The sequence below is a fragment of the Gossypium arboreum genome, chromosome 6 (genome assembly GCF_025698485.1).
Source record: "Gossypium arboreum isolate Shixiya-1 chromosome 6, ASM2569848v2, whole genome shotgun sequence".
NCBI lineage: Eukaryota > Viridiplantae > Streptophyta > Magnoliopsida > Malvales > Malvaceae > Gossypium > Gossypium arboreum.
Window position 1 is genome coordinate 123072910 of NC_069075.1, and position 72089 is coordinate 123144998.

Consider the following 72089-nt stretch of genomic DNA (forward strand, 5'->3'; position numbering starts at 1 on the left):
GAATATGCACGTCTCATCATATGTAATAGGCAGATAAATTCTCACTTGACGGTGACCTCTTATGATCATAGGTACATTACCTATTTTTACCTGACTTTCCACATTGACCAAATGCACAATAATCATAGAACAACCTTATTGCTTTACTCACATGTGCATCACATGACGACCTTGTGATTTTGTCTAAGTCAAACTTAAATATAATCTCAAATACATACCTGACCAACTTAACACATTGAACGTATTTATTACTAATTGTCCTTTGTGAAGTCGCATAATCTTACGCTTTACTTGAATCTTCAGCAAAACCTTTAGTTCGGGGCATACCCGGACAAAATCTCCACACGTAGTCATCGGGTCATTAGAGCTCGGATGTAGTACGAGCACGAAGCCTACGGTCATTAATCAGTGATAATATTCTCGCATAAAGCCTGCGGGGTTTTAACCCGGATATAGTACTGACACAAATGCCCTTCGGGACTTATCACATTTATACACTTCCACATCCATCACTTTGGCCACTCGGCCCTATCACATATATATACACCTTCTCATTCATCACATCGGCCATTAGGCCTTATCACATATATATACACTTTCACATTTATCACATCGGCCATTAGGCCTTATCACATATATACACACTTTCACATTCATCACGTCGGCCATTAGGCCTTATCACATATATACACACTTTCACATTCATCACATCGGCCATTAGGCCTTATCACATATATACACACTTTCACATTCATCACATCGGCCATTAGGCCTTATCACATATATATATCTCATACATATTTCATATTTTTCTGGTACATCAATTTCAGCAATAGCTTATAAGCAACTCAAATAGTTTCATCAAAGTTTACAACAGAATCACATATTCCCTACAAGCAGTTTTCCTGAGCAATAGTCACTAAATTGTTTATAACTGGAGCTACAAAACTCAAAATCAATTGCCGTTAATTTTCCCCGAATGTAGACTCATGTATCTTTCATCCATAAAATTTTCGGAATTTTAGGTGTTGCCAATCAATACCAGATTTTTCTTAAAGTTTCCCCTGTTTCACTGTTTGACTAACCTGACCAGTCTTCACTACGAATCAAAATTCTCATTGTACAAAATTCAAAGTATGTTCTACTTGATTTCATTTGAAACTAGACTCATTAAGGAGTCTAAGCATATAAATCTTATCTCATAACCATTTTTGTACAAATTATAATGATTTTCTAAAAACAAAACAGGGGATTTCGGAGTCATTCCGACACTGTCCCTCACAACTTTAAATATCTATTTATAGGAAATTTCTTTGCTTCCACGGTCTCTTTTATAAGAAACTAGACCAACTAAGCTTTGATTACATATTTTATTCAGCCTATAATTCCACACCAACAATTTATAGTGATTTTCTAAAATCACATTACTGCTGCTGTCCAAGCAATTTATTACAATTTGCTCTTAAATTTCCAAGTCCAAACACTTATGAACTTACCATTTGGATTTAAGACATATCATGGCCACATCATATCTTATCAAATCAACTCATTATGTCCTATTATGATTGAATTTACTCAATGATTAATCGCTTAAAACTTACCTCGGATATTTTGAATAGTTGCGGATAGGCTACTCAATTGCTTTTTTTTTCTTTTCCTTTATCTGATTTTGACCCTCTTAGCTCTTGAGCTTGATTCAAACAAATAGATCTTATTAAATAACTTATCAAATTAGCTATTCGATTAAATACATGTATATTATACAATTAAGTGCGAATGATTTTATTAACTAGTTATTCAAGCATTATACATATGCTCTACTCATGCCCCATCGAACATAATACTAGCTTAATACCTTGCATATTAGGATTTCATAAACATCATTTAGTTTCACATAGTACACATATTGTCCCAAATCGACACAAGAGTCAAACGCATCACTCAAAATGCCGAAATCCAATTAAGTCTACCATTATAGCATTATCATATTTATGGTCAAACATAGCAAGAAGACTAAATAGGCTTTACTAGCCACACGTAGTTCAATTATAACATAACTTCACTTACTTATATGTACATTCGGTAGCTTGATAATTAAGTTAATATCATGGTATCATAACTCATCATTTATCAATATGTCATTAATAAAATATGTTCATGTCAAATTTACTCCCAATCACATCTCAAAATTCAACAAGCTTAGAACTCATTTAATAATTAAATTCCATTTCAAAGTATCAAAACATTATCAAATGTATACTCATCCTAATGACCGAATGCACATTATCTAAGCACTTAACAATTTTTCTTTAGCCATTAAACTCATTCGGCAATGATAAGTGCAATTTAACAAACCTTAAATTTAACTTGGTCCAAAATCGAATGCTATTTGAGCATTAAGCTCATGTTCGTTTCATTATTGAGCAAGTATTATAACTCAACTAACTCCATTAGCCGACTACTCAAGCTCATTTGAGCCACACATAGTAATTTAGTTTATTTATACTCAATTAGAAACATTTCTCCTTACAAATTATCAAAACATACACAATGTAACCCATTGAGCTCATACCGAATGCTTCATGCATCACAAACACAAAATCATATCTGAGGGGTCATTTTAGGAGCTTCAAAACCAATTTAAATTTCTCAAAATCCAAAGAAAAACATATGAAATCATACCTAAATTTCCAGCACAAGATGGCGAATGCCTTAGGTGTTCTTCCTTCCATTTTCCTTTCTTTTCCTTATGGTTTGACAAGTGAAAAAGGATGATGGAGCTTTGTTTTTATCACCATTTACTAATATAAATTTATTATTTCAATATATAAAAATCATTTTATAATACAATGTTTATTTATATCCTTATTATACATAATCCCCACCAATTGAAAATGGAGACAAGAGAACACATTATCACATGCATGTGTTGGCCGGCCATTTACATTCAAAGTTGGTCAAATTGACATGCAAGTCCACATTTTTGAATGCATGCTCTATTAGATCACTTCATATATTTACCTAACCTATTTTACCAATGTTTCACAAAAGTCCCGTTTCAAGATTTCACATACAAATGGCAAAATTAATGCTTGAAATTTTCACACATGCATTTACTCACATCATGAACATAGAATATAACTTTCAATTATTTATAAAACTTGGTTTCGTGGTCCCGAAACCACTTTTCGACTAGGGTCAGATTAGGGGTGTCACAACTACTATCGATAATTTCAGATAGAGACCCGAGATTCACTTCGAGATTCTAAAAAAAAAGTTACAAGAAACTTTGGATACAAAACTGAATTTTAGTACAGGTTTTCACCCACAGACTGATGGTCAGTCTGAGCGGATGATACAAGTCCTTGAGGATATGTTGCAATGTTGCATCCTCAAATTTCAAGGTAGCTGGGAAAAGTACTTGCCATTGGTAGAGTTTGCCTATAATAATAGCTTTCAAATGAGTTTGAAGATGGCACCTATGAAGCCTTGTATGGCAGGAAGTGCCGAACTCCATTGTATTGGACTGAACTCAAAGAGAGTCAGATTCATAGAATTGACCTGATCAAGGAAACTGAAGAAAAGGTTAAAGTGATTCGTGACTATTTAAAAGCGGCATCACATAGGCAAGAGTCATATGTTGATTTAAAAAGAAAAGAAATTGAATTTCAAGTTGGAGATAAAGTATTCTTGAAAGTATCCCCATGGAAAAAGGTATTGAGATTTGGCCGGAAAGGCAAGCTGAGTCCGCGGCTTATTGGACCATACGAGATCATTGAAAGAGTTGGACCATTAGCTTATCGATTGGCATTGCCACCTGACTGGAAAAGATTCAAGACGTGTTTCACGTATCCATGTTAAGGTGATATCGATCAGACCCCTCTCATGTAATTTCACTGACTGAGATTGAAATTAGACGAACATGACTTATGGTGAGGAATCGGTCAAGATTTTGGCTCGTGATGTTAAACGGCTGAGAAATAAAGACGTGGCTTTAGTAAAAGTCTTATGGCATCGACATGGTATGGAAGAGGCTACATGGGAGCTAGAAGAAACCATGAGAAGCCAATATCTGAATTTGTTTACTGGTAAGACTTTCGAGGATGAAAGTCCCTAAGGGGGAGAAATGTAACATCCCGAAATAGGGCCTAGTCGGAACAGTGGTTTCTGGACCACAAATCTGACATCAAAATATTTATTTTATGATTATTATAAGGTCTAAAATGTGAGTATAGGTATGTGTTAAAGTTTCATGAAGAAGTTTTATGAATAAGTGCCCAATTGGAAATTTGGGACTAAATTGAATAAATTGTAAAACTTAGATTCTAGAAGCAATTTGTATGAAATTGCTTTAGATTATAAATTAGAATGTCTTGAGGAGCAATTTTCCCAATTTCTAAGTTTTTGGACAAAAATGGGTTTGTATGGATGAAATTTTAAAGAAAGGGCTTAAGGGTATTTTGGTCATTTGACATTTTAATGAAATAAAATGGGAAAAAGAAAGCAAAAATCAGCCATTTTCTTCTCCATACCTACAGAAAATTGAAGGGACACCATAGCTAGGGTTTTCAATATTTTCAAGCCCAATAGTAAGTGCTCCCAAGCTTCGTTTTTAATGTTCTTCGTATTTTTGAAATCTCAGTAGCTTATTCTCTCTATTTTTACCCATATTTCATGCTAGGATTCATGTTTAAAAATTTACCCATGCATGATTTACTTGTATTTTGATGGTTTGTAGAGGAATATGAAAGTTGAGTGAGTGTTAAACATCTTTTTCTAGGTGGTTTTCATGAAAAACCCCTAAAAGGACCTTTTTGCAAAAGGTGTAAAATATGTCGTAGAAATGAGAAATAATGGAAAATGTGGGCTTCCATAAGAGGGAAAAACATTCGGGTAGGCTTGGATAAGGTAGATATTACATGTATTTCATTATACGAGCCTAGGGACTAAATCGTAACAATGTTAAATACTAGAGGCAAAATGGTCATTTGGACCGGGGGTGAAATTTAGACTTGAAAAGTATAATGTGAGGTGTTAATGATCTATTTTTATTGTTATTGACCCCGAGGAACAAATTTTGGAGGTCGATCGAGGAAAACGAAAGGTTTCGGAATAATCAGAACACGATACAGAATGAGTACCAGGTAAGTTCGAATAACTAAAAGTAAACTCAAAATATACTTAATTGTATAATTTACGAATGTATCAATATTATATTTGATGGAGGAATGAAAAACCTATGAAATGTATTTTTGGTAATGACATGTGACAAATGTCCCGGTTGAGGTTGAAAAGGAAGTTCGATGGATGAACCATGTTTCATGTGATTTTGAGATCCTGCATGTGTTGCAGAAAGGATTTAGCCCGGACGGGTAATCCGTTGATCTTAATGATAGAAAGGATATTTCCCGGACGGGTGTTCCTTGAGTGATCGAGCCTCCCGAGGAATAAATGTGTATAAAGGATTTAGCCCGGACGGGTAATCCGATTAGGGTCTGAATTTAGCCTGGACTGGTAATTCAGATCCGAGCTCATTAAGGATGTTTGTCACTATAAGGGATTTAGCCTGGACGGGTAATCTCGCCGTAGAATGTATGGTTCACGGGAGTGCATGTCTGAAACGATCATTCCTAAGAATTGACGGAAAAAGGATAGTCCATCAAGATTTCCTAGAAACTCAACGGGATTAATATGGAATATAAAGATGAAACTGTGAATGATGAGCTCATCTAATGATAAATTACATGATGTATTATGATTGTGACTAACTTGTGGATTGAATGCAAGTGCTAAGGAAACCATTTCATTCTAGTCAATTTTATTGCTTATTATGGTTGTATGTTAATTATCGGTAAGTTTACTTTCTAGTTATCCGAGCTTACTAAGCATGAAAATGCTTACCCCTCACTTTTTCCTGTCTTTCAGAGCTCGAGGACTCGTAAAGGTTAGAAGACGGTTGGAGAGTCAACACACTATCAACTAGTACAGCTTTGGTACATAGATACTTTAGTTTGTTTAATGGCATGTATAGGTATTTTTGGGTCATTTTGTCATATGTGTCATTTGGCTAGCAATGTAAAGGTTTGAATGTTATGTCTATTCATTTTGTGTATGGCCTTGATATATGGTCTGTATTGGTGTAGATTGCTATCTTACTAATCATGCAATTTTTACTTGTTGAAATGATTACATGGTGTATTATGAATGGATACGATAAATGTGACCAATTCATTTGAAATTGGGAGGATCAAAGTTGGAAATAGTTAAAAGACGAGCCAAATTCGATATTGTGATTAATGAGACTATAATCCTTAATACAAAAAGGGTAACCTAGCATGTGCAAAACCAATTATATGAGGTTTACATGCAATTGAAAATTATGATAGAACTTGAGTGCGATTAGGACATGTTAGATATCAGTAGAAGCTATAGATGAGAGTGGGCAATTGAGGGTGACCAAAGGCTTGAAAAGTAGCCTAATAAGGTCCACACGGGTAGACACACGGGCATGTGTCCCAATGCACACGGGCGTGTCTATGATCTCAACACGGGCGTGCGAGGTATTAACCTATAAGTTTTCCTCAGATCTTTAGTTTGGTCCTGAACCTTTCTCAATGTTTGTTTAAGGCCTCGTAGGCCCAAAATTGGGACACTACAATGTTAGTGGGTTTGTTTTAAGTTGAAACGAAATTTTATAACTCGTATTTTCCGTTTATGCTCGTATATATGTCCAGTAACACCTCGTACTTGTCCCGGTCTCGGGTACGGGTAAGGGGTGTTACATGGTTAAATTGTTCTTGAGTCCCTAGTATAAATACCACTTGAAGACTTGTTAAATTCTTGATCAAATTCTTCCATTTTGATTCCTCCACGAGTTAGCCCCTGTAATACAAATATAACTTATCTAATTTAATCAATTAACAAGTTGACCTTATGCTTTATATACGACACATGAACTTCTTAAATAAAATTCTCGAGTTAACTTAACTTAGAAAATTCGATTTTGACATTGATTTTTTCAACATCAATGAAAATTCGATTGTTACATTCTCCCCAATACATATGCTTGGTGTCCCCTCTAGTCCAACATCATTTGATCAAGTGCCAAGTTGTGATCACATAACATATAGTGGTTCACCATATTTGGATATGTTCGACGCACCATCCACTACAACGGTGCTGGGGGAGAAGAAGGTCACAATTAAAGATTGTGTTCCTCCTAATAGGCATGCATATCACGATCAATCGCAAAGACTGCCCAACGGTACATAACTCAAATAACTCCATCAAACCATATATTTTTATTTTTAAAAATTGATTTTTAAACTATAACAATTTTTTTATTTAGTTGTTTAATTTTTTTTGTCAAAAGTATTACTTAAACGATTACAAAATTTGTCTTGAACTATACTCTCATTTTTTAAATTCTCTTAACCCAATATGCTATGGCAGGTGGCATTTTAATTAAAAAATTTACATTTAATATTAAATTAAATTAAATTAAATTAAAGAAAAAGTAATTTTTTTTACGTTCTTTCTTTCATCTTCATCTCCTCTTTCACTTAAACAAAAACCATAAATTGTAATGCCAACCAAGAAGGCACAACATATATTACTAAGGCTAAAAATAAACAGGGTGGTTAAAGATAAAGAATCTAGAAAAATCTTAGAGATGAATATAAATTTAGGGAGGGGATCTTTGGATTTTTGCCACGTGTACTGAAACCCAGCATCTCAGCATATTGTGGTAGCCGCACATTGAGAAACTCAGCTCCCAGATTTGATCTTTGATGGAATCATAGGTAAAACTGCAAAGCAAATAGCTTTTGAAGGAATTGCAATTATCCAAGGGAGAAACGAGGAATACGCTATCTCAAGTGCAGCTCACACCTTTGTTGTTGTATAAAGCATGGCGAATGCAATGAACACTGGCAGGAAAAAGAGAGTCACAACTAGGATTTGGAATATGAAAGAAAACCCATTGACGGCAGAGGAAATTCAGAAGATTGAAGAAATGGTTGTTGAAGCCCTGAAACTACAAGCATAAATGGCAAGAGAAGAACCGCCTTTTGATGTTTCAACTCTCAATGGAAAGGCTATAACATAATTTACCTTTATTCACTTTTATAATCTGTAAGGTCTACGAGAATGGGTGTATAAACGAAAATAATTTTGAAATTTTGTATTCACTGAATGTATAAATTTGTATTTAGCTTTTAGAAGAAAACCTGCTTTTTGTTTTTTGTTTTTTTTTTTTTCATTTTAATTATTCTAATAGGCTTATTGGGTCCTTAAGGTTATGGTACTCAATTTCAATTCTTTGTGTAGATGATGATAAAGGCAAATTATTGTTTTTGCATAATCTGATGTTAGGTTTCCTTAACAATATCATCAAAATTCATAACATTAAGATGAACTTTATGAGATTAGACATTTTAAATATATTTAATGTAGATATGATGAATATAAAAATTCTTGAAAATATATCACTTTATAGAAAATTGAAATATATAAACTTTGATATATAAACAACAATATATGTCATCTATGAGAAATCAAAATTCTTACCTTGATATGATGAAAAGAAACTTGCATGATTTCACTACATCATTACAGTCTTATCATGTCGATGTAAATAAAAGAAAAACAATAGAGAAAGATTAAAACAAAAATGCTCTTAGTGATTCTAGCTTTTTCAAAAACTATTATTATTATTATTCGTCATAAATACATAAAAGTTGGTACATTTTAGAATTTTACATACCAAAACATTTACATGAATTACGTAAATACGGAGAGATAAGAGTAAATTTAGAAATTTTTCAAAAGAGGGTTAAGATTAAGTTATATATTTTATAAGAGTTAAAGATACAATTTTATTATGGTATTGACTTATATATATATAAGATTTTTAAAAGAACTAAATCAAAATTCTAACAATTTTTTAAAGGTAAAACTGGATTAAAATAATAATTTTTCAGCCCAAGGTAATAGTTTGCCCCCTCCCCCTAGGAGAGGATTCATTTCCTAATACCATATACCATTTGAGTACATGTATCTCACAAACCATACTAATAGTCCTTTTTATGTATTTAGTTATATTTTTTTTAAAAAATAAAGATTTGGATTCTATGCTAACCGAATGCTTCGGAGCTGGATCTCAAAACAACCTCAAATAAGATTGGGAATTTTTGGGAAAAAGAATTAGGCCCAAATCAGGGAACAAGATAGAGTCCACCTCAATAGGTCTTTGTAGGCATTTAGTCCAAAAAAGTTAATGCGGGCTGAGTTCGGCTCCTGATCTGTTGTGTTGGGTCAACTGTTAAGTTTAACATATCCCCTTCTCTTAAAAAAGCAAAGAGCTGTTTCAGTGAGGGAGATATGACAAAGCAGTTGTATCAAAGAAGAAGGATGAAACACATTCTTTCATTGATATTGGTTTTCCATTTTTACCATCACCCAAATACACATTTTATGCTCTTTATCCTCCAAACACTTTCGATTTTAAAGAAACCAGTAATATAAAATCCCACCATCATATTTCTAAGCTACTATGAAGCTGAAAAAAAAAAACTTAGCAACAGGTGACAGTAGGCAGAAACACCTGCTTGGATCTCTGCAAAAGGGATTCTACAAGTATGGCAGAAGAAATGAGAAAAAAATACACACCCCCCACGATTTAGAAAAGTGCCAGCAAGCCGCTAGCCTCCTTTTTTTGCTGGATTACAGGTATTGTTCATGTATCCTGGCTCGGTTTTCTTCCCACCACAGTCTAGCATGCATCTCACCAAATCTTTCTCGGCTGCATGATATAAGGCATAATGTGAGTAATCCAGTCAATGTTTAAGATCAAGTGATGGGAAATTGAAAGACAATGACATTTCTTCAGTAAAACTTCATGTCGGTTTTGCCTCGGCATGGGAGTAAAACTAGTTGGTGAAAGCAGAATAAGTGAATCAGTAATGATGCTGTCAAAAATATATATATATATTTACAGCTAATAATTCGGTTTTTGATGGTTGGTAATTCAAATCATGATTGTTTCTAAGATGGACCTCAATTACAGCATCGACTTGTGTTGGACCCATCAACCTAATGATGAAATCAAATCCACGGAAAAAATGGCTTTTTGGAGCATTTTCAATGAGTCTTCAATGCTTAAATGTTTAACTTTTAGCCAATTGCCTTTTCTTTGGGGATAAAAAAGAGAAAATATAATGCAGCTCGTGCCTGGATCATATTTAATCGAACAAAAGGACTTCGACAATGATGACAGTAAACGAAATAGATGCTAGAATTGGCGTCAATTGATGGCTGATTTACTGCTAGATTATTTTATATAAATATATAACAATCTCAAAGCAGGGTAAATGAATTTAGAAAGTATATTCTAGCCACTGAAAAGGGAAGTGCAAGTTATATCACATTCTAACTTATTATAGTCTGTAACATGTTAGAAAAGGTCATCAAATAAAACGTAATCGCATGTCAACTAGCAATGGAAGTAGTGCAATTGCTATTAGACTCACAGATTTTTAAGGAAAGCAAAGATTAGCCACATGAACTAAGCTAAAATCAGTTTAGATGGTTGTAGCTTTGGATTAAAGTACAGCCTACTATATTTACCACTTTGAGATGTTGAAAGTTTATAAAATGTTAAGTGCCACGGCCAAGAATAGCTTAATATGTAGGGCTGATCAATTCATACATGTTCATTCTCTCTCAGTTATGATGGTCCTGTTCAATTTTAGTTTGTTTCTATTAAAACTAACTATAGCTCAAGTTAAAGAATATTATAGAACCATACCTGAATCTTACTCGCCTAAGTTCCCTTTTGCCCCCTGGCAAGGCTCTGATAGTAATGTAAACCCCCGGTTCATCTTGTTCAACCCACTCAGTCTCAAGATCACTGGCATTGCTGATGGATAGCTCTCCAGAGCGATCAGCCTCTCTTGATGAGCTACTCCTCATAGAGGCATCCATGGATGATATCTCTGTCTTGGCACCACTAATACTGGAAAGTTTTGGGGTTGAGATAAGACCAGAGTCACAATAATGGCGAGCCTGCATTGCATGCTGATCAAATGAATCTGACGACGAGTAGCCGATGCCCATCCCAGTTGGACGATGAAAATTACGAGGTAAGCGTTCTTTAGTCAATGGTGGTGTTACAGGACTTTCTTCTGCTGATTCCATTTTAAAGCTCTGTAAGACACCAAAAGAATGATGTTATTAACATTCATGCAATAATCCAAGTTCAGTTCAACACAGCGATAGTGCAGGGCATTGCATGGGAGCAGTCCATTCACACTATGTTAAGCAGGCAACAGCCTAATAACTTGCCTCATCTTCAGATCTAGGGGGTGTTGGTAGTGGGAATGCCTGGCGGTTAAACCTCTGGACATTGTAAAGTTCCATGACCCTATCATAATTCTCTGCCCACCATCTTTGAGCTTGCCATTTGTTAAACATTTCCCGACTAGTCAAAGAAAATAAACTATGGTTCAGAACTCCTAATGTTCATGAGATTAGCATACCAGAAATCAGAAATTAGAGAGGTCCATGATATGCATGTGCTTTAATGGAGCAACTAAAAAACATTAAATGACTGGTTTAGGAAACATAGTAACATACACCAGGGAAATCCAGCACAAATTTTGGTTAAAATAAGGAAATAAAAGAAAAACACATAGATAACACTATACCATGTCATTACCCTTATTCACAAGTCAATAACTTGAAACCAACCATGACCATTATAGTTGCACCTACACTCTTTAATGTGAATGGGAAATTTTAATTATATATTGGGCCACTATGTTGGTTTATAAACATCTTTTGACTATTAGTTTATATATATATATATAAAAGAAGCTTTCAACCACCCTTAGGTAAGTACAATATTAAATATTCCGAAGTGGCATCCGTGTGTTTGACGTAGTGGGATGCGTAATATTTCCAAAAAGAAAAAAAGGCGTAGGGAGTCAAAAACCAAGGAGGGAACTTTATCAAAGCATTAAATCAGATACAATGACATGAAAATGAAAGTGGTGATGGAAAAAACAGTCAATTAAGAGACCAATTGAAATAAAATATCTAGAAAGGGAAAAAGGAACACAAGTCAAACGAGGCCAAGGTCATAAATGAGAGGCAACAGCAATGTTCCCTTGGTAAAACGACTAATCCCTCCTGTCACCATCCATTGAAAACATGGAAAGGTGAAGGTTGAAGTCGGATCTCTGTTTTGTAGGCAAAAAACGTAAGCTCAAAAAAGGGGTCCAAAATTTTTGTCTTGCACGTAGTTTTGTAGTGGCAAATGATGTGGGCAATCAATCCCCCTTAGTTTAATTGCAGACAAAATGACAAGAAATGGGTCATTAGAAGAAGAAGAGTAGAAGACAATGGGACGGAGAATATGGCGTGAACTGGAATTTTTTTTTTGGGGTGGGGGCTTTGAAGAGGCTTGTTCGACAAGACGACAAGGGTGAGTGAAAAAGCTTGCCAACACAATCAATCGTGTCCCACCCACCATTGATGAGGCACAATGAGTTCTCCTTTTGGACTTTTATGGGATTGCTTTTCATTAGGCGTGAAGCCTACTGTTTCACCGTAGGTCCCTCACCTAAATATCCTTGCTTTTCCTGCCGAGGTTGCTAAGGCAGTGTTTGGATGCAGCCATGACAAATCCATCACCATTTATAAGTACAAATTTTACAATTTTAATACTTATCTGTGTTTGAAACGTAAAATAATTATAAGAAAATGAGATTATACTTATTTTTTTTTAAATCAAGAAATTTAATTACATAGGAAATAAAAAATATAAAAAAATTTGAAAGTTTTAATAACTTAGCTAGTACACTCAATTCAGCAACACATAAATTGACAATCCAAACACAGCTTTAAAAAAAAAAAAAGAATGCATGTTAAAGAGTTTAACTAAATATGACAGAGCAAGTCCCAACCCAACAACAAATATTATTGTCTAAAATAATAGATAGGAATTTAAACCAAAACCATTATAACTTTGTATTATTTAACATTTTGTTCGTTTATTGATGTTAACAATAAACTAGGCAGGCATTGGAGCAGTGACGTGACTAGTCCATTTCCCAGCGAATTTCGAAAGTGGAATAAAAATTTCTTAATATGATGGAAAGCGAAAATCCAGAAAAAATAAGTGCGCGGCGCACCTGAATCGTATCCTCTTGAGATCGTTGCCGCCGCGAGGAAGTGAAACAAAGGTAATAAGCACGCCAGGCTCCACCTGAGCCACCCACTCTTTAGGCTCACTTTCTTCGACGAACACGACCGTGTCCACTCGGCGTCCGCTCAACGATTTCGGCGTCCCTTCTCCGCTCGAACTCGACATCCCTTTCAACCTTGCTTCCATCTCCTTCCCCCACGTCCTCGGCGTCGCTGAGCTCGAACTCCCCGTCCGACGATAAGGCCATCTGAACCTGTCCGAGTCCGCGTCAGACTCGCCCATGTTCCTCAACCGACTCTGCGCCGTGCAGGGGTTACAGTGCCTGTACGCCCCCGACGCCTTTAGCGCCATGTCCTTCAACTAAACCACACAGTCATTAAAGCCAAACAAAGAACGAAGAACCGGAAAACCTTGACGTCGTAAATTTGAAAGCTAATTACCTGCGAAGTGAGGGATTTGATGGCTTGGTTGTGCTTAGTGTTAGGAGTAGTGGAAGAGTCCATTTCCTCTTGTTGACTCACCGAGTCATCACCAGGTTGCTTGGAACGAGCTATGCACGTCAGCATTGTTGTTTCGAAATTCTCTGAAAGCTGAGAAATCTTCTGTTTAAATAAAAAGAAATACATTGAAAACTACATTTATGATTTGTCAGAATTTGAGAACTAGATTATACAATAAACAAGTTTTCGAGTTTACCGTACAGAGAAGCAAAATTTAATGCAAACCCAGAAATCTGAGGATCAGTGGATGGGTAAGAGAGAACTAAGGGTTTTTTTTCTTTCTTTTTTCCTCTGAAGTTTCAGGGAGCTGGAGCCCGATATTCGAGACTCAGGTAGCTCTTTAATGATGCCACGTTTAATTAAAAAGGATCAAAGATTCTCTGCGCCAACCCAAAATAAAAACAAAATTAAACAACAAAAAGGGTTTTAATAAAAGAAAAGAAAAGAGATGGAAGAGATAAAACCAAATTATAATCTCCTCAATCTCATCGAAGGAGCTATGGGTATAATGGGATAAATGCACTCATTGCACTGCAGTTGTTGCTGTATATTGGTAGTAGAAGAGTGTGGTTGGTGTAGGCCGTTGCTGGGCTCAGATGATGTTTCCTTTCCCTTTTTAATACACTGTGTGATCCGATGATGAAATGATTGGTGCGTGATGCTGATTGCTGAGCTTCTGCTTTTGTTTTTTTCTCAGTTTTCAAAAAGCCCACTGGAGAGACTCGATGGGCTTAGTCTCATCATTGGAAGGCCGAAGAACTCGTTTAACTTGGGCTATGTTATCAACTCGTGAGTGCCATTAATAATGATAGTGAGAGATTTGGCATTTGTGCATGTTGATCATTTACCATCTACCTGAAGTGGTGTGGTGTATCAGATCTTCCAACCCATTTCCAAAACAAATTTCCTTTTATTACTAATATTGAAGTAAAACTTTTGACAGAGGGTTGTCTGTTTTAGAACTAGTTTAATCATTCTCAACAACCTAGTGTTGCGGGTTTGTGTTTTTAGGGCAATTGGTCAATATAAATTGAGGCAAATTGCAGCTGAAAAATCATTGATTTAATTGCAGGAACGTGTACATCGTTGAGCGATTCGGGTCTATCTACACATATCCGCTCCCACTCACGTGGCTTCCATTCCCAAGCGTATTTGTCAGAAAGCATCTTTAGTTTTTGGCACATAACAAACATTATTAATTACTCCGAAATATTAGACTCAAAACACCTCTCCAACCTCCAATCACCGTTGAAATCCACCCATTTCTAATTTCCATCACCACCGCCGTCTGATGCTTTGACCACCGTAGTTTCTATCGTCAATCCGGCGGCTCCCAACAGATTATACCGCAGGCTCAGGCTTTAAAAAAAGTCCAAAAAGGAGACGCTAGCCTCCTTAGCCATCCCCGACCCACAGTTGGACCCTCGCCAGAGGAATCTGGAATATCAAAATAAATGAGTCTGTTTGAAGCTTAAATAAGACCCAATCTCATACTTCCACCTCTAACTCCGGTGGTGGCTGTCATTATCTTTTATTGTCACCGGCTCAAGTGAGAAGAAAAAAGCCCCCCGCCCCTTTTTTTCTTTCACAATTAATGAGAGTCTTAGTATCAGATTCTCATTAGTCTCCGTTAATGAAACAAACCTGTATTATATTTTGGCATTAAATAACGATGTCGTTTTCGCGGCGGAGGAAGGGGACGGATTCCTCGAAGTCCCAGAACTTACGGTGCAACATCGTAAAGGAAGATGAGAAGAATAACCTATACGAGAGCCCCAGGAAAGAAAGCTATAATTCCAAGAAATGGTCATGTTGGGACAGTTGTTGTTGGTTCATTGGTTTTGTATGTTCGGTGTGGTGGTTCTTGTTATTACTTTACAATACAATGCCTGCTTCGATTCCGCAATATGTAACGGAGGCGATAACAGGGCCGTTGACGGACCCACCCGGGGTCAAGTTGCGGAAAGAGGGCTTGACGGTGAATCACCCAGTTGTGTTCGTCCCTGGGATCGTCACCGGTGGGCTCGAGCTTTGGGAAGGCCACCAGTGTGCTGAAGGGTTGTTTAGGAAACGCCTTTGGGGTGGCTCCTTTGGGGAACTGTATAAAAGGTATTAGCTTTTGCCTTTTACTTTTTCCCCCTTTTTTGGGACTTTTGAGGTTTAGCTATTTAGTGTACGTTTTTCCATTCTGGGTTTTACATTTTTGAGGAATTTTGGCATGTTTGCAAGGTTGTTTTGTTTAAAAGAAAAAAAAAATCAAACACCTTTTGTGAATGTTAAAGTTCTTCTCTGATGTTTGCTTAGGTTGGAAGTTATTAGAGAAGCTTCCATAAAGCTTACTGATTTCTACATGAAATTGATGTTTGGCTTTGCTTTGCTAAAACTAAAACCTTTTCATTGTTGCAAATGTTTTCTTCTTCTGTTTTAGATTTGATTATGGGACATTAGAAATGCAGCTCTTGTTTTGTGGATTAGAATTTGTAGTGGTGCTCGGATGGGATCATATGTTGTACATTTATCTACTAATTGAGCTTTGGAAAAGAAGTGAGAACATGGATTTAGGTTGTTGCAAGAGTGCGAGTTTCAATATTTTTTTATTTTTCTAGAACCCCAAAAGCTAGGATTTAGGTTGTTTAGTGGAAACTGACATATTTTGGCCTCAATTGCTAAAACTGTTATCTCTCTGCATTCACTTTTCCTATTTTTTCCTTTTCTTTCTTTGTCAATCTTAGTTGTTGTTGGTCACATGGACTGATGTAGAGTAGACTGAAGTTAAAACTATCTGCTAAAAAGAATCTTTGAATTTGATGTGTGTTCATGCTATAGTATCTCGATGAATAACTACTCGATGAATAACTATCATACAACATATTTGTTGCTATGAAGAATCTTAAACTCTTGCCAAGTAAAATACACTACTAAAACACTCAATGGGTCCTTTATGCTCTGCCAACTAAGAGGTTTCCTTGTTTTTCAATGTCATTACACTTTATAATAGTTGGGTTACTTCAAGACTTGAAGACCAACCTGTCTTTCCAACACAATGTGTATACGCAATTTGATGCTTGAAGTAATACTGCCTTCTCTTTACAGGCAAGAAAGATTATAGGTTTTGCTTCTTGAAGTTTTCTAATCATTTCTTAATCCGTTGAATAGGGTTGCTATGCAGACTTTTAACCTTTAGATTGTTTTTTTGTTATAATGAAAATGTCATTAGAAGATACGAAATTCTCTAACTTAGACCTGCTATTTCTTTCTGCCCTAATCTTTTAACTATTTGCCGAAGTTATTTTGGCCATGGAGTTTACTAAAGTTTATTCCCCTGCTGTTCTCCCAATTGCATTGCAGACCACTATGTTGGGCTCAGCACATGTCACTCGATAATGAAACTGGACTAGACCCTCCAGGTATAAGGGTCAGGCCTGTATCTGGACTTGTGGCAGCTGATTATTTTGCAGCAGGATATTTTGTTTGGGCTGTATTGATAGCTAATTTGGCTCAAATTGGGTATGAGGAAAAAACAATGTATATGGCTGCTTATGATTGGAGGTTATCTTTCCAAAATACTGAGGTATGCACTTGCTTTAAACTGTCATATTCTTTTCAAAGTTATTCTGCCAAATAGTTTTTCTGTAATATGTGTGTATATAGTTAAGATGTTTATCTTTTAATATTTCTTTTGTGTTTATGATTTGAAATTAGCATTATGTTATAGCTCCCTGAAATTATCTTATCACTTCAAGCCTATTTGAATAAATCAGGTCAGGGACCAAACTTTGAGCAGAATAAAAAGTAACATAGAACTCATGGTAGCAACAAATGGTGGAAAAAAGGTAGTAGTCATCCCACATTCAATGGGAGTCCTGTACTTTCTGCACTTCATGAAATGGGTTGAAGCACCACCTCCCATGGGTGGTGGGGGTGGATCAGAATGGTGCGCTAAGCACATAAAGGCAGTGATGAATATTGGTGGACCCTTTTTAGGTGTTCCAAAATCAGTCTCAGGACTATTTTCTGTTGAAGCCAGGGATATAGCCATTGCCAGGTACTTCCTTGAATTAAAATTTCATGAACAAAGGCTTGTTTCTTGTCTTGGTTTGCTTTGAATTGTCATAGTTCGACATTTCAAGCCAATAAATTGGCCTAAATTTATGATGCTATTGATGATACAATTGTTTCCCGGAATTTCCCGTTAAGTTTTTAGTTTCGCATGTCACCCCAGATCATGTGCATGCAAAATTGTTCCTGATAGAGAGCTACCTTTTCTAATGCTTTGCTTTTATGGTGTGAGATTTACTGAGATAATGGTGTTTCAGTTCTTAAATCAGGAATGAATCTGGCTTTTCTAATGGCTTCTATTCTGATAGTATTGATGTTATTATTTCTTGAGCTAACAAAGTAAAAGGTTAGATGAATCTTTAGGAATCACTAAAATATGCATCATTATTCATTTTGCTTCTACACCTGAAATCGTTGTGGCCTCCTATTGTCATATTCTGAAGAACAGTCATTTCATGCTAGCTTTTACTGTAGTCAGTTTTGATTCTATATCCTGTAATCCTTGGAATTAGTTTCTTCTCAAAGCTAAGGTAGTTTTTCAAATATGATGAATGCGCATGTTTACTTTGTTTTGGGAGCTTGATGGAATGCAAATTGTTAAACAGGACTTTCGCCCCAGGTTTTCTGGACAAAGATGTATTTGGCCTGCAAACTTTTCAGCATTTAATGCGGATGACCCGGACATGGGATTCCACCATGTCAATGATACCAAAAGGTGGGGAAACCATCTGGGGTGGGCTTGATTGGTCACCTGAAGGATCAAGCTTTAACTGTGGTGCAAAAACGTTGAGAAACAACAGCATCAATAACACGGACCAAATTCCAAACATCAATTTGGCTAACATGAAAAATGTTAACTATGGGAGAATTATTTCATTTGGGAAAGATGTGGCTGAGGCACATTCCTCCAAGATTAAAAGGGTGGATTTGCTGGTACTGTCCAAGCTATCATTAAGTTAGTTTGCATAAGTATATGGATCATCTCTCTCTAACGATGATCATTTTCACCACTTGACACTAATCCAGGACTTCAAAATCATTTGACTAAAATTTGTGGAATGTTTGTAACCAGACGGAAATTTTTCTGTTGAACTTTCTAGTTCAACACCCTCTTTCTATGTCAAATGCAAGCATGCCCAACTGGAAGATCTTTTTCATTAAAATGCAATTACGAGAGGATGACTATTATACATTGCGCTTTCTGGTTTTGCATGCTAGTTGGTTTGCTAGTTTTTAGCATGGGGTTTATATATTATTGTTGATCAGCAGGATTCTATGAAGGCCGATATGCTAGCCAACTTAACCAACTGTGATATATGGATCGAGTATCATGACATAGGTGATCATCGTATTAAAGCAGTTGCTGATTACAAGGTTTACACAGCTGGATCAATTTTGGACCTGCTTCATTTTGTTTCCCCCAAGTTGATGGCACGAGGAGGCGCTCATTTTTCATATGGGATAGCTGATAATTTGGATGACCCGAAATATCAACACTACAAATATTGGTCAAATCCTCTAGAAACGAAGTGAGGCTTTTCTTCGTTTCTCAGTTCTAATTTGTTTTGATTTGTGAGGTGTCTTCGTTAGTGAAGTGTCCATTCTTGATCCAGATTGTTATCCTTTCAAGTTTTCTCATTAAAAACTGTTGAAACTTTAAACAGTGCTAGGCACCCCTACTATGGCCCCTCTCTTTCTGTATGTTTTCTTGACAAGTGCCATATGATCTTTTCAGGTTACCAGATGCTCCAGACATGGAGATATACTCAATGTACGGAGTTGGAATCCCCACTGAAAGAGCTTATGTTTACAAAGTAACTACTGCCACTGATTGCTCTATTCCGTTTCAGATAGACACCTCGGTTGAGGGTGGTAGTGAAGATTCATGTCTAAAAGGTGGTGTTTTCTCTGCTGATGGAGATGAAACAGTTCCTGTTTTAAGCGCTGGTCTTATGGCTGCAAAGGGTTGGAGGGGTAAAACCCGATTCAATCCTTCAGGCATTCCTACTTACATAAGGGAGTACAGTCATGCCCCTCCAGCTAATCTTCTTGAAGGTCGAGGCACCCAAAGTGGGGCTCATGTTGATATAATGGGGAATTTTGCATTGATTGAGGATATTATACGAGTAGCAGCAGGGGCTACCGGCAAAGAACTGGGTGGAGATCATGTATATTCCGATATCTTTAAATGGGCTGAAAGGATCAACTTACAGCTCTAGATTCAACCAGCACTCAGGAAGGTGAGTACCTGAAGGTCAAAACTAAATGCATAGGCAGGTCGAAATATCATATCTAACTCGAAATTTAGAGACTACGCTTCACAATCAAGCTTGGGTTAATAGGTGAAGTGAATTAAGACGATGAAAAATAGAACCTGAGAAGACTTGATATGGCCATTGACATGAATTTTGTTTCTTTGCTTGAATATCTGTGTTAGTATCCTGTTAGCTTTCTCTTAAAAGTTGTTTCAATCATTCTTATAGTGACAATAGAGACGGTGCTCCCCCGAGGGGATACCCACTGTTGGCAGCAGCAAGCCCCAGCCGGTCATCTTGCTTTCACATTGTTCTGTTTTTACTTGAAACGAAGTCTTCATTTGCTTATGCAAAGCACCAAATTGTGTAGTGTATGATTATAGCATTGGCATTATGACAGGCTTGGAGCAGTTGCAAAGTAGTTAGCTGCATTAAATCTTCAGATATGTTCCATTAATCTGTTTGTTATATACTTCATGATTTATTGTATGCTTTACCCCTTTTGTAAATCTCTCTCACTATGCCTAATCAACCCTTTGTTTGTATTACTTTTTTGTAATCTTTAATAGATTAAATAATCCTTTGAATCTAATCTTGTACAACTGGACAATACAGGGAAAAGGACAACTCGACCTTTATATTAGGAAAAAGTGGTTGGCTGGCTTCATGTGTGAACTAACCATTTTCAGTTTATCAATTTTGTTCTAAGTAGCTTTATTAATATTTTAATGATTCAACCGTTAAATTTATCGATATAATTATATTTTCATGTTTATAAATTTTCAAACCGAATTTCTATCATATTGATTTAAAATATTATATATATTATTTTTATTGAACAGTTGAAGTTTACATCAAATTTAATATACATGATTTATTTGAATAAAATATGAATATAACGGTTTGATAGTTAAAATACTAATTATATAATAATATATAAAAATGTAAAATTATTTTAATTTTATTTAGATATAATAAGATCTTTCTGATTTTTATAAAAAGAATAATTTATTTTGAATATAATTTTTTTAATAAAACTAATTTAACTTGATGTTTTTAACATTTAAGTTATTTAAGTCCATTTATATATTTTATTCTACTTTTTATGAAAATTTTATATTAAATTAAGGGATACTCTTGAAGATGATCGTAATGGAACACCATTTTAGTGAGTTGTTTATGTTTATGTAGTGGATGTTGATTTCCTTCTCATTCGGGAAAAAGAAAAAGTAAAAGTCTTCATTTAAAATGAAAATTTCTGTAATTTATTAAACACATCATAAACTTATCAAATATTATGAAGTGAAGATTAAAATAAAAATAAAAAAAAAAGGAACCCCTAATTTTGCTTTAGTCCTTATCAAGAAACAAGTGGGTTTAAATGTGAGATTAAATACTAAACATTATCACTAAACCCAACTTGCGCACTAAGCTAATTAAAGTGTCATCTTCGTTGACTATTTAAATATGGGTTTAAAAGTGCTTATAGGTGGAGTTAGATTCGGGTTCTGACCATGTAAGATATTTAAATTAATTTTTTAAGTTTAAGCTTGGTCCTATGTGAAACTAAGTTTGTTTTTTTTAAGCTCGATCCAATTTAAGAAAACTGAACTCGGACCCGATTTGGCCCACTCATATTTAATTTTTATATTACTTTTATTTAAAAATATAGTACACAAAATGCACTAAAAATACTAAAATAAAATATATATTAAAAACACTATCATAAATATAATAAATATTTTATTTATTAAATATAATTTTAAAATTTTATAGTTTGGGTTAGGTTATTTAATTGGGTAAAAATTTAGCTTTTAGATAATGAGTGTAATTGTTATTGGGTTAGTGATTTAATATAAATATAAATATATATAAATATTATTTTAATATGTATAATTAATATAATATTTTTATAACATAATATATTCGAATCGGGCTAGACTCAAGGTCAAAAATCTTGTCCAATGCTCAATCCATATAGAAAATGGGTCTTAAATTTTACCCAAATCTATTTTTAAGCCTCGTGTTTTATCCAACCTCTCTCATTTTTAAGAGGGCCTTGGATCTAAATAAGTAGCCTGCCCACGAGGAGGTCTAACACCACACAACAACTTACTAAAAGCGAGATGTTGATCGTCACTACTTAAATAATTTGCTTTTATGTGCAAATTATATTAAATTATTATATGGTTGTTTTTGTTTCAAAAGTTTATATATAATTAATACAAGGCTAAAATATATCATAGGTCTCTAAATTATTCACAAATTTAAAAGTTAGTTTCTATATTTTTATTTTAGGAATTTAATTTCTTTACTTTTCATATTTCAAAATTCCAATTTAATTGTTAATATTTTTTTTGTTAAATGCGTTAGTGTGACATTTTGAAATTAAAAAAATTCAGTTGATAGCGATAAAACTAAAAAAATAGCATTAAAATGAACTTAAATTTAATCAAATAATTTTAATAGTTGGATATGGGTTTTAAATATGAAAAGTAGAGCGATTAAATTTCTAAAATAAAAGTATATAGACTAAATTTCAAATTTATGAAGAGTACAAAACTTATGACATATTTTAACCTTAATACAATGATATTTTAATGTAAACTTTATTTGTTTTCTATTTTACAATTATAAAATTTATTATAAAATAGGATTTTATTACCCATAAAATTTGACAAAACTTTTAAATAAATTTATATAGAAATAATTAAATTAAATTTAAAATATGTTGTTAGGCCTTGTATTTATGTAAAATTTAAAATTTAGCCTTTATACTTAAAAAGTTAAAATTAAATTCTCTTATTTTCTAATTTAAAATTTTCAATTCAATCATTAACATTATTAGTATTTTTCATCAAAATTTACCAACTTGGCATGTTAATTGGACTACCATCTTATGATGCCACATATGATTGACAAAAATAAACATGCTAAGTTGAAAATTTTTTATGGAAATTACAAACATCAATAGCAATTGGGCTAGAACTTTTAAATTGAAAAAGTAGGAAGATTGAATTTTTAAATTTTAAATTACATGAACTAATCTCAAATTTTATATAAATACAATGACTAATAACATATTTTAACCTTAATTTATTTAACGAGTTAACTTTTTTCAATTCAATCTGAAATGTTAAATGTTTGACATGAATCTCTTTTAATCAAACTTAACTGAAGTTCCTAATAATATTTGGTGGTTTGATTTCGAGGTTATTACTCATAAATCCAACATGGTGCAGGGATTCCTTTCGTTCCAAACTACAAATCCAACTAAAGATCTCCCATATATGGGGGACCGTATGAAGGCTCCGATTAAAGGTATAAGGACTTATAGTTTGGTCTTGGATATTGGTTTTCACTTAGATCTATTCAAACAATCTTATATCTATATTAAAATTTGATTTTTTTGGGTTTAATGTTAAGTTTAGACATTGTTGTTTTAATTTATTTAAGAATAATATTGTTTTAGGTTCAGGAAACCTTATTAATGGTTTATATAAATTGAAATTTGATAATGTTTTCGTAAAATCCTTACTTTTTGATTATATCAATGTTGGAATTAAGCATAGTATGCAAAATGAAAATTTTGCTTACTTGTGGCATAAACGTTTGGGTCATGTATCCAAAGAAAGGTTAGAAAGATTAGAAAAGAATGAGATTCTACCAAATCTAGATTTTACTAATCTTGGTGTATGTATGGATTATGTTAAGGGAAAACAAACCAAATATACTAAGAAAGGTGCAACAAAAGCACCCAACTTCTTGAGATAATAGACATTGATATATGTAGACCTTTTAATGTTCCATATTTTAATAGAGAAAAGTATTTTATCACATTTATTGATTATTTTTTACGGTGTTGTTATATATACATTTGCTTGATAAAAATATCAATCAGTAAATGCCCTTGAGATATACATTAATGAGGTTGAAAAATAATTAGATAGAAAAGTAGAAATAATAAGATCTAATAGAGGTGGTGAATTTATGGAAAATTTACTGAATTAGGACAATGTCCAAATTCATTTGCAAAATTCCTTGAAAGTTGTGGCATATGTGCACAGTATATTATGTTAGACACACCTCAACAAAATGCTGTAATCAGACCTTATTGGATATTGTTAGGAGTACGATAAGTAACTCCTCATTTTCTATATCATTATGGATGCATGCACTCGAAATCAATGTATACTTATTAAATAGGGTTCCTAGTAAGGTAGCTTCAAAAACTTCTTTCGAGTAGTGGACTGGAAGGAAACTTAGCCCAAAGCACCTATATGTTTAGGGTTAGCAAGCAAAAGCAAGAATATATAATCCACATGAAAGAAACTTAGATTCTCGTATGATAAGCGGATACTTTATTGGTTATCTAGAAAATCTAAAAGATATAGGTTTTACGTACCAAATCATAGTTCGAGAATTATAAAAACTAGTAACACTGGATTCCTTGAGAATGGTGAAGTTTTCAAAACAAGTCGTGGATATAAAAGAAATTAGAGTAGAATTTTTTGTACCTATAAATGTTTATTTATCCACAACTACCACAAATGTTGTTCTAGAAATTAATGAATGCCCTAATAATGTTGAACAATATTTAAATGATAAAACACCCATAAAAGAAACTAACTCACAAATGTTTGATGAAATTAACCACAAATAAATAATGATATTAAAAAGATCTCAAAGAGAGAGAAAATTGATTGTTCCTAATGATTATGTGGTTTATTTGCAAGAGTTTGATTTTGATTTTGAAATCAATAAAAATCCAATTTCGTTTTCACAAGCCATAAATAGTTACGAGTCTGTAAATAGCTTAGTATCATGAAAGACGAGATGAAATCTATAGAACAAAACAAAGTAAAAGACATTTTCGAATTGCTAAGAGGTTCAAAATGAGTTGGATGTAAATGAGTTTTTAAACCAAAATTGTAACAGCCCGCTTGTGAAGCCTTTATATATGGTTACTGTTTGGTGTGTTATTAGTTAAATAATAGCTAAAATATGTTTTAAGTTTAATTTGATATTAAGTAGTGACACATCATACTCGGATCCTATTATAAGGTCAGGTTTGGCATGTTACACGTTTGATATCAAAGCCAAGGTTGAGTTGATTCTTGGAAAATCAAAGATTATGTCACGTCCTATCATGCATGATATGCCTCTAGCTTAGTCTTTATTATTTGAACTAATTTGAATTTTCATGTAGTGATATAAAAATATGTCAAATGGATCAAGGAAAGCCAATGGAGAGGAAATAGAAAGTTATATGCCTTGATAATACTCTAGAACGACATATTTTATGTGCTAATTGCATGATTATTTTGAGTATGATCCTATTAATTTGGATTATTTTGTGGTCTTTTATCTTTTAGGGACTAAATTGGAGGCAAGAGGAAATTTAAAGGAAAAATGTGCAAATTTGAAGATATAATGGGCCAACACGCAAAGAAAGAGAAAAGTGGTGCCAAAAATGTAAACATGGAAGACCCAAGGACTAAAATGCAAATGAAGAGATTTTATAGCACAAGACTCTATTTTAATTTCAATTATATTAGGATAATTATTAATGATTTTTATTTAGATTTAATTTTAGGATTTAATTTCATTTATCTTTATTTATCTTTAATTATCTTCATTTATTTATTATTTATCTTTTAGAATTTTATTAGGAATAGACTAGGTTTTCTAGTACTATAAATAGGGGATGGAGTGGTACATATTTGACATTTTTTTTCCTGTAAACACTCCTTCTCCCAAAAATTCTGTCTTTTATTCTCTCTATATTTTCTACAATAAAAATCTCATTCCTATTATATTTATTTCTTTCCCAAAAATCACGAGCCACTAAACCAATTTAGCCGAAGGTTGTCAAAAATTCCCCAAAAAGGTTCATGAGGTTTAGAACTTGTGCTTAGCCTTCTCCACAGAGTATTTATCGCTTCCCCGCATTACGGGATTGACGCTTCCATCCATGTCCCTTAATAGGTGATCTTTTCAACTTGTGCAAGGAACGGTCGCTTTGTACGTTTTGGGAAGGTTGCACAGTCAGTTCGTTGGCTTTCTGCGTCAGAGGTTGGTGAATCCAAGAGACAAAACGGCGTGGTATTCGTCGTTGGGAAGTAGTGATCTAGCAGAAGATAGTTCCACAAAAGCGATTATTGGCTAGAGTCAGGCTCCGCCAATTCTTAAGTCTTAATCCTTAGAGCTGGTGGTCGTAGACATCCTCTTCTACTATAACTGGTTTATCCTGCTCGAGAAGGGTTACTTAAAGCTAAGGATTGAACCCAAGGCGGATCGAGACAACCGGAGGCTGGAATCTTGCCACATAAGAAACTTTCTTTTTTCCCAAACTTTGTTTATTTTTATATTCTTCATTTCAATTTTCGCTATTTATTTAATTTCACAATTTCAATTTACTTTAAATTCGATTTTTATTTTTCCAAACCGAAATTCTTAATTCTGTTTTTTATTTTTATTTTCAGGAACACAAGTTTTATTGGCCAAGAAATTGTCCAGGATTTCAAGAAACGAGCATTCGTACAATTCGGTCACTGAGGATTTGACCCTGCTTCCCCTTTACTATTATTTTTATTATTTTACAGGGAATAGGATATATTTAGTGCTCTCAACGACGCATCATGCCTCTTGCTGCTCAAGAGTAAACTCCTGCAAATAGTATGGGCGTTGTTGGAAATGCTTTCAGAAATGTTTTCTTCACAATTATGGTATAGATGTTTGGTCAATTTATAGGGAATACTCAAACGCCCCAGCCACAACTGCCACAACAACAATAGCCTGAAGTGGTTAGCCCAGCACAACCTGCGCGACTCCATCTAGAGTTGATACTGTGAAAGAAATTCATAAAAGAAGTGCTAAAGAGTTTCTTAGGATAAAAATGATGATCCCACTGTAGCTGAGAAATGGTTGTCTCGTGTATGCAGCGTGATAAAAGAATTGAAGTGTACACTAGAAGACAATCTCTTATGTACTATATCTTTGTTAGAAGGAGAAGCTTACTAGTGGTGGGAAACATTGATTAGTGTGACTCCTAAATAGATAATTGATTGAGACTTCTTTTTAGAAAATTTCAAAGAAAGGTACATAAACTAGATGTATATTGAGCAAATGAAGAAAGAATTTCTATATCTGAGATAATGAAAATGTCCGTAATGGAATATGAGCAAGAATTTTTCAGACTTAGTCGTTATGCTAAAAACATATTCCAAACAGAAAAAAAAATGTATGATAAGTTTGAACGGGGGTTAAGAGATTAAATTCGTGTGCTAGTAGCAGCCATGACAGCCAAGGCTCATAAGATAGAAACTATTATTAGAGATAGAAACAAAACTTTTAAAAAATAAAAGATGAAGAGAGGAATGACTAATTCTCCACCTCCAACAAGTTTTAAGAAGCACATATATCAAACCTTTTCAACTTCAAAAAGAGATTCATAGCCTACAAGTTTCAAGCGTGAAGGATTTAATAGACTAGTAGTATCAATGGCAAGTTTTAGTGGGCCTAGAGTGATAAGAAATGTTAAATATGAACATTGTGCAGAAACCATGGTGGAGAATGCTTGAGACTTTTAGGGGCATATTTTGGATCTGGATCCAGGAATCATATGGTCAAAGATTGTCCCTCCAAGATAGAAGCAAGTACAGAGCAGTTTATCCAAAGACCTTAGAAGTTTCAGCAATAAACCAAATCTGGAATGACAACAAAGTCTAGTTCAATACAAGGAGCACCAAGGGAAAATTTTAGTAAACCAAGTTTTAGAGTGTTAGCCTGAGCATATGCAATGAAAGTAAATGAGGATGCTGATCCACCAAAAGTTATAACAGGTAAATTTTCTTTTCTTGGAAACAATATTTATACTTTGATAGATTTAGGATCCACTAATTCATATATCTGTACTAAGGTTGTAGAAGTTCTAAGTCTTGATGTGAAACAAATGTGTTAGTAACTAATCCACTAGGTTAAAGTACTGTAGTGAATAAGATAATAAAGAATTGCCCGTTGGTGTTTGAAGGGCACACGTTTTTGGCAAACTTGTTGTTACTAAGTTTTCATGAATTTGATGTTATTTTGGGATTGGACTGGCTAACTAAACATAATGCTATGGTAGATTGTTGTGCCAGATGTGTACGTCTAATAATTGTTGAAAGTAAAGAAGTATTAATGTCTGGCATATAGACCGGTTTGGCGAATAGGATAATTTTTGTTGTATTTACTAGAAAGTTGATTATTAAGGGCGCAAACACTTATTTAACATATATAGTGGATTCATCTTAATCAAAGAATGAAGTTAGTTAAGTTACAGTAGTAAGGGAATTTCCAGATGTGTTTTTTGGAAAACTTCCAAGGATGCCACCTAAAAGAGATGTAAAGTTTTCAATTGAGTTGGAACTTAGTACAGCACCTATCTCCTATACTCCTTACATAATGACACAATTAGGACTAAAAGAGTAGAAAGCACAGTTACAAGATATGTTAGATAAGGGTTTCATAAGACCAAATGTGTTACCATGAGGTGCACCAATTTTGTTTGTGAAGAAGAAAGATCAAACAATGCACCTATGTATATACTACAATCAGTTGAACAATGTATCAATAAAGAATAAGTATCATTTACCTAGAATTGAAGATTTGTTTGATCAATTATGTGGGGCTACAGTTTTCTTTAAAATTGATCTAAGGTCTGGATATTACCAAGTGAAGATTAAAGGTGATGATGTGTTTAAGACTGCTTTTCGATCAAGGTATGGTCACTATGAATTTTTAGTGATGTCCTTTGGTTTAACTAATGCGCCTGTAGTATTTATAGACTTGATGAACAGAGTATTTCAGCCATATTTCGATCAGTTTGTAGTAGTTTTTATTGATGATATTCTGGTTTACTCTAAAAATGAAGTTGATTATGAAAAACATTTGAGAATTGTGTTGAGAACATTGCGTAACAATTAGTTATATACTAAGTTCAATAAATGTGAATTTTGGCTGAGAGAAGTACATTATCTGGGTCATGTGATATTTGTTGAAGGTATTAAAGTATCCTAATAAGATAAAAGCAGTACTTGAGTGGAATCCGCCCAAAAATGCATCTAAAGCATGTAACTTTTTGGGGCTAGCAGGCTATTACTGAAGATCTGTGAAAGGTTTTTCAATGATAACAACACCTCTTACTCGACTGTTAAAAAAAAAGTTCGAGTGGATTGTTGAGTGCCAACAAAGTTTTGAGAAGTTAAAAGCAATTTTGACTGAAGCTCTAGTTTTGGCATAGCTAAAGTCTAGCATAGAGTATACAGTTATACTGATGCATATTTGAATAGGATTAGATGTCTGTTTATGTAGAAGGGTAAGATTATAGCTTATTCATCACACTAGCTTAAATTTCATGAGAAGAACTATCCAACTCATGATTTAGAATTGGCAGTTGTGGTATTAGTATTGAAGATATGGAGAAATTATTTGTATGGAAAAATGTCTTATATGTTCTCTAATCATAAGCGCTAAAAATATTTGATGAAATAGAAAGATTTGAATCTACATCAAAGACGTTGGATGAAATTGTTGAAAGACTATAAGTCGGCCATTGAGTATCATCTTGGTAAAGCAAATGTTGTCATTAATGCTTTGAGTAGAAAAACAGTGGCAGCATTAACATCACTGCGAGCAAGAGTGAGTATGGTTAATGATGGATCACTGTTAGCAGAATTAACTGTTAAGTTAACTTTTCTTTCTCAAATTCTGGATGAGCAGATAAAATATTCACAATGTGATTTGTATAAACAATGAATGATGTTTGAAAAAGCAACAAATTTTAGTCTGGGTAAAAATGGTGAAATGAAATTCATAGAAAAAATGTTTGTACTAGCTAGGAATAGTTTAAGGAAATAACTGTTAAGAGAAGCTCATCAGGGACCCTTTTTACTCTATCCAGGGGTATCAAGATGTATAGAGATCTGAAAAGCTTAAATTGGTGGCTTGGGATGAAAAGAGAAATCACAGAGTATGTTTCAACTTGTTTAACCTATCAAAGAGTTAAAGTAGAGCATCAAGTTCCCTCAGGTAAGTTATATCATTTGGAGAAACCAGAATGGAAGTAAGATAGAATCACAATGGATTTAGTGTCAAGCTACCCTTTAGTCCTTTAAAGAAAAATTCAATTTGGGTGATAGTAGATCGGCTTACTAAGTTAGCTCTTTTTTTACTAGTGAACATTAATTATTCTCTAGAGAAGTTAGCTGAGCTTTATATATTTGAGATTTTATGTCTGCATGGAATCTTATCTTCCGTAGTTTCAAATAGAGATCCAAGGTTTACTTTAAGATTCTAGAAGCAATTACAGGGATCATTAGGAACTAAGTTGCAATTCAGTACTGCATTTCATTCTTAAACAAATTGTCAGTCTAAAAGAGTTATTCAAGTTTTAAAGGATATTTTAAGAAGCTGTGTAATTGATTTTGGGCTGAACTATGAAAGGTATATTCCTTTGGTTGAATTTGCGTATAACAACGGCTATCATGCTAGTTTGAAAATATTTCCATTTGAAGATCTATATGGTAGAAGTGCAGAACAACCACATGTTAGATGAAGCTTAGTGAAAGAAAATTAATAGGTCCTGAGTTAGTGGGTGAAATAAAAGAGAAAGTCTCTGTTATTTGTAGTAATTTGAAAGTTGCATAGGATCGTCAAAAAGCCTATGCTGATCTGAAGAGGAAAGAGATTTCTTTTGAAGTTAGTGGTAAAATATTCTTAAAGGTCTTTCCTTGGAAGAAGATAATCGGGTTTGGTCATAAAGGAAAATTGAATCCATGATTTGTAGGGTCATATGAAGTCTTAGAGCAAGTTGGATTAGTGGCTTATAGATTGGCTTTGCCTCCAACTTTATCAAATATTCACAATGTATTTCATGTGTCTATGTTGAGAAGATATAGATCCAATTGAGACCATATTGTACAGATTGAAGAATTTGAGGTGGAACTAAATCTATTTTATGAAAAAAAGCCTATTCTTATTTTGGTAAGAGAGGTAAAAGAGCTAAGGAATAAGAGGATCCCATTAGTGAAAGTATTATGGAAAAATCATAATACAGAAGTAGCTACTTGGGAAAAAGAAAGTGTAATGAAAGATAAGTATCCACAATTATTCACAGGTATGAATTTCGGGGATGGAATTTTCTAATTAAGGGAGAATTGTAATAACTCGCCCGGCGAAGTCTTTGTATCTGGTTACTGTTTAGTGTATTATTAGTAAAATAATAGCTAAAATATGATTTATAACTCTGTAAGATTTATTCAAAGTTTCTGCTAAAATGTTTTAAGGTTAGTTTGATATTAACACCATACTCAGATCTTATTACAGGGTCAGGTTTGGCGTGCTACAAGTTTAAACTAGAATCAGGAAGTTTTCTTCCTCACACATTATTCTGACACTTATGCATGAAAAATGAAGAACATGTAAATGACTTAAAGAATAACCTAAGGTTCATCAGTAATTACCAGTAAGTTGGTACTAACGTATGAGTTAGCTGAACACTGCAAACCTTACTTCAAAGAGGTTTTCGGAACTTAAGTTTTCAAAGAGTTTTTAGAGAAAATATAGAACGAAGAAGAAATCGTAAAGGTGTTCAGAAAGACCATCGCTAACCTTATATAATTAAGCTCGGAGACAAGGGTTAGTGGAAAAATTCATATAATTCCATTAATTTTATTGATTATCGTGATTAAGTGCTCTTAACTTAATTTAACTCATATTATCTACAATAATTTGGTTTCGTTCTAACTAAGTCTCAACTTAACTAACCAAATTACCATACTTAAATAATAAAAAATCTAAACAACTGCGAATTTATTGAGTTTGCCCAAAACATCTGAGTTGGGCAGATACTTACAGAAGAGCCCACCAAACCACAGAACACGCCAAAACAAAGAGTTCGTCAAATGGCTCATCACACAGAATCCTATACTTAGTTAAGACAAACACTTTACTTACTCATATCTATCCTTATTTTACCAATAACACACCAAACAGTAACCAAATGCAGAGACTTCTTCGAGGGGGCTATTACAAAAAGTGACTCAAATAGCAATATCGAACAATATAAAGTTAGACCTGTTGCCAAAGGATACACTTAGAAAGATGGTATTGATTATAAAGTGATTCTTAAGAAAGACTCCTTAAGAATTATTATGGCATTGGTGGCTCATTATGATTTAGAGTTGCACCAAATAAATATGAAAACAACCTTTTTAAATGGAGATATTAAGGAAGAAGTTTATATGGACAAACCTAAAGGTTTTACAATTGAAGGAAAATGGTTTTACAATTAAATGAAAATGTCATATGGTGTGTAAACTTAAGAAGTCAATATTTGGACTTAAACAAGCTTCACGATAATGGTACATCACGTTTAATGATACCAAAAGATTAGTGAGAGTAAGTTTATTTTCTTAATTCTACATGTTGACAATATTTTACTTGTTACAAATGATTTTGGTATATTACATGTGACAAAATTTTTTTTTCTCGAATAACTTTGAAATGAAGGATATGAGAGAGGCATCCTATGTAAATTGAAATGTTCGGTGATAGATTACAAAGATTGTTTTTTTGACAAGATTACAAAGATTGTTAGGATTGTCTTAGAAAAACTATATTGAAAACGTTCTAAAGAGATTTAATATACATAATTATTTAGCGAAAATTGGTCCTAAATAAAATTTAGTCTCATACAATGTCTAAAGAATGATGTGGAATGAAAATGAATGAAATCAATTATTTACGCTTTAATTGTGGGTAGTTTGATGTATATCCAAACCTGCATAAGACCTAACATTAGTTTTGCAGTTGGGATGCTTTGTAGATATCAAAGTAATCCTATAATTTATCATTGGAGGTTGCAAAGAAAGTTTTATGTACCTATAAGGAGCAAAAAACTACATGTTCACGTATAGAAGATATGATCAGTTGGAAGTGATTGGATATTCGGATTCAAATTTTGCTAGATATCTTGACAATAAGTCCACTTTTGGTTGCATATCATATACATAGAATGGGTCTTAGATGTATTGATGAATAGAATTTTATAATATTCTGACACTCTTAGCTTAATTATTATGTTTCTGAAATAAAATGGGCATATGTCTTGTTTATTATGATTGTGCACACATAAATTTTAAAATTATTTAAAACAAGTTAATCTTTATAGTAACTTAAAGATCTATTATATTGAGCTGTAATTTTGTAGCATATAGAAGGATGTATGTGACTTAAGTTATATACAACCGCATAACTTATATTTGCAATTCACTATAATATGATAGTAATGATAAGTGCTACTTTTTTGTGCACTCAACATTTTTTTCTATTAAAGTTTATATTTTATGTCATTGAGCCAAGTGGGAGAATGTAAGAATTTTTCCCAATTATTGTGGACCCAATTAAGTTTAAAATCATTTGGCCCAATTTAAAGGGAATAAAAGTTTTTCTTTTAATAGAAGTTAAATCTCATCCATTCATTTAGTTACTTGATAGACGTACCAGATTAAAAGTTGACTATTATAAATTGATCCTCCCTCTATTTATTAGGGTTACATACACAAAAACACATTAAAATTTATAGCCTCCATTGCTTAGGGATGTGTGATTAAAGGGAAAAAGATCAAGAATGAGAAATCAATTTAATGAGAATTCTTCGTCAAGTCTAATGGCCAACTCAAATTCCACATCAGGTATTTCTTAAACTTGTGAAAATCATATTATTCTAACGATTCTAAAATTATTGTATCTGCAATAATAGGGGCTTGATTTGTATAATATTTAGATTTAATAGATTTTACATCCAAATCTAGAGTGATAAGCTCTTCCTTAAGATCAATGGTCCATTTATTGTACAAACTACTATTAATGTCGTTATCCAAAGTTATAACTTATAAGGAAGAAGATAAAGAGGTGCGAAGAATAAAGAAGACTTGAGAATGGATAATGAAAACAAAAGAAACTTTAAAAAAGCTTAACAAAAGAAAACACATATGAAACGATGATATCTTGAGAAATAAATAACTGATGAGATAAATAAATAAACATAAATACAACTTAGAGGAAATAATTGACTTAGTTTTAAGGATAAATGTATTTTAAAATTTAGAATTTTAAACTTTAAAAGTGCAAAGGAGTCTTTCTAAGAGAGGGGGAAAATTCCTTTTATTGGATTTTATTATTGAGGCATTAGTATTTTGAGATATTTATATTACAATATAGGTAGCGAGGTTAGGTTAAATATATTGAGTTTTGTAGTTGGAAAGGTGCGAAAATATATGAAAATTTTAGTTAGACTAACCTTGTCATTCATGAATGGCGAGGCCAATTATGTTAATCATGGATTTATAGGATTTAACCTAGTCATGCACGAATGAGATCATTTAATATTAAAATATATATTTTTAAAATTAAATGTGTTAATGGATTGGACAACTCATTTAGCCTGCTTTGGGCACGATTAGGTTTAATTCTTTTAACTTATGCTTAACTTAACTAAACTCTTTTATTGTTTAAAATAAAAAGTACAAAAATAATTTTATATTAATATTTACATATTTTTATAATTCAATTTAAATAATACATTTTATTTTTAAACAATAAAACAAGTCATTTGGGCGAACTAAATTGAGCCCAAGTTTGATTTTATTTTTAAAATAACGCCTCAATTATATTAAGTGGATAACTATTTTATCAATAAAATATACTGTCTATTTAAATTTCAATACAAAACCTATAATATTAATATACTTCAAATATATTTTTGGATTGACCAATTAAAAAAACATAACAAACATTATATTTAATATATTATTAGGATTTTATGTTTGCTAAAAAGACAAATTGATTGGGGGCAATTGGGCAAAAACAATCCATAAAATTCCAGTAATGTCTTCAACTTTCACGTGGAAACAGGGGGTGTAAAATACACGAACGAATTAGAAACAAGACCTCAGCATATGGACAGTGAAGGGCGGCTGGCCGTAATAAGAGAAAGCCACAAAAGGAAGCAAGAGGAGTTTGGTTTGGTCCCCACAAAACCAAACAAATAAATAAAAAAAAAAAAATCCAAATATATAACCGATGGCTGTGAAGGAAAGGCGTTGGTCAAAGGTCGATGATATTAATGGCGGTAGTGGATGCAAATGCAATAATACTACATTTTTTAACCCAAAAAACAATAATTATTATTTTTGGGTTCAATAGAAAATCCTTAAAAAGAAAAAAGGGGATTGGATAAATATGAAGAGATAGAGAGAGGACAGTAGTTGGAGAGTTTCAAGCGAGGGGACATGCCTAAGTTGTTCCCAACACAAACATTACCATGCTGTTTCTTCATATTCAAGCCTCACAAGATCCTATAGGTCTTTCTGTTTTCTCTTTTCTTTCTTTCAACTATCTTTTCTTTATTTGATTCAAGCTTATCTTATCTTAACCCTGTACTACTATTACTACTTGTGTGTTTTTTTTTTAAATAAACTCTTTTGATACTTTGTTGTTTGCCTTATGAGTGGGGTTCTTGTTTTATCTTCTGTTTTCCTTTTGTCCCCCTTCAAATGCATGTTTGCGATGATGATGAAGTTGTTGTTCTTGTAGAAGTGGGGGAAAGTTGTTGTTTTTCTCGGTAAAGTAGTTGCTACTGTTGTTTATGCTCTTGTCCCATTTGATTTGTTTTCCTGTTTTGGGTTTGGGTGCTTTTTTTTTTTTTTTTGCTTTATGCATTAGTTTTTAGTTGTTGTAGGAGTGGTTCATAATGATGACCTTTAAGCATTTTCCTTCTCCGTACAGAATAGATATTATAACCTGGCCATTTTCTCTCTTGTTCTTAGAATTGGATAATTCTTGGTCGGCTCTTTTCTTTTTCTTCTTCTAAGGCTGCTTAATCAACACAACTGAAGGTCCTGGATGAACTTGGATTTTTTCTTCAGCTAAGATTTGCTAGTTCTTAAATTGTAGGGATCTTTTTCATGGTTCTAAAGTGTTACTGATATGAAAAACTATTCTTTTTTTGGTTTCTGATCTAAGTTTACTCTTTATGTTGTTGATTGTTATTTTCCCCTCACATGTTGTATTAATTTCTGCTGCATGTTACTAAGAAGTCCCTTAGTTATACTCCATGAAATGCAGCTTTACTTTCTTTGAAACATGTTTTTTAGCTAGGGTTTTGTTTTTAACTCGTTGGAATTTGTAAATGACTTTTGCTTTTTTTATATAAAGTCTGGTTCTTTGCTGAATTTGCAGTCTAGGTTATAGTTGTGATCTGTCAATCTTTTTAGGCGCAGTGATCAAACTGTTTTGCATATTATCTGGTATTCCAGATCTTTTCTAGTTGCATGCAGAGAGAAAATGCTATTGATTTTACTGGGTTGACTTTTCTGAGCATGCCTGTTAACTTGACAAACTGGTTCATTTGCTTGTCGGGAAAATTGACATTTAATGGTGGTGATGTCTAGATCTAGAACAAGTTTCTGGATCTGGGTTTTGAATGTCATTCTTCATGGGATTTGTGTAAGGAGCTGTTTTTGCAGCTGCTGTTCAGAAAGTGCTTTTGAAAAGCCTTTTTTATTCCTCTTTTGTGTTTCTTTCTACTTTTGGACAATATGTTCATCTTCTGTTCTGTTTGTTTTCCTTGTCTACCATTTAAGATTTTGCTAATACATGCTTTTCTTTGTTTTGAATGGTACTCTTGGTCACATTCATTAAATGCATTTCTCTTGAATCCCTTCTGAACTTTATGCATCCAAGGTTTGATGATAATGAGTTCTTGATAATTGAAATATGCATCTAAACTATTGTTCTAGTTCTTCACTATTTTGCTCGTTACCATTATATATGTGTTATATTTTTGCATCAAAATTTTGATGGTTTTGGAAAATATGACTGCATCAAAGGATCACCGCATTATCCCTCTTTTGCATGGTTGTGGTTTCAGTTCATGTGCTAAGCTTGTGTTTCTAGTGTTCCATCTACTTTATTTCTTCCGCAATGGCTTGTTTGGTTTTATTATTTCGCATTTTGTTGCTTACATTCATATTTTGAGTATATTTTAGACATCCACAGCTCATTATATATACTTTGACCTTTTTTAGTAGTTGATATCGGAGTATGACAAAGAGTGTCTATTTGTTGATAAGGATCTTCTTGGTTTTGCATCAAAATTCAAGACAATTGATGAGTTATATGGCTGTTCGGATTCAAAGCTTGTCAAAGAAAAACTTTGATGAAAGGTTTTCCATTTTTTCGCTACCCCATATATCTGTTGGTTTCCAACCATGGTGGAACTCAAATGAACAGAAAATTGCACATTCTTTACCCCAAAATATAAGCTTGAAAGTGGAAACTCCCTCCAAACTCCATCATAATGCAAAGCATTTAGATCATCAACTACCAGACCTGGAATCGACCTCAGCTCAAGCGATTGGTCAATCACGTCTTGAAATGGGTGTCACAAGAGGGTCTAATCCTTCATTCTATTCATCTGATTTTGGTATTTGATGCTTCTGAAATGTTGTTTATTAAGAATTTTCTGTTCTCTATTATTTTCCTTCTCTCAGTTCACCACCGTTCTAGTTAGGTCGCCGCGGCCAATGAACCATGAACCATTGTAATAAAGTTATTTGAGTACTCTGTGGACTGTGAACCATTCTAATGTACGATAAATATATCTATTTGCTTCAGCTTTGACTCTTTGATTGAACTGCTAGGTAGTAGCTTATGAAGATGTGAACTTCTGGTAGCAATTGTTTATCTATTAGCGATGTCCTAGTTCTTATAGTTGGTTCTTGCGAGTTTAGGGAGCAGGAATCTTGTTGTTGGTGCTTAACATTATTTCATCTATCGTTGTTGATGCATTAATGTGTGTTGCGTTAGATTTTGAATGGAGCTTAAAAGGGTCCTCTCAACAGTTTACGGAAGAGGGAAGCTTGTTGTGGAGTTTAACAGGTTTGATGGCATTTGTCTTATATAATGGTTGCTTTCTCATGCATCAGGTGAGGATGAAAGTTGTGGGAAGGACATTGAAGGTCAAATGAAGCCGATTAACAATCCCAACACTGTGTTCAGCCCTTCCAATCCAAACTATAACCTTTCAATGGTACCATAGACATGTTTAGCGGTCATTATTCATTTTGTTGGCTTTGCATTAATTTAATAATCCACATCCTATTTCAGGCTTCTGCTCAATATCCTTATGCGGACATATGCATTGGTGGCCTATTTACTCCATATGGGCAACCAGCTATTGTAAGATCTCTTAGAGTTATTGTGCCTTGCTATTGATCTGCATTAGTTGTTAGTGTGATTATTGTCTTGTCTACGAAACATTGGCATCTTAATTGCTTTATAGGATGTTTCTGCGGTATGCTGTTTAACAACCAAATATTTCTGATCTCTTGGTCGGATAGCTTAAATAAACTCAAATTCTTTCCTTCTACCACCATCCCTGCTCCTCTAGTAGTGGTCTAAGGTTTATTTACCATAGAATCTTGTGTGTTGCCATTTCTCTTATTTAATGCATCTCTGATTTGAACTTGACTAGATTCAGGCCCAGATGGCAAGAGGAAGTGCACCAGCACGACTTCCATTACCACTTGATCTTGCAGAAGATGGCCCTGTTTATGTCAATGCAAAACAATATCATGGGATTCTTAGGAGAAGGCGTTATCGTGCAAAGCTTGAAGCACAAAACAAACTTGTCAAATCTCGAAAGGTATATACTTAGAGTTCATTTTGGAATTTGTTTGAACTTATAACAATCTCTAGTCGCATGGAGTATATAATTTCTAAACCAAGAACCAAAGGATGTCAGTGCGCCACTGACTAATTTTGTCATGTATGAATTTGTTTAGTAATTGGCCATACCAACTCAGTATTTATTTGATATCCAACTCCACTGGCAACTATGTCCGGGCCCAGTAACTGCATGAGCAACGCTAACAGCCTAAATCCACTGATCTGCTTTGGTTTGGAATTAAATGCAGCCCTACCTTCATGAATCTCGACATCTTCATGCACTGAATAGAGTTAGGGGATCTGGTGGACGTTTTCTTAGCAAAAAGAAGCTCCAACAGCCTCATCATCCAACTTCTAACCCGAGTTCCCGTTCCATCTCTGATGCCAGCTGCTTAGACCGAAAGAATAGTGGATCAGAACTCGGGAGCCATTTGCATGTGGGAGGCTGCAGCAGTTCAAGTACAAGCTGCTCGGACATCTCAAGTGCGTCCAACAACAATGGCAGTTTCCAGCTACGGAAACAAGGATTCATTGACATCTCTCCTGGTGTGAGGAGCATGTGCAATGGAATACAAAACTGTGCTTCAGTTGGCCTGTAAGAAGGCGGGGCAACGAAGTCGGCAACTCATCCTTGGCTTTTTGCATGTTCTAAAAACATTCTCTTCTTAACAAGGTTCTGCCTTATGTTGGAAAGTGTTTGGCTTGGCTTGGATTTTTATATTTCGATTGATCCTTGACTGGCTTCTTATTTGTTCTGAGTGTTGTTTATGTCAACTATGTAATGGAGATGATGTTGAAGCAAATAAGTGAATTCCATCCTTTTTCGTTTTTTTAACACATGTGATTCTAAGCGTTTAATTATTAATTAATTTTTAAATATTGTATTGTTAATTAATGCAAAATATACTTTTATTCAAATTGTTAAATATGAGAAAAGAATATTAACTTGTTTAAAATCTAAATATAATAATAAATTTAGAATAATAATTAAAGCAACATACAATTTAATTTTACATTATTCAAAATAATATATATATTAATTATGTCATGTACTAAGTATTTAACTTTTATATGTAATTCAACACTATCAGGAACAATGCTTATGATAAAATATATAATAGCTCTCACAACGGACCATCTAATAATTGGGTTTTCATCAAAATCATTTTCAGCCATATCTCCACTATATTAATGGCATATTTTAAAATATATAATTAATATTATAAAAATTAAAAGTAAAAATAAAAAAAAGTTAGAAAATGGTATAAAATTAAAATTGAAATATCTAAAATGTATAAAGTAAAAATATTAATTACCTATCATTTAACAATGATAATTTCTCTTTTATCCATCTGTCTTTTTAGATGCAATTTGATTCAACATATTCCTCTTGCCCTCGCATCTTAGCAGGGTATCTTATCCGCAGCTTGCCAGCACTTCCATATGCGCCATAACCGTTATGACACACTTTTTGTCATAAGAGCCATATAGTGGTTTCCACAAATATATGCCCTGATGGGCTTCCCTGTGCATTGTCTTGACGAACTTCATTCGCTATAAGGGCGAACTTGTCCTCCACTGGATCATGCCATGGGTAGTCATGAACTTTCGACTTCGATGAGTCAACAGACCATTTTTCATGGTGTTGCTCCGTAGAGCCAATAGATCATTTCCATGATGTCGCTTCATTGAGTCAGCAAACCATTTATCCAACCAAACCTTTTCAAATTCTCTTGTTAATTCGAACACCTACTTGTTCACTCGCAAGGCCGAACCATTATCATATTTCAGTGACTCAAATTCTCAATCAATCCACCCATTCCTCCATTACGTCAATTTTCTTATCTTCAACTAACTCGTCAAATACTTCCTCTGTACCCCAAGTTTTATAATCATGCATATAACGCACATCATTATAACCAACACTATTTATTCATACTATATCATAGAGTACTCCACATACTAATTCATTGATACACAACCCTATCATGAAATCAAAGAACATACTTACAAACATTCATGCAATTGCACAAATTTATGCATGCATAAGTTTCCCAGTCAACCACAATCATATACAACCATAGATTCAAACCAAACTCAATATAGAGCATGCAACCAAGCTTTTATTTAATCAAATTCAATATAAATTATTATCTTTTAACAAAGCCCAAATATCTAAAAATCGTTGAACTGAACCGCAAATATCAATTCCAATTATTTCGGTGTTTATTTAATATGATTTTAGTTTTAAAAGTTAAAAATCGAATGGAGCGATTCAATTTAATTTTTGTCCAAAAAAAAATTGAACCAAATACACCTTTAATAATGACCACTAAAAATAATCATCCATTGCCAATAAATGTTGAGTATAATAGTTAGCCACATTATATTCCTAAAAAGAGAACTCACATTTGAACTTTGAAGCCAATATTGTTGAGAGGTACATCCTTGACTATTGAAAAGATTAGTTTTTATGGACGGTAAAAAATGGCCATCCACTTAAAAGAATACTTTTTTTTTTATTTTTATTTTAAATATAATGGGCTAAAGTGCAAATTTGCCATCATATTATAGGTAAATATTGTAATTTGTCACTATACTACTTTGTTTTAATTGATATTTTTCATTATATTTTAAAAATAAGAGTAAATTTGCCATTCGACTTTTATGTAATTTAATTTTACAATTAGACTTCAAATTTTATTAAAAATTCAATCAAATTTGATCTTTTAATTAAAATTTACCACTCAATATTAATTTTGATGATATGAAACATAATTTACTAAGAAAAATTCTTTTATATTATTTTAATAGTTAATAATAATTTAACTTATAAATATTAAGATTAATAAATTAAATTAGAATTTATATTTAATGAAATAAAATTGAAAAAAGTTTATTTTTTTATAAAATAACCATTTTATCTAATTTTAATATAATATTAATTAACTTATTAATTTTAAATATTAAATTTCAATGTAAAATTTTTTTATTAAAATTTATCTTCAAATTATTTTAAGTTAAAATTGAATAGCAAAATTCAATTCAAAATTTAAATTTAGTGGCAAAATGCAATCAAATAAAAGTAAAGCAACAAAATTCAAAATAGAGCTAAAATATAGTGGTAAATTTATTTCTAGAGCGTAAAGGACAATGGAAAATATTAAATAAAGTGATGTATAGTGACAAATTTCAATTTTCACATAAACTATAGTGGCAAATTTGCATATTAACCCAAATATAGTTATTTGAGTTAATTGCACTATATATCTCCAAGTTATGAACCTCATTCTAAATTAGTCCCCAAACTTCAAAACATTTTAATTATATCCCCCAAACTATCGAGGTTGTATCAATTAGGTCTTTTTGTTACTAAATCCATTATTTTTTTGATACAATGCTTAGAACTACACATAATACCATCTTAACTCCTAAATAGGAGGATAAACATGCTTAAGCACACTCAAATCCATGTCTTCTTGCATTGGCAACAATTTTGATGCCACTAAAGCTAAAACTCAATTGGCTCCTAAAATAGTTAATTTAATAGTTAAATAACATATAATATCTCATGCAACATGATTTAAATTAAATTTTTAAACAAAATGAATGTTGTAAAAATATTAGGTTCAAGGTTCTTTTACAAAAGTTTTATCGTTCAATTTCTTATTCTTTCTTTTTAGTTTTAGTTATTACTTTTAAAATTTATGTGACAACATTTTACTCTTTTTAGTTTTTTTTCATTTTAAATGATATCACATAAAATTTTATGTGTCATTTAACAATTAATTTAATGACTTTAATAACATAAATGCTTTATTGATATAATCTCAATAGTTTAAAGATGTAATTAAAATATTTTTAAAGTTTGAAACCAATTTAGAGGAAGGTTACAGTTTGGAGATGTAATGTACAATTAATTCTAATTGTTTATAACAGATTTATTATTTTAAAATAAATTAATATACTATATGGTACTTGAATTTGATTTTAATATTTACTTTTGTATATGAATTTTTCAATTTAATACTTAAGGTTTTTTTTGGCTCAATTTAGTACTTGGGTTTTCATGTTCAATTTGATATTTAAAATTTTTTTATCTTAATTAAGTATTTATATATTTTTTGATAAATAAAATAGAAGATTACATGAGTTATTCATAAATGAGAAATCAGGAGTATTTTCTTTTTTCAAGATCTCTTTAATCTCTAACGGGGGTTCCTCAAACATGAGCAATAATTCATCATTTGAAAGATCTCTTTATATTTGGTGGATCCTCTTTATTAGAGTATTCTTTGGTCTCATAGTCTTCTTGTCGCTAATAGACATAACATTCTCAAAATTGTCTAACTGAATAATGACCTCATTATAGCCTTGTTTCTGAAGAAGGATTAAGCCCTCTAATATGCCCCAAAGCTCAGCATCCGCAATTGAGCATTTCCCCAAGAACCGCTTATAGCCCAAAATCCAAGTCCCTTTTTGATCACGAATTACTCCTTCTACAGCAGAAAAACCAGAGACGGAGTGAACAACACATTAGTATTAAGATTAACACACATACCTGACTTTGGATGAGTAGAACTCTGATGCGCATTAATCTCCAAATCTTCGTTATGAATAGAAGTGAAATGTTTCGCCCAGCAATACGAAACTCTGATGACTTCCTCCGGACTCATAGCTTTTCCTTGAAAGATGAACAAGTTGTAGTTTTTCCAAATGCGCCACAAAATTATCCCCAAAAAACAGGCCCAATCTGAATCACTCAAGTTATTGACCATACGGAGCTGCAAATTTGACATCAGCCACTCCAAAAATATTACCAACAAAGAAACGCCTAATATGACAGGGGGAATGACTTGATGCCAAATTTCTTTCGCATAGGAGCAATCCTTAAAGACATGTAAAATATTTTCAATAATATGACCACGAAGTTGGTATAACTCATCCTAGGTAATACCCCTCCAAACTCTTTTAGAATTTGTTAAGAGTCTTTGTTTAAGGGTTAACCAAATGAACTTCCTAACTTATTGAGGGCCCAACGTTTTCCGAAATGTATTCCAGATATCGTCCTTTGGATTCCAATTACCATCCTTAAGCAACCAATAAGCACTTCTAACGAGAAAACACCGCTTGTAGTCCTAGACCAAGAGAGAGTGTCTGGGTCTGCTTCCTCTAAGGGTGGAGGGACACTAATGATGCGTTGGACTACTTCTTCTAGCAACCAAACCCGAAAAAGTTCAAATTCCTAGCGTTATTCCCCAAAACAATCTTATAAACTTTGCACCCAGCAGAAATATTTATATGGCCCGGAATATACTTAACAATAGGTCCCATATCAAGAACCCAATTATCTTCCCAACATCGAATAGAATGCCCATCCCCAATAGACCATATCATATTATTACGCAATAAAGGCCAAATCTTCGCAACAGCCTTCCATATAATAGAACATCTACTCCTCAGGATGCAATCTGACATACTCTCCTGAATACCATACTTAGCTCTAAGAACTTTAATCTATAAGGCTTCAGTCTTAGTGACAAGGCTATATCCAATTTTCATCATAAAGGCTTTGTTTTGGTCTTCCAAAATCCTAATCCCGAGACCTCCGTGTGATATCAACTGACAAATATTATCCCATCCAACTAAGGTCATTTTCCGCTTACCATCAAAAGCATCTCAGATGAATTGTCTTGCCATCTCTTCGATTGAGTCACAAACCCCCATAGGCACCAAAATCAATTGCATAAGGTAACTCGGAATAGACAGCAGAACAGTCCATGCTAAAGTAACTCTCCCTGCAAAGCAAAGTTTTTTAGCATCCCTACTAGAAAGGCGATTTTGAACTCTCTCCACGAAGAAATAGATGGTGCTTTTTGTAACTCTCTTATGGACATGTAGAACCCCCAAGTAGTGCCTTAAATATTTAACTTGAAATCCGAGCAAGCTATTGATTTCCTTCCTTAAATTTTCCTTAACACTAAGGGAAAAAAACACATTCGTTTTCCTGACATTAACCTTATGACCAGAAATCTCACAGAAATTCCCCAACATGTTCTTGAGAAGACTACCATGCTTCATATCTACTTTGCTGGAGATAGCTAAATCATCTACAAAGAAAAGATGCAAAATATTAGGTCCAGAATGCAAGAGACGAATAGGACACCATTCCCTTGTCGATGCAGCCGAATGAAAATGATGACCCAGTCATTCCATTCAAAGGACGAAAAGATACGGGGATAGAGGACACCCTTGTCGAATATCCCTAACAGGCTTGAATTTTTGAGTTGGACTCTCATTCTGTAAAACCTGTATAGTAGATGTCGAAATAGCATTCATAATTATCTTAATTAAGTTAGAGGGGATGCCTGCTGCTTTGAGAGAAGCTTTTACAAAGTCCCATTTAACTCTGTCATAAGCTTTTTCCAAATCAATTTTGACTGCCATCCAGTGAAGATTCTTCTTAGATATCATGGAATGCAAAACTTCCTGCGCAATAATGACATTATCAACAATACTCTTTCCTGCTATAAATCTAACTTGTTCTTGGCCTATGATCTTTGGAAAAATGGTCCTAAACCTATTTGCAATGACCTTCATAACCAACTTATGCAACACAGAGCATAGATTAATGGGTTTGAATTGTGAAATTTTCAGGATTTGAAACTTTAGAGATTAAGACGATAAGAGTGTAAGTTCCGAGTTAATAATCTTCTTGACCTATTCACAAATGGCTCCTCCTATATTATCCCACTGGTTTTGAAAATACCCGCGTGGAAACCATTACTACCTGAAGCCTTCCAAGACGCCATATCAAATAGGGCAATTTTGATTTTTTCATTTGAGACAAATCTTTTGAGAGAAGTAACATCTTCTAAATCAAGTCTCAGAAAAGCATTTGAGGGCAAACACCCCAACGGACTTGGTATCTCTCCATAAGGCTTTTGAAAAAAGTGACTACTTCAGCTTTAAGATCTTTAGGATAAAAAATCCATTCCCCCTTAAAGTTACACAAAGCAGTAATCTTATTAGACTTCCTTTTCTACATCGTTCACCCATGAAAATACTTTGTGTTGCGATCCCCCATCTTTAACCACTCATGCCTTAATTTTTGCCTCCAGAGCAACTCCTCATAATGTAAAACATTCTCAAGCTCCTCTCAAACTTTTAACTCACACTGTAGTAGAGAATTAGTCCCAGAAAAATCCATTGCTTGTTGAACTTTAGAGAGCTTATGCAATAGCTGTCACTTCCGCCGATCTATATGACCGTAAACACACTTGTTCTAATTTTTGAGCTCATTGGTAAACTTGGCAATCCCCTTAATCATATCAACATCAAAGCTACAATTATCTTTAACAAAGTCCATAAAACTCGGGTGTTGCAACCATCCAGCTAAGAATAAAAAAGGACTATCATTCGAGGAATTAAAACCAAAACAAGAATTCATAAGCAACGGTCTATGATCTGACTTAATTTTTGAGAGATGAGTCATCGAGTAACTAGGAAAATTCTCCATCTATGTTTCGTTACCCACGGTTCTGTCAAGTCTCTCAAAAAGAATGCCACAATGCGATGTGAAAGGGGCCCTTGAAAACCTAAATCAAAAAGTTGAGTCCTATTTATGAATTCTCCAAAAAGTTAACATCTGTGACCTTTAACATGACCACTCTTTTTGTTTTCCGAGGAGAGAATTGCATTAAAATCTCTAATTGCAATCTAGGGATGATGCCTAGCAGGAATAGAAATACTTAAATCTCTCTAAAGGGCTTTCCTTTTCTATCTGTCAAGACTTCCATAAACAAAAGCAATAAAAATCTGTTGGGGAAGTAGATTAGAATGAATACGAGCCATAATAAACTGAGGGTGATTTCCCACCACCTCTAAATTGACCGAATTATTCCAACCTAACCAGATATCACTAGAAAACCCAACAATTTCCGCTTGATGAAAATTATTCCAACCTAATTTAGCAATGATAGCGTCAACTTTAGCCCCATTGACCTTAGGTTTAAGAAGACTAATAATATTCGGTTTATGCTAGAAGGTTCACAAAAATTTGTCATTACCACACCCCTACACATTCTAGGATAACACAGAAAAATTCATAATGATAAATTTTAAAAAAGAAATAGAAAAGAGAAAACTTATCTATTTGTGCTCAGTTGAAGGAGTCTCCTTTCACTCTCTTCCCTTCATTGATAAATCTTTAACAGATTTTCCATTAAATTCTGACCCTATAAGATCCGTGGCCCTCTTCATAGACTCAATGAAAGGAACTCGAGAATTTTTAGTATTCTTGAAACGATTCCTCGATCCTTTTAAAGTTTTGTTTAATTTTCACCCGCCTTTTACAGCAAATGCTTTAGCTACATGACCTTTATTAGCATCTTTAGAAGAAAAAAATTTAGTCAATAAAATACTGCCTCCGGCCTCTTTGCCATCGAGTTTAGGAGAAGAGTTCTTTTTGGAAACCACTGCTGAATGGTTTTTGGCATTTAAGAGATTTTCCTTCACTCCTACTTCAGTAACAGAATTGTTCTCGAAAATGGGGTTGAAATGTACCACATACTCTGCTTGGTTTGAATTTAAACTAGGAACAACTTTACCTGCACTTGAATCATTCGGTGAATTTAAAAAGGAAGTAGAAGGAGGAATGAAATTACCTGACTTTGAGTTTTGGACACTTTCATCAATATTAGGCTGTGGGCTGCAGAGGTCTTCAAAGGGCCTTGGATCGTTAGCAGTAGAAACTGCCAAAAGCAATGGATCCTGGTTCGAGCCCACACCATGCCTGCTAGTAACTTACTCATTTTCAGCCAAAATAACAGTCCACTTAAGTGTAATGTTGGGTCCACTTATATTTCGGCCTTTTGGATGGAAATTTGGGTTCTGTTTGTGGGTCTAACCTTTGGGTTGAACTCCTACCAGCTAGGCCAATGAATCTTTCCTAAAATCTGCAATTAATACATTTTTTTCCTTTAAAGGTTTACTTTGAGTGCCACCAAAGCAGCTTTCCCAGTCCGTTTCACTATCTGTTGAGTTTCCTTATTCTTTCCCCCTCCAATGAATTCGCCATTAATTTTTGAGGGTCAACCAAAATATCTTTCCTAGCCTGTTCCACAATCTACTAAGTTTCCATGCTCGTTCTTTCCTTCAATGAAGCCTCCGTTGATCCTGTAAGAGAATGAAATCGGGATCCCATTAATTTCTCCCTAGAAAAATTATTACTTTTTTTATTCCTTTCCAGATTGGTACGTCTATTCTGCCACTCTACCAGCATCAATGGGCCATAGTTTCTGTCACCGATCGCCATGGATTTTGACATAACTACCTTCGACTCTGTCTCCTTCACTGGTTCAGTGGTATGGACAACATTCGGGCAATTTTCCTTATTGTGCCCATATCTTCCACATGAAAAGAAAATCACAGGTATATTTTCGTATTCAATTTTTTGGAGATAGCCATTGATAAGAATCTTAGAGGTTAAAGGTTTCTCTAAATTGACATATAAAGCCATGCGAGCATGTTGACCCCTCGCTTGACTATTGCCGATCATTACCCCAATCTCCCATAAGATCTGTATCTTATACAGGTGACTGGGGAGACCTGGAAATCTAATCCAGTTAAGAACCATATTCGGATAAGGTAGCCCAGAGTTAAAATCGATTTTCCATGGTTGGACAGTTAGATATTGGCCAAAAATTACCTACGGTCCCTGAGATAACATTTTGAAATTTGGCTAAAAAGTATCCTTTTTCAATATCCATTAATTGCAAAGGCTGAGAAGGCCTCCCAAATCCATATAATCTGTTTTGCAGGGCCGTAAATCCAATATTCCATCCTAGCATTTTGATCACCATGGAGTTAGCCATTTCCTATTCCAGAAATTGATATTTACTTACCGAGAAGTCAATGGAAGGAATACCATTAACGATTGATTTATTAACATCCTAATCAGAGAGGGTAACCCTATCTTCAACATGTTGAGTATTGCTTTCCCTATTTTGTTGAATATCTGTTTTCATCACAAGCATATCTTTCCAAGACAAAGATGGCAAATGTGATGGCTCTATAACCATCACATCTTCTGGTGGAACATCCGATTCTTTGAGTCAGACTTTCTTTGTGCTGGGATCTTCAGAAGGATCTCATTCTTCGTTCTTGTCGCATGAAGAAATCAGAAGAGACGAGAGCATTTTTTTCACTTCTCTTTTGTGGTTAAAACTCCTAAATTTAATCACTAATAGATATAATTTTGGACCAAGTATTTATATTTTTTAATAAAGAACAAGTGTCGAATAGTTATTAAGGGTCAGTTCTGAATTGTTTTTCAAAAGCACTTTTTGAAGAAAAATTTATAGAACAAGTTGTTTTTGGTTGAAATTTTTAACTTTTCAGAACTGCTTTTAAAAAGCACTTCAGCTAAAATTTTTAGCTTTTCCTCTCCCAAAAGTACTTTTAGTACTAAATTACTTTTTCACCCCTCTAATAATATTAGTATTTTTTTTTTCTTGGTACTTAATTATAAATGTGTTAAAATCATTAATTAAAAATAAAAAATATTTTTAAAATACTAATACAAATATTTAATAGTTATATTTAAATATTTAAAATATTGTTTATATATTCTAATTAAATTTTATAAATAATTAATATTTATTGCTTAAAATATTTAAAATTTATATTTTATTTATTAAAATATTAGCAAGAAGTTATAATAATTTTTTATATTTTTACTAAAATATAATAATATTAACTAATTTAAATATTATTTAAATGTATATTTGTTACTTTATAATAACATGTTTAAAATAGAAATTTTATTTCTCAAAAGTACTTTTTAACATGACAATGCTAAACACTCAAATTTTAAATCAAATTTTTCAAAAACACTTCTCAAAAGTATTTTTTTCACAGCACTTTTTAAAAGCATTGCCAAATTAGCCCTAAGACACATGATACCGTTTGATTTGGGTATTAAATTAAAAGTAGGAACTTTTTTTTCACTAAAAAAAACGGATGTATGGGAAAGCTAGCTAATTATACCCCACTCTATCGTCTCACGTCTCATTTTTTTAAACCAAAAAGGATGCTACGTAGAGCATACATAGATCTTCGAAATCACACCATAGCCGGCTAGCCTACTGTCTAGCAGCATTATTATTTCACACTATATATGTCCGGTTCCATGCCTTTCTCCTTTCTTCTTTCCCTTTTCCTTTCCTATGCTAATATACTTGTTTTCTCTTTTCCGCCCCTCCAGTAAATGGAGGAAACTACTCAATATTAGAACTGTAGAGGATGTCTTTAGCGACTTTAAAAGTTGTTGTGCCGCATTGATCAAAGCCTTAACCACCGGTCTCTCTTCTTTATTTTCTTTTATTTTCTTTATAGTGTTTTCTTTTCGCATTCTAGGGTCCGTTTGTTTGCAGGAAAACATTTTCCAGAAAATGTTTTCCTGCTTTTTCAGTGTTTGTTTGACTGAAAACATTTTCTATTTGGAAAAAGTTTTCCAAGACACGGGTAAAATCTCTTACATTTTAGGGAAAATGTATTATGGATTTCATTTCTGTAAGACATTTTCCGGTTCCTCCTTCATCCAGGTAAGTCTTTCTCCTTCTTCCGTTCTTCATTCCTTTTCCTTCTTCCTTTTTTCATCTTCTAGCTTGTCGCATATCTTCTCATCTCAGGCTGCTGTTTTGTTTCCTCTCTTTCTCTCTTTCTCAGGCAAATCTCATTCCTCATCGCTGGGTTTTGGCTTAAGGTATGGCAAAAAGCCTTTTTTTTTTTCTTCTTGTTCTTTACTTGTCCATATTTTAATCGATTTTAGGCCTAAAATTTTTATGCCTTTCTTTGTTTCTTTAGCTAGGCAAGAAACTTGAATGATTTTGGGATTCTCGAGCTCAAATTTTTAGAAAAGAGAAATACCAGAAACAAGCTTGAAATTGAAACTGATTGGTTTCAAAAATCTCCAATTTTTGTTCTTTTCGTTGTTGATCTATCTTCAGATTCATCTTCTTGTTGCGGTTCCTCAAGATTCCGTTATTGTTTCAAGTAATTTTTCTATTTTCGAATCAAATTTGTATTAGATTTTTCTGCTATTGATTCGGTGAATTTTTAGTCAAAATGGAGTTGAAATTGATTGAAACTATTTCTAATAGATGATAATCAAAAAAAAAAAAGACTTCTCTTTTTGGCTGATTGAACCTGTTACTTTCGGTTCATTGCATGGATGATGGATGTATGTCTTCTTGTATGTATATAAACCAAAGCTCTACTTTGATCGAGGGATAAAAGCAAGATTTTAATTACTAGATATTTTTGTGGATGAAGTTAATCATGTGCTTGTTTTCTATTTTTATGTGGGATAAAAACAAGATTTTAATTCCTGTTTCTATGGGATTTGAACATATTTTTTATGAATGCCTGTGATCTGTTTTGTAATTGCCTTCGTATATCAAACATAAAATATTTTGCTCACAGTAATGTAGGCTAAATCATAGAGAAGATTCAATATTTTGCTCACAAATCTAATAAACTAGCAGCTAGAATTAGAGTTTCTTCCATGTTGGATTACCTTTTTCGAAACTATTAATTACCCTATAATCACATTGACATTCTAAAACAAAATTTATTCCATCTATTGTAATAAATAAGACATGATAATCTCCTAATCCAAGTTTAAACGAAAAAAACAAAATTTGTTCCATCTATTGGGAATGCTAGAATCCTCTTTCTGTTCATTACTCTTTTGTTGTTTTCTCTTCTGAGTAGCCACGGCAGCTTGTAGAATCTCTTCATTACTTACTCATTCACTTTCTATTTCTTCTTCATCTGTTTCTACTTCTATGTTTTCATCTCTAGGTGCCCAACCATCCCTTTTCTCTTGGTTTTTGATTTAACATAGTAGTTTTCTGTTTGGTTGCTAAGAAACTGAAAGAAAATAAAGGAAACTATTGGTTTTTGTTCTTTTCGGAAGGTTCAAGCTTTCTGCTTTGAAGCTTTTGTTTGACTGTTTTCATATTTTTTTATTTCTGATCAGTTTTCTTACCATCTAAAGTTTAGTTTTTTGCCATGAAAATGTAATCTGGTGCCACGTTTTGTTTGTAAATGTGCTTGATTCTTGTGCTTGTTGTTTTTGTAAATGATGCACCTTTTCAGTTTCCCCCAGAACATGAGCTGCAAATATCAAAAACCATGACCTTTATCGCTTCGAATAGTCTTTCACTTGTCTCGTAATTTTTGTCTTTGTAGTCTAACAAAAGGGACTGGCTTATCCTGTACATGGAATTAGCAGCCAGTACCTTGATAGGCCACTTTGAAGAGCTTGTTTTTGAAACAGTAGCATACATTAGTCAGATAGATTTTAGTTATAACATCATCTCAAGCTTAGTATGAGAACTATTTTGGGGGGTTTTGAGCTTGTATTCATTTATCTTTCCTTGATATAATTTGAATGTGTAAGCTATTCTATGGAACTTTAGTAGAAATGAATACTAAATTGAATGAATATTGAAATTGTATGTATGCCAAATAAAACAAAAATTATTAATAGTATGTATGCCAAATATAAATATACCATGTTAATTTTTAGGAGTTTTCATTTATTTAAAACTTATTAAATTATCAAAAGAAGAAGCTATACTTCATTCTTATTACATGAAAATTCAAAGCAAAAATTGTTAATTATTATTAAATGATGTTTAAAAGATACTTTTAGAAGCACTTGTTCTTTTGGTAGGATTACAAATATTGCTTTTATTAGTTGGAGGGTCATGATTATGCTGATAATCAACTCCTTGAAAGAATATATAATGAATGTTGAAGGGTTTATTTTAATTGCATGTTCAGGTATAATAAGATCCAAAAGATTATGATTATTTGTTCAATCATAAACAAGTGATGGTATATGATTTCTTTTTTTTTTTTAAAGAAAAGAACAGATGATGCATGAACATCTCCCTCTATGATTAAAACTTTGGCAGCCAAAAGGAAATGCTCAATTTGTATATATATAAAAATAATTAAAAATATAGAGTGACAAAAATGAATATTAATAAAAAAGTCTACTAAAAGCAATGTATTATATAAAATATTATTGCATTAATTGAACATAAAGATGATTACTTTAAGTAATAGTAAATGGTTTTCGTAGCAAATTGCACGTACCACACTCTTTTAAGGTTAGTTAATGTATCGTTATGATACTAATAAATTATACTTGATACAATAGTTGACCACTATATTAATAATATGATTGTTTATGTTTCCATAGGGTGTTTATTAAAAATCCATTGTATTTTACTTACTATTAAACAATGCCTTATAATATATATTTCAATCCAAATCATTAATCCTTACATTAAATATAATATCACCGCTATAAATGAATCAATTAATCTTGAAAAAAGACGAAAAAATAATAATAATAAAAGGAAACAAAAGGGGAAGTGCATGGAAAACATGTTGAACTTTCCCGGTCAATGCAGATACTTATATAGTTGTTTTATTAAAAATTATAAATGAATATCAGATATCTTCATGAGCTACTAGTGCATCTGATATCAGTTTTCATATATGTATGTATACACTTTAGTCATGGTAACTTTATTCATATATGTGGCATTGTTTTGTGTAGATAGATTGTAGTCAAGATCAAAATGTAATTTTCAGAGTCGTGGCTTTAGTTTTAACTTTTGGGGCTCTTTGGATTAAAAAATTAAAAACTAGAAAGGAAATTGCTTCTCACCTTCGTGTGAATTGAGATTATGAAAGAGAAAATTACATTAATAGTATTTTATATAGTGGTGACCAACATTGTATTGATGTGATAAGGATGAGACCGATTGCCTTTTTTAATTTGTGTGATATTCTTAGTAGGAATAATTTGTTACAATCAACTAAATCTATGAATATTAGGGAGCAAGTAGTTATATTTTTACATATAATTGGTCATAATGTGAGGTTTCGAGTGATTAGATCTAGATATTATAGATCAACTGGGACAATTCACCGTTACTTTAGGTTTGTATTGAGAACTACTTTGAAATTATATAAGCTAGTTATTTGATTACCTGATGAGTCAACTTCTAGTGAAATCAGAAACAATCTAAGGTTTTATCCTTATTTTAAATATTGTATTGGAGTATTAGATGGAACTCATGTTCATGCATCCGTTCCATTTAGCATTCAAGGAAGATTTCGTAGCTGTAAAGGGGGACGACACAAAATGTATTGGCTGCCATTACATTTGATTTGAAATTTTCTTATGTTTTAGCTAGTTGGAAAGGTAGTGCACATGATTCTTGTATTTTAAGTGGTGCACTTTCACGCCCAAGAGGATTAAGAATTCCAAAAGGTAATAATTATCATTAAATACCAAATAGTTCTAGTAAGCTCATAATTTATTAGTATTAATTATGTTTTGTAAAATTGTAGGTAAATATTATCTTGTTGATGCTGGATATGGCATCCGAAATAGATATATGACTCTATATCGTGGTGTCCGATATCGTTTAAAAAAGTTTAGTGTTCAGGGCCCTGAAAATGCAAAGGAACTCTTTAATCTTCGACATTCATCATTACGAATCACTATTGAACGTGTTTTGGGGATTTTGAAGAAATGGTTTCGTGTATTAGATGCTGAACCATTTTGGAATTTTCAAACTCAAGTAGATTTAGTTTTGGCTTGTTGTATCATTCATAATCATATAATGGGAGTTGATCCTAGTGATTTACTTAATCAAGGATTATACAAGGAGCCTGAGTCTGATTTGATAATACCAACTCTTACGGAGTGAGAAGAAAAAGAAGAAGCAAGAAAATGATCTGCTAAGAGAGAGGAAATTGTACAAACTATGTGGGCTGATTATATGGCTAGAAATATTAAGTAGGTTTAGGGCTTAGGCTTAGGGTTATTGTTTTTATGTTATGCATGTTTTAATATTAATTTTTTTTTTAATTTTTTTGTTAATGTTGGTTGGATAATGATATTGAAATTTTAGTTTGTTAGATTTTGAAATTATTATGTCTTGAATTTGTTAGATATTAAATTTATTATGTTTTAAGCTTGTGGGATATTGAAATGATTGACAATGGTAATTATTAAATGTAGAATGGGTAAGGGCAACAAAGAAGGGACCTCTAAGCAATTCAGGTAGACAAAATTGATGGAACATATTTTTCTTGAAATTCTAGCAGAGGAGGCCAAAAAAAGAAATAAGCCTTCTAACACTTTCAAAGCAGTTTCTATTAATCGAATTGCCAAAGCTATTGCTGAAAGATTTCAAGTCCAATGCGATGCGAAGCATGTGGAAAATCATTTAAGAACTGTAAAAACCAGTGGCAGATTATATGCACAATTCGGGGTGAAAGTGGTTTTGGATGGGATGATAACATGAAAATGATCACATGTGTTAAGCGACATATGATGCAGTAGTGATGGTAATATATTTATATATTTTTTAAGTATATTTCAATTATTTTTTACTTGTTCTTCTGATTGTGTATGAACCATTTTTGAATAAAAGCATTGATCATTATGATGAAATGGCTTTGGTTATTGGCAAAGATATCGCACAGGAAGTTTTGCCAAAACATTTGCTGACATAGATTTGGATGATGGTAACCAAGATTCAATGCCTATATACTACGACAATAAAAAGACTGAAGAGGTAAGAACAAAATTATGTTCATCTGGCACATCCAAACGTAAAAAAAAAATGCTCAAGAAAGTGTCGTTGATGAACAAATTAAATTTGTGGGTAACAACTTGGCAAAATTGCTAATGCTTTGGAACAATTTACTACGGATAAGACATCACATCTTTACGAAGAAGTGATGTCGATGGAGGTAGAAGGATTTGATGATGACTTTCTGTGTTCTGTGTTTGATTATCTAATGAGTCATGAATCCGAGACCAAAGCTTTTTTAGTTAAAAGTAAGAAGCATAGAAAAATTTGGCTTCAAATATTTTCTCAAGTTTGAAGATATTGATACTTTTAATGTGGAGTAATATTATAGTTATGCACTTGGACAATGTTGTTATTATCATGTAGTGTACTACTAATTATGCATTTGGATAATATTATTAATTTCTAGTATTAATTGTGGTTTGGTAGCTAATTTATAATTATTCAATTATTATTTTTATTTTTATAACACTATTACAAATAATTTATTTGACTTTGTTTGTTTTCAATTTATGACTGTTAATATTCTAGTTTAATAATTGAGTATTATTATGTATTTAATTTGATTTATTTATTTATAAATAAATCATTGCAATATATGTAAAAAATTTAAAATATAAATTTATTAATATATATAATAATAAATTCAATTAAACAATGAAAATATAATAAATTCTTAAATATATTTTTATTTAATTTAAATGACTTTTTCAAAAATAATTTCAAGAAATCGCCAAACAATAGAAAATATTTTACACAGATTTATCCAAACACCAGAGTAAATCATTTCTAGAAAAATAAATTATTTTCTAGAAATTATTTTTCAGAAAATATTTTACTGGCAAACAAACGGATCCCTAATTTTTTATTTTTTTGGGCTCAGATGCTGAAGAATTGTATGAGCGGTGCGATCCTAGTTAGGTTTTCTCTTTGTTTTATATTCTTGGAAGAATCGCAGCATTCAATATTTTACTCATTGCGTTATGATTCTTGGACGTAATTATTAATTACTAGTAGCTCAAATCAATTTTCTATATAGCTTAGAATAATTCCAGAATATGAAGTTATCTGCCGTTGCTTTCTTTACAAGGCAATGCTGTATTTTCTTTTAGTAGAATTAGAAAGGTATTCTGTGTAGTTGACAAGAAGCAACTGGATCACTTGTCAATAAAGTGTGATATCCTTGTCGCTACTTATTTTCTTTGAGTTTGACTCTGGATAATTATAAGTAATTGTTAATGCTGTGATTGATATTTCGATCTTGTTGATAATCTCATGAGTCATGAGGTTTTTGAATAAATTTTGCATTTTCCGCAACTTTCTTCTGTTTGAGCCTTTCAATCTCCAACGCATAACTTTAGTATGATATTATATTTGTTTGGTTATCTGGAGCCTTTTCTTTGAGTTTTCTTGACAGTATTATGTAGTTGGAACTTGGAATAGTCTTGTCTTGTTTCTCAAGGTAATTCATTTTTATCCATTCTTGATGGCTTGTGTCCCTTTTCCTTTTAGTACTATGTTGTAAAGAATTTGCCTGTACTTATTTAAGAATGGATACAACTACTCTATTTCTGTATTATGTTGACTTGAAATTTTGTTTTACCAAAATTTAGTGTTCCAGAGAAGGACAACCTTTGCTTGTTTGGATATCCAAATCGACGGTGGGAAGTTAATCGACCTGTTGCCTATTTACCTCCAGAGATACCGGAGCCTACATTAGGTATTAACTTTTGTGGAAATGGGATGCGAAGGAAGGACTGGTTCTCACTTGTTGCTGTTCAAAGTGATGCATGGTTACTAGCAGTGGCTTATTTTTGGGGGGCTAGGTTTGATCAAGCTGACAGGTATAACTTTTCCCTTTACCTGCTACATTCTTTTGCAATTTTATCCACAAAGAATAATACAATATAGGATGAAATATTAATGCTCAGTGGACTTAGTACATAGTAAACTTTAATGTAACCAGAAGCATTAGTGGTAGAAAAACTAATAATACTAAGAAAGATACATGAAAAAAATTTCATTTAGTCATTATACCTTCCTCATCATTGTTGTTGTGTCATCACGTCATTGGAATTAGTGTTTAAGCATTTTACTGGCTATTACTGTATGTAAACATGTTGTTCACATATTTGACCTGGCTTCTAGAGAACTTATAAGTTTATGCCAGGCTCGATAAAGAAACCGAAAACAATATTGAATGGATCTTTTCATTATATGAAATTAACATATGGCATATGTTTGTGGTGAAAGTTCTTATTTGTAAACATATGCAATCCTTGATGCAGGGATCGTCTCTTCACTATGATTAATGATCTCCCTACATTATATGATATTGTTACTGAAAGTGCCTGGGAACAGGCAAAGGAGAAATCATCAGTTTCTAGTAATAGCAGCAACAAACCGCTGTCAGCTGCAAGCGCTGTAAGTAGGATGTTATTTGTTGGCTTAATTGAACATTCTTAAAACCAATTTGTTTAATTTTTAAAGGTATATGTCATATAAGGCTTAATTGAACATTCTTAAAACCAATTTGTTTAATTTTTAAAGGTATATGTCATATAAGCTTTTATCAACTTTCCATAATGCGGACTTACTCAGCCTGGCTGTTTTGGGGGTGTCACCATTTTTAGTCGCATCAAATTAATCCTAAAGTTTGAATTAGCTTCACCAGCAATTATTTTGTTTTATCCTTGTTTCACATTTCCTTGCCGCGATGGTAAACACATTTTGACCCCACCTCAAGGAACACAAAACTGACTTTCCAATTGGATATATGCATAATGAGCTAAGCCAAGGATATAACACATCTCTTACTATCAATTGGATGTGCAATTCTTTTAACTGATTTAGTGTTGAATATGTTTGTTTCCAGTTTCCACTTATGGTATACACATTTATTTCACATCTCTTTTAACTTTGTACAGAGAGGGTCTGAATCTGCCGAGTTCTCAATAAGCATGCAAACATTTTATGAAGAAAGGGTATCGGAAGTGGAAGATGATTATGTACTGCATGTGGACAATATGGTTCAGATGAGTTTTGGATATGTTGTGACATATGTGAAAGATGGTATTATTGCAAATGTGTAAAGATTACCCCTACCAAAGCTGTGCAAATCAAGCTATACAAGGCCTTCACATTAAGATCCTGAGTAGCTTAAACCTCTTTTTGTATGCTTTTGGCAGCGAACATTGTAGTTGATACAGGTTTTTTGTGCGTGGCCGAAGTTGGCCTGTGTATGTATAAAAATCATACATTTCTCAGCGTATATGTGAAAGTTTTCAGGTGCTGCCCCGATAATTGAATATTGGCCTGGATTCAGATTGTATTCTTTTTGTTAGACTATGTACAGCATGTAATCTGTCTTCTTCCTTCTTGTTTGCTTTATTTGAGAGGGAGGTCCACATTTCTTTTGGGCTTGGCAGATTTTGAAGTTGATTCCCGGTCCTACTCCTTGATGTAGGAGAGTTGAATCGGACAACAATAGGGTACATTAAACTGTCTTGTATCTTGAGACTCATGACTCATCATTAGAAATCTCAATTTTGTTCTGATTTAACATCAACCCGAATTTTATTAAACTTTATCTGTAAAAATTATGAAATATCCGAAACAAAAATATAATCTATCGATTAATTCAAACTCAAAATATAATTTAAATCCACTGGAAAACTTCAAAAACTCAATTTTACAAAACCCAAACTAAAACCATCTAAAACTGACATGAGTTGTCCGCTCAATTATTGAATACTTCTGCTATAGGACAAAAAAATGGTAGTTAATGCATCGCTTTTTGGATGATTTTCCAGTAGGACAAGAACTAATGCATCTCGTTTTTTATGGTTTTCTAATAGCACATGAAAATGTTATTTAATGGGTGGATGGTGTAAGTATGAACTGAAGTGCTTCATCTCTGGTTCCTGTTTGGTAGCCATGTTTCACATGGAAGGGTTGTCCAACGACTGAATGTGGTATGTCCCACAAGGTCAATGGTCATATTTCTTTGAATTTTTTCTAAATTCACAGATTAAAGTATTTTTGCCATTTCTACCTAATTTTTCCCTTCTACTTCTAAAAATATGGGTGTTATTTTTAAAATGTTTAAATATGTCAAATCTTTCTATAGTCTTTTAAAATTTAAAATTTAGTTCAGATATTTAAATTTTGAGACTATAATTTCCTGTACTTTTTATTTAAAATCTTGGTTTCTCTAATTTTGCTATTAGAATGACTGATTTGGTTGTTATAAAAAAAGTAAAATAATTCTTTTAGCCCTCATTATTTATAATTTTGTGTCAATTTGGCCATTACACTTTAAATTACACACAAGTAAAAATGTTTTAAAACTTAAATTTTTTTTGTTCTTAATTTTTTTGTTTTTTTCAATAAAATATAAAAATTGTGAAAAATTTAAAACTTTAAATATTAAAAAATAATTTAAAATAATTTTAAAAAAGTGTTATTTACTTAGGACCGAAAAAATTTCAAGCCTAGTTTCGCTTTTTGGTTCACCTAAAAGCTCATTTCATTGTTTAAAATTAATAAAATATTAAAAATATATTTTCATATTATTATATAGTATAAAAATTTAATTTTAAAAAGTATTTTTATTTAAATTGAATGGATAGATTTACTAATTTACTCCATAAATGATAGTAAGGTCCCTCCAAACTTCAAGCTATTTGCTCAATCTATATTAAATCAAATTTGAACATGTTTTTTTTTTTAGTTTTCAATAAGATTAAATATATAAAATTATTTTTATGTAAATTTAATAATAAAATATATAAAATATTAGTATAAGATAGTTTTAAATAATAATGCAAACTTTGACTCAATTCAAACTAAATTTAATATATATATTTCAAAATATATTATATATTAAATGAATTTTATATAACAAAGGACCTCATTTTGGCAAAATACAAATGCAATAAATTAAATCTTGAAATTTTCATATAAATAAAACCTTTTGTATGATTATTTAATTCAAATAATTTATATATAAAATAAATAAAAATAATTTATTTGCCTCATGTGTAAATAATTTTAAATACTTTGAATCGATTTATTGTTTGTACCATTATTTAAAAAGTATTTTATATTAATATTTTATATAGTTTATAATTAAATTTATATAAAAATATTTTAATATATAATTAATCTAATTGAAAATAATAATAAAACCTTATTCAAAATTGGTTGAATATGGACCAAACGAATAGTTCAAAGTTTGGAGAGACCTTATTACTAATTATGGAGTAAATTAATAGACCTATCCATAGATCGAGTGGATAGATCTGACCCAACTTGAGTTGGGCTTGAACAAGGTTTTTTATGTCCTGAGCCAGACTGGGCCGACCCAAATTCAATTTAAATCAAACCTTCAACAAAAAAATTCATGTTAAAAACTTGTTTAATTAAAATTTAGCTATCTAAGTAAAATTTCATGCATAACAATGTTTTACTTAACATTAACAAGAGTTTTAAAAAGCTTTTGTACAAGGTTGAGAAAGAAATACCTTTCAATCTTGACAAAAAGATGTTTAATGAGATTGTAGCCCATGTTGAAGTTTAGGCATTAAAGAGTTTCAACAAATTTCATCCTTTATTTATTGTAACAGCCTGCTTGACGGATATATTATCAAATTACTATTTAGCGCGTATGTAACACCTCTAACTCGTCTCTGTTGTTGGATTAGGGTTACAAATTATTACACACATAACACAATAATAGGTGCTAATAAGTAACATATTTTAGTCTCATTCTTAATACGTTTTTGGGCGATTATTCGATGTTAACAGTGAATTTTATGCTCCTAATCTTTTAAATTCATGTTTTTATACTTAGGAGAGCATTTGGAGAGCAAAAAGAGTAAAAACTGAAAAATTGAAACAAGTTACAAGAGCCACACGAGCTGACCCCTTCCACACATCTTGGACACGCAACTGTGTGAGCCACACGGGCTGCTACACAGCTATGTGGCAGGTTGTGTCGATTTCGTGAATTATACTCCAAACAGCAGAAAAATATGATTTTTAGGGTTTTTCGGGCATCCTAAGACCTATATGTGACAAAAGTAAGAATATGAGAGTGATTCGTCATAGAATACTCAAGAAAACAACTCAAAAAACACCATTGAAGACTATTCTGAAGTAGATTTCTGTCAAGATTGAAAACTCTCAATTGATTTCTTAAGAGATTATAATGAGTTTATTTATTTCTTTTGGATATACTGTCTTTAGGATGTTTTTATTTGCTAGCATGAACTAATTTTCTAAATACCTAGGGGAGATGAACGCTATGATGAATTCTGTCATTTGATTTTTATTTTACGCAATAAAGACTTAGATCTTGTTCTCAATTATGTGTGTTTAATTCTTGGTTTAATATTTCTAGACTATTGATCCATGTTTGATGTGCTTAATCAGAGGAGGAATACACCTTGTTTAAGGGAAAATCTAGCGTAATTGAGTGGAATTGCATGCAATCCTAGAAATAGAATGTCATAAATCTACCAGATTAGAGTCAAATCTAATAGGGGAATCCATAGATCAAGTTAATGCGATAATAGGGGTTTTAATTAGAAAAAATTTTCAATTAATCAACCTAGATTCAGTTGCTCTTATTCTTGAAGAGAGATATTAGCATAATTTAAGGATTTCTTCGGATCAAGATATTACGTGAAGAAATTGCGTAATTTAGATTGATAATAACAGATGAGATCTAGGTGAATTCTTTCCTAAGTATTATTTTGCATATTGGTTGTTTACTCAATTATTTTCCTAATTTGTCTTTGCCGCGTTCGTAGTTAATTAATTTAGTTAATTTTAGTTTTCAATCAATCATTCGAATTTATCATTAAATAATAGAAAGATGGTAATTACTAGTACTTTTAGTCTTCGTGGGAATGACATCTGTGCTAACCGTAGCTATACTATTCATTAATAGGTGTACTTACCTTAGTCAGATTTTTAGTTGGTTTCGTGGACATCACACAACAATTAATATCATTTAACCAATCATTTACCAAATCAAATACCAAATATTCAAATCTAAATTTCATTCATAGCATAAATGGGTTTATGAGCCTAAAATTGAGTTTACGAGGCCCTAAAAACAATTTAGAAACAAGCAGGGACTAATTTGAATCAAAATAGAAAAACATGAAAAATTTAAAAATTTTAGAAATAGGAGTCACACGGCCATGTGACGTGTGGCCTCAAGCATGGTCGTGTGGCTGCCTCACGCGCTTATATGGCTATTCCATATGTCCGTATGCTCAGACCGTGTAACTAACTGTGACCGTGTGAAAAATCCTGCACCTAAAATTAATAAGGCACACGACTGTGTGGCCAGGCCGTGTGTGACACACAACCGTGTGACTACCTGTGTCCTAGGCCGTATGTATCTTAAAATGCTTTCAAAACAAGGCAAACTTTTATCCAACACTTACGTACCAAGCCAAATCAAAATCAACCATTTCCATACTTTAAAAACACATTTGAACAAGCCTAAAACATGCCAAAACATTTAACCTAAGTGCCTAACCAATGTGTCCTCATTTACACCACAATTCAATTATCAACCTCAATCCACATATCACACCAAACTAATTTGCATTCAAGTTCATAAGTTCATACATAAAACTCATTTCAAACTTACCATTTCTTTTTATTCATTCACATTCATTCATACCATGATTCAAACACTTACTTAAGGTTTATATCAAATGACTAAAACAACTTATATGAACATATTCACACCAATATTAAAGGCACATACACAAGCAAAGAAATACCAAGCTTAAGCATATTTGTATCAATCTCAAATATAACACATGAAATAAGTATTCAAAATATATACAAAACACACCTATTACATTTCATGCCATCAAGTTAAATCCACCACATATCAATTTTAATAGCACATTCAAATATTTAAATCAAGCTATGGTCAACCACATTATTGATCACAAACAATAAAATTATAAACAAGTACAAAATATGCCACTTATAATGAACATTTATATACAAATCACAAGATACTCCTATTACATGCCACATATTCCGAAATAAACGTTTTCAAAGTCTACTGAAGATAGCTGGATAGTGTGATCTTCCACTTGATTTGATTTTCTAGTTCTGTAAAAAAAGATCTACAAGAAATCAAGAAAAGAACACGAGTAAGCTTTTATGAGCTTAGTAAGTTTACAGGTTGAAATGTTATAACTTACTATATAACCATAATTTTATAATTAACAAAATCAATAGCTAACATTAACCTTGTCAATCACAATTAATCAACAGGTGAGTTACATAAATACAAGTTATTTAATCACCTCATTTATACAATATCAACCATTATCAAGTCACGATAAAATATTAGAAACCATAAACACATGTATAAGTCTTTCACAAGAAATCATAACCTAATATCAGTTACCTATTATCATGAAATCATTTAACCATTAAAATTTTGGCTCGATGAATGGTATAACAAATACGGATACACGGTTATCCATCCAGAATACACCAAAACGCTCAAATGAGCCAAACCCACAGAGAACACACCTGGGCACCAAGTGCTTAGCCCGTAGGCTAACATCCCTCCAGAACACACCTGGGCACCAAATGCCAAGCCTAAAGGCTTTACATCTGCCTCTAGTAACACACCAGAATTACTGTAAATATATATGATATTCCGTAAAAAATGCATGACTTCAGTATATTTAATGGATAGTAATGTAACGCCCCAAAATTTTAGAATTTAATTGTGAGGATCTGTAGTAATTAAAATTCTGTATCTATCGCTCTATGTTCTGCTATTGTGTTTAAGGTCTAGAGTTCGAGTTGCATCATTAAAATTTTTGTTACTTTTAAAACAACCAGTATCCATTTGTTATATAGTTAAGTGCAATTTTGTGTAAATTTGTGTCAAGAATGAGCTTGCTGGTTCACTGGTTAAGCATTTGTTTGTATTCTGTCTGGTTCTGAGTTCGAATCCCATCATATGCGGTAGAAAATTTTTGCTAAATGTTGGTATGAGGATGGTGGTTAGTTAATAAATATTTTCAATGTCAATTTTTTCCCTTCCCTTTCTTCTTTTGTTTTTTTTTTCTTTTTTTTCTTCCTTCATTTTTCTTCTTTTTCCTCTTTCAAGTGAGCTCTTTGATTGCATTCAGTAAGTGATTGTCGAAGTATTAAAAGTCCTAAATGATTCAGAGTGTTGTTAGAAGATTTCCGTGTAAGTTCTGCAAAGTTGTTAGTTTCTATTTACATAATTAAATTAGGAATTCTTTGGTTGTTGTATGTTAATTCGTTGTTAATTAGTTGTTAATATTGTCTTTAGGTGTGAGTTCGGAGGAGGGTAATCCTTTACGTGCTGTTACAATTTAGTTCGGTAGATCGTTGGTATGCGTTTGTTGTTGAAAGTTTCTTGGTGTCGATTTATTTGACATAATTGATTGAGAGTTAACATTTGCATTATCTAGTCGTTTTAGTCGATTGATTGATTGTTGAATGGTTAATTAGGTTTCGGATAGTCTCCGCATTGTTTTTTCTGTCAAAGCGAAACCAGGTGCATACCGAAAACCTTAATTTTGTGAGTTTCAGTCGCTAGAAATGGTGGCTGTTGACGCCACACGGCCATGTGGTTGGCCATGCAACTCATTGTTCATTAATTTGGGGTCACACGGGCAAGGTACACGAGCTTGTGTCTAAGCTGTGTGTGGCCATATTAGTGCAGAGTTCACACAAGCAAAGGACACGGACGTGTGTCTAGGTCATGTAACTTACTGTTCATTGTCTTGCTGCCACATGGGTAAGGACACAAATATGTGTCTAGGCCGTGTAACTCTTTGTTTGTGATTTAGGACCACACGGCCAGGGACATGGCGTGTGCCCAAGTCATGTGAGGCACACGGGAAAGGATACGGGCTTGTGCCTAGGCCGTGTAACTCACTGTTTATGTTTTGGAATCACACGGACAGAGGACACGGGCATGTGTCTAGGCCATGTGGCATATTAACTGGGTCTGAATCTTGATTTTTTTGAGGTCGTGTGTATGGTCGACACTGACCTTGACCTCCTTAATATATGAATTATCTGAATTCAATTGTATAAGGGCTCTCTGATGCTTTATGATTGACATATGTATAGCATAATTGTATGTGTAATGTGATAACTATTTCTGATATTGAATTGTACTTTGTAAATGTGGATATATGTACACTGCATATGCATAGGTTGGGATACTATGAAGAAGTAAGTACTCTGATCCGAACTAGTGGCTAAGCTACAACGCGGATAGCTCTGAATCTGACGCTTAGATGCATTTTAATTTAACAGCTAAGCTACGACTCTGTAAATGTGTTAGATAGACACTCTATGGTGTGTAGGGTTGGATGGGCATTGAACACCCTTATTGGTGTGTTGGGTTGGCCGAAGATGGTGTGTAGAGGCTTGGGGTAGGAAAACATACATATGAAACTGATCAGTTCTGTAAATGGAACCAAAATTGTTTCTGATTTTATAACTGAACTGTTCTGTATCTGAACTGGAACGACTTTTGTTGCTTAATCAGATCTCAGGATTCGAGAATGATCTTTCAATTGTATTACACTTGTATGAACCCTTTTTTATGCATTGAGTTTATAACTTATTTGTTTTCTGATTGAATTGCAGGTGGTTCACAAACTTCAATAGGTCGGCGCTGCGGGAGTTCGGTCAAGCTTTAACCTTTCGATTAATAATTACTATTAGGGCTTTCGATATTTTATGATAATATGATGTTTTAGGAAATTACATACTTAATTAACCTTATGCTGGATAATATATGATGAATGGTTTAGTGTTGTTACGTTATAACTGTGAGATTTTATGATTGATGATGTAATTATTTAGAATTGGTCTGGACGTTCAGGCCGGGTTTTAGATGTTACAAGTAACAAGTCAATAATTATCATCTCATCACCAATCAATTCCGTACCGCGCATAATATAACCTATTGGCATGCCAATTGTATCCTATCCTATGTTCATCTGGGCTCAATATAGGTAATCGTAAAACATTTTACAATTCAATTCATTTTTCTCACCTTGTACCAATTTATAAAAATTCAATTACATCTATATATTTATTAACATACCACAACCCATAAATCAATATAATATTACAAATTATTCTAATTTAAACCGTATGAACTTACCAGGGCTAAACAACAAAGATTGTAATGTTAGGGGCTAATAAACAAATTTCTTTTTTCCGTAATTATCTACCGACTCTTAATCTAACAATAATTTATTTCAACTATCAACCCAAATACTTATAAATAATTCATTTAATGCCGAAAGCTCTTAGATTTTACCAATAGAAGTTTTGGTTGAGAAGAAAGAAATGAAAAATATGAATATGGTGTTTCTTTTGTTTTTATTAATTTAATACTTTAATAATAATTTAATTAAACATTTTTTTCAATTATAACTAAAGAAATCAACCTTATACAGTCCACTAACTTAAATTATGGCTAAATTTCCATATTAAACCATCCTATTATACTAATTTATACAAATGGGCGTTAAGCATTAATAGTGATCGATTTTTGTAGTTTTACGATTTAGTCCTTTTTTTAATTAACTATCAAATCACTAAAATTTTTGGGCCAAACTTCAATAAACATATATATTAACTCTAAATAAAAATATTTACGGACAACTCAATTGTACTTAAATCTTTGTTCAAAAAAAATTATCAGATCAAAGTTCTAAATAATACTATATTTGACTCGTAAATATTAAATAATAATATTTATAAACTCACTCGTCTAATTTGTGGTCCCAAAACCACTATTTTCGACACTATTGGAAAACAGGTTGTTATAGCGTAGTTATTTATGCTAAGGGTAGTTAACGAGTAAATTAGTGGAGTAATTGTTTTTGGTTGTATATGTGGCGTATTCTATGCGATTCGCCATTTAACAAACTCCAAGTTTTGGTGAACTTTAAGGTTTGACAAGTTCTTTTGTTAAGTTATCCACCAAACCTAAATGTTTTAGGCTAACTCGTTAGTTCGTAGCTTGGTAAGTTTGTTTCCATGGTTAGTATATGTTACGATGACATCGTAATGATGTTAGAGTTTAGTTGAAACCTAGCTCGAACTGAACTAGGATATTGTAGATGATTTGATACTTAATTAATTCTTCTCGAATTTCTAGAGCGATCGTGAGACCTTCTAATTTTCCACTAAGTTTTGTTCCTAGTCATCTCTTCTATATAAGGATAAAAGAATAGCTTGTTTGCACGTTTTGCTTCTGTTTCTTTTTCTTCCTTGCATTTTCGCTGAAGCTTTAGAAATTCTAAGTTAGCATCTTCAGCGAGGAGTTTCCAGTATTTAGCTAACACTATTCTCAATATCGAATTTCTGGTAATTTCTGGAAAACCCTTAGGTCATTACCGAATGAATTTATATGTTTACAGTAATGCATGCATAGGTTTTAAATTTGTTCTTGGGGAAGGAATCTTCCTAATTCTGGGTTGTATGCTACTGATTGAGTTGTATACTACCGATTCATGCATGCATGTCAAATTTCAATAGTTTGATAATATGATAGATGTATTTGTCTCTCTTTTAGCTCAATAAGCTAACGAAGGTTCCAACAACAAAGGAAAATAACTTGTTAAGTAGATTTATGTACTAAATTTTCTAGTTATTTCCTTTTTACTTCCATATTTAGTAAATTTCATTATTGTATGAACTGTGAAAAGGTAAGTGTTCCTTCTCAACAACGTAAGTGTGGTGCTTGTCTTGTGGTGTGCAACCAGTATTATTAGTATGGGTATAGTCTGTTTATGTTCTAATGTAAAATACCTTCCTTACTGCACAAGCTAGTACCATCAGTATGTGATATGTGAGATGTGATGATGATGAAGGGAGATGTGTTTGTGATGCCTCCGGTAGGATAGCTATATTGTAAACTGGACTGACAGATCACGAAAAAACATACTCGACTGAATCAAAATGTTATGAGGAGTTAAGGGGGGTGTGCATATGAATACGATAAATTAATACGACTCTGACTCTAAATTATGGGTACGAGGCTGGCATAAGAAGGGGTTGTGTAAGAGTTATGGTTAAGTTGGTGGATAGTAACCGCCCATGTGTCGTGTTAAGTTGGTGTATCGAGTCTGTTCGTATTCTCTGAATGCCATTGTGTGTATTATGATTATTGCGTTGAATCTTTCTAAAAGGTTGGGTATCATTATGGTATTAAAGCCTGTTCATTAGTAATATCATTGTATATTGGATGTGCTTTCTTTGTGGAACTCACTAAGTTCATTTGAACTTACTATGTTATCCTTTCCCTCTTAGGCTTGTTGACTGAAGGAAGAGATTCTATTGAAGGGACTATGCTAGAGAACTGTTGATAGTGAGTCATCTGTTTAATTCTGTATCATGCTGACCTTTTAGAGGTGGCATGTAGATCTACTTTATAATCAGCATGTTCAATGATTTTCAACTTTTTTCATGACATTGTTATTTAAAAACTTTTGTGAACTATTGAAGTATGTTAATCTAAGGAATCGTGGTTTATGAGATTGTCTATTGACATATACGTCAAATGGTTTTGAATGATTTTTAACCGCCAATGATGCATTTGAAACTATTGTATGGTAAATAATTCATCTTGTGATTTATAAAATCTATCAACTTATATAAGGCTTCCGCCAAATGTTTTATCTAAATATGTTTTTACTTGGCATACTACTAATTTGATTTTTTTTTTTGTCATGATGAGGTTTACGCCAAGACCTCGATAATTTCAAAAATTTTCAAGTACTTTTTTAAACTCGAATAGTTTTATGCTGTGACATACCATACTCAGATTCGGAGATAGGGACGGGCATGGGTGTTACATTTATTATGTCTTAATGAGCTATCACAATGTAGTCTTTCCAAAGAGAAATTGGCTGTTGCACCAAAGCATTTTAAGATCCTTAACAACCTGTTTTCTACTAATAAAGTGAATGGTATTGTGCACTCAGCCTTTGTACCTTTTGATGTTGGGACAAATGAAGCAGTAGACCCATCTATTATGGCCACTCAAAAGGGAAAAATTTTAGTGTTCTTGAGGGATGAGCTAGACACTTTTAACTGTTGAGATGCAAAGACTTGCTACAAAAAAGGTTAGACTAGCTGAACTGATTTGCAATATTGAGAAGACACCTTGGTAGGGGGAGTATTTTGGCCTTTTGATAAAAAGGGGAGACAAGATGATAAGAGAAGCAACGGACTAATATCGTATTCAAGTTGTTTGACTCGAAAAAAGAGATTTAGATTTATCTTGAAAAAAAGAAACCAAATTGATTTTAAAAAAAAAAGAAAAAATACCAAAATAAAATAAAATAAAATAAATTAAGCACAAAGAATAAAGATCCAAAACAATAAATAAAACAGAAATTAAAAAGTGGAAGATAGATTAAATAAATTAATAGATAGATAGATAAGTGTCCAATTGAAACTTTTGAGAGATAAATCCCAACAAATTCAATTAATGTCTCTAATCAACCCTCCAGTAAATAATCAATGGAAAAGTGAATGATAAAGAATGAATTCCCACAATTCCTTAAAGAAAATCGAGAAGAAAAACTGCAAGCTTCTAGAGATCACAAGAAAACAATTTTGCACAAAAGAAATTAACTCCCAGAGTTGAAAATTTTATTAATAAAAACTAATGTGTTTTGAATAAACAATGAAGAGGCTTTTGTATAGGCTAACTAATTATATCAAAATAAAATTCTCAAGTAAAATGAAACTCTAATTAATCTAAATAAGAAGTAGTTTTAAACTAAACTTTCTTATTGGCTAAGAAACATAAAACTCCTAAACAACTTAAAATACTTCAAAAATATCTAAAATTCCAAATAAATAAATAATAAAACCTAATAAATACAATTTTGGGCATATATGATAAAAATTAAGCCTAAAAATGAACTCAATATGATTTAAACTCGAATTAAATCTCTAAACTCATAATTTCTATAATAATCCCATCTAAAAATTCTGCTCGCGTAGTCTTCACTAAAATGGTCATAACTTGAGCTCCCAAACTTGAAATCGAGTGATTCAAAGTGCATTTCGAAGTCAAGAGCTCTTTAAACGCTACGTAGACATCTCAACCCAGAAATGCTTGGATCTCATCCAAAAATTTATCACAAGTCGATTGATCTTCCAAAGTTGAAAATTAACAACTTGGTTGAATTGACTTTAATAAATTTCTCCTATCTGTGCATGTATCATAAGATTGTTGGTAAGGGGAATGTTTTGTTGTTGCTGCTATGAAGTTTTTTTTTTTCTTTTTAGGAAAGCTGAATAAAATTTTGCTCGTGTTTGAGCTCATTCGATGAACCTCTAATGTATTGAACATGTTTAGTTGTTTAATGATGGATTCTCTTTTCCACATTTTAAAGTGTTATCTCTTTAAGATCTTTGAATGGTGCAAGGGAGAGTTCTTTTGATTATTTGTTGTAATGTTGATAAGTTTTGCCAAAAAGCCAAAGGGGGGGATTGTTAAGTCCTTAGCTGTTCAAAATATTCAAGCTACAGTTGTTGTTCGAACACGTCTTTGAACTACCTATTGGAATACTATGTGTCATGCCTTGTTCTGACATCTGTTTGGACAAATTGTTAGGACTATAGTTTGGACATTTGTTTTGGATAGCCTAAGTATAGTTTAAGGTTGACATTTTTTAATTTGATTTTTATAATGTGTTACATTTTTTTTAATCAATGTTATTGATTGGATTTAGGAGAGGAGGAAGGATCCACAATCTCATCTCAAAGCCTTATCTTTATATATTTATTATTATTATTATTATTTTACTTGGGGCTGAGCTAATTGTTTGAAATTCAAAATGGGAGGTTTTTTCTTGGATAATGTCTCAATTCAAAGATGATTTTATCTACACAAAGTTACTTGGCTGTAATATTTTGCCAATAAATAAGAAGCAACTATGCATGTGCCAATGCATCATTGAGTGAGTGCTTTTGTTTCATTTGTTTGTGTAATTTCTGTTTGTTTTCATTTACACTTTGCATTTTTTTTAAAAAATTGAAGGTTAAATTTAATTAAAAAATAAATATCAAATTGTCAAAATATATAATGTTAATTTTAAGAAATTACAGTAAGGAAAAAAATGAAAAATTGTCCTTTTTTCCTTCACGTCAGTTTTATGATTTGTCCTTTTTCATTTTTCTTTCTTTTTAAGTTTTTATTTGTTTACCTTTTTTAATTTTTTATTTGTCCTCATTTATTTTGTTTATTTGTTTATTATTGGTTTTAAAAATTTTGAAATGTTTTATAATATTTTTTAAAAATTTTAAATATATTTTTAATAATATAAAACATTTGAATATTTTAAAGATATGATCTTTTAAATTTATTATTAGTTTTATAATATTTTAAATGTATATTTTAAATATTTTTAAATTTTACATATAACTTTTAAATTATGATTTTTAATTATTTTAAAGATATTCAAATCTTTTTTAGTTCTATTTAAAATTTAAAAATAATATTTTATTTCAAAAAATAAATTTT

General features: G+C 32.6%; 3 protein-coding genes and 1 pseudogene across 11 annotated transcripts; 3 read left to right on the forward strand and 1 right to left on the reverse strand.

The window, feature by feature from the left end:
• Positions 1-9393: 9393 nt before the first annotated feature.
• LOC108470932 (protein Brevis radix-like 4) lies at positions 9394-14553 on the reverse strand. 4 transcript variants are annotated; one of them, XM_017772463.2, is made up of 6 exons: positions 13909-14553; positions 13648-13797; positions 13194-13567; positions 11344-11479; positions 10808-11205; positions 9394-9802 (listed from the first exon to the last, which is right to left on the reverse strand). In XM_017772463.2, exons 2-6 carry the CDS (start codon positions 13771-13773, stop codon positions 9724-9726), a joined length of 1113 nt encoding a protein of 370 aa, XP_017627952.1. In that variant the 5' UTR covers positions 13774-13797; positions 13909-14553; the 3' UTR covers positions 9394-9723. The 4 variants fall into 4 exon arrangements, with proteins under 4 accessions (XP_017627952.1, XP_017627950.1, XP_017627951.1 ...); XM_017772461.2 differs by having other exon boundaries at positions 13648-13809; XM_017772462.2 differs by having other exon boundaries at positions 13904-14553.
• Positions 14554-14576: 23 nt separating this feature from the next.
• LOC108474009 (phospholipid:diacylglycerol acyltransferase 1-like) lies at positions 14577-20779 on the forward strand. 2 transcript variants are annotated; one of them, XM_053029523.1, is made up of 7 exons: positions 14577-15816; positions 17056-17278; positions 17469-17752; positions 18372-18699; positions 19036-19295; positions 19502-20006; positions 20637-20779. In XM_053029523.1, the coding sequence occupies exons 1-6, from the start codon at positions 15380-15382 to the stop codon at positions 19983-19985; spliced, it is 2016 nt and encodes a 671-aa protein (XP_052885483.1). In that variant the 5' UTR covers positions 14577-15379; the 3' UTR covers positions 19986-20006; positions 20637-20779. The 2 variants fall into 2 exon arrangements, with proteins under 2 accessions (XP_052885483.1, XP_052885482.1); XM_053029522.1 differs by lacking the exon at positions 20637-20779 and adding an exon at positions 20250-20613 and having other exon boundaries at positions 14582-15816.
• A 14358-nt stretch (positions 20780-35137) lies between these two features.
• On the forward strand, positions 35138-39630 carry LOC108470590 (nuclear transcription factor Y subunit A-7-like). 5 transcript variants are annotated; one of them, XM_053029200.1, is made up of 6 exons: positions 35138-35428; positions 37154-37551; positions 38054-38157; positions 38235-38306; positions 38608-38772; positions 39044-39630. In XM_053029200.1, the coding sequence occupies exons 2-6, from the start codon at positions 37170-37172 to the stop codon at positions 39392-39394; spliced, it is 1074 nt and encodes a 357-aa protein (XP_052885160.1). In that variant the 5' UTR covers positions 35138-35428; positions 37154-37169; the 3' UTR covers positions 39395-39630. The 5 variants fall into 5 exon arrangements, with proteins under 5 accessions (XP_052885160.1, XP_017627434.1, XP_017627436.1 ...); XM_017771945.2 differs by having other exon boundaries at positions 35142-35428; positions 38602-38772; XM_017771946.2 differs by lacking the exon at positions 35138-35428 and adding an exon at positions 35436-35688 and having other exon boundaries at positions 38602-38772.
• A 10029-nt stretch (positions 39631-49659) lies between these two features.
• On the forward strand, positions 49660-58654 carry LOC108471936 (PHD finger protein ALFIN-LIKE 4-like; annotated as a pseudogene).
• The last annotated feature ends 13435 nt before the right edge of the window (positions 58655-72089 follow it).

Bases quoted from the DNA above. Each gene is read 5' to 3' on its own strand.
- LOC108470932 (XM_017772463.2), bottom strand. From the start codon at position 13,773: ATGCTGACGTGCATAGCTCGTTCCAAGCAACCTGGTGATGACTCGGTG. The intron at 11,480-13,193 runs GTGCGCCGCGCA...TTCTTTGACTAG, and splicing joins CTCAAGAGGATACGATTCAG to TCGGGAAATGTTTAACAAAT. The intron at 9,803-10,807 runs GTATGGTTCTAT...TATATCATGCAG, and splicing joins CTTAGGCGAGTAAGATTCAG to CCGAGAAAGATTTGGTGAGA.
- LOC108474009 (XM_053029523.1), top strand. From the start codon at position 15,380: ATGTCGTTTTCGCGGCGGAGGAAGGGGACGGATTCCTCGAAGTCCCAG. The intron at 18,700-19,035 runs GTACTGTCCAAG...GTTGATCAGCAG, and splicing joins TTAAAAGGGTGGATTTGCTG to GATTCTATGAAGGCCGATAT. The intron at 19,296-19,501 runs GTGAGGCTTTTC...TGATCTTTTCAG, and splicing joins TCAAATCCTCTAGAAACGAA to GTTACCAGATGCTCCAGACA.
- LOC108470590 (XM_017771945.2), top strand. From the start codon at position 37,170: ATGACAAAGAGTGTCTATTTGTTGATAAGGATCTTCTTGGTTTTGCAT. The intron at 38,307-38,601 runs GTAAGATCTCTT...GAACTTGACTAG, and splicing joins CATATGGGCAACCAGCTATT to ATTCAGGCCCAGATGGCAAG. The intron at 38,773-39,043 runs GTATATACTTAG...AATTAAATGCAG, and splicing joins AACTTGTCAAATCTCGAAAG to CCCTACCTTCATGAATCTCG.